We start from the raw sequence: 72,089 nt of genomic DNA on the forward strand, positions 1-72,089 counted from the left end.
ACTTCGGTATAATAATTGGTACCTAAAGGAATTAGAAGATAAAACTCTCTATTTCATTCACATCCCGTGCTTTGCTTTCTATATAATAAGTGCTGAACCGCACAATGTGGCTGAAGGATGGGGTGAATGAATGAGTAATGCTTTAGAACAACTGATAGTAAAAACATTTCCACAAAAGGCAAAGAGAGCAAATAAGGTGGACAGCCAGGAAAGCAATAATAGATGGCCTGATTTTCTCACGTGCAATTATTTGTCCTTGGGAACCTTCATCTGCAATCCTATGTGTTTGTCATAGAACTGTGGTGCTGCTTGCTGAGCTCACTGGGCTTTGGCTCCCAGTGCCCACAGTGCAGATCTTGGGAAGAAAGGGGATCAGGATGGAGTAAAACACAACTCCTCAGTCTGTAAGTTGGCCTTTGAGGAATGTGTTAGGGTTATAATTGCTCTAGGAAACCTTTGTGGTCTCACTCTGAGATCAGCTATGCAGAAAAGTTTAAGAATTTTGAGAACAATGTTTTGTAAGGCAGATATTTCTTCGTGATCAATCTGGGGGCTCTGAGCCCTGATTAGCACCTTCATATGATTCGTCCTGAAGACAGAGCAGGGCTCAGAAAAGATAATCAAGGTAAATCTCATTGTACTCATGGGATAGAAGGTCACAGGCCAATCCCACAATTCCTAAAATGAGGATAGATTCATCCAAAAACCAACTGTAGGAATTGTAGGTTGACTGAGTCTGGGAAGTCAGAAAATAAGTTTTGGTCAGAGAAAATCTATTGTAGTACTCTATTAATGTCACTAGTTGGTGTTTCGACAAAGGTATTCAATTTTAAGAACTACTTTTTTAAAAGATCTTTGAAAAGGTTGCAGTCTTTGAGCCACAGCGCCACTTCCGGGTTTTTCCTTTTTGCTTATGTGGTGCTGAGGAATTGAACCCAGGGCCTCGAGCATGCAAGGCAAGCACTCTACCACTGAGCCACTTTCCCAGCCCCGTCTTGTCTTGATATAATTATCAATAATACCTATGGTCAGTCTCCAAAAATGTCCTGGCTTGGCTTTTACAATCTTGCCATTACAAGATTTAAAATGTGAGGTAAAGGAGGAATACTATAAGAACAAGCAAGAAAATCATAAGCTTTGGACAGTTATGGTAACGAAGAACATCAAATAGCGCTCACTTCTCCTGTTCTTTTGGAAATAGCACCCTTGCCTTCCATGGAAAAGTGTCTTCTCTCCCTTTGCTAGCTATCCGTATGACCTAGTAAACTGATAGCCATCTGCTTTCTCCAAGTCAAGGGGCAGCCATGTGGCCAGCAAATCAAAGGTATGTTCTCCTCAGGGACTTATCCGCTTGAACAGAATGATGAGTAAACAGAAGACAGAAAAGCTTGAGATCATTAAACCTAGTAGTGATGATTGACAGTGCCATCATGGAGCCTGCAATGGAGATCCCATAACACCATGTCCCTCGTCCTCTCTAAGTCAATTTCTCCAGCCTTCCATGAATTCTCTTGAGTTTTCCTACAGGATTCCAATGAGGACCCTTTAAGTTTAACACTAGCCAGAGTCCAGGTTCTGTTTTTCACAACCCATGAACCCACACCAATTCTTCCATCAATATTCTGTGTTTCTGTGTGGAGGAGAATTAAGGGAATGTGAGCAACCAGCATTCGGCACCTTAAACCATTACTTTAGTAAGCAAACTTCAAGCTAACCTTCCTCTCCCACTTTACAAGAGAGTTCTTGAGATGCTGTCTCTACTGCATTGCTTATTTTCCAGTCATCATGAACACATCATCGCCCAGAATTGGAGTTGCTTTGTGAAGGATAACTGTTTATATGAAATTCACAGGTCCCACTTCTGTTGCTGACATTCACCTAGCCCAGAATTTCAGTTTCCTTACATCTTTTGATAGATGGGTCTAGTCCTGGAACCAGGTGTTACAAGGGCTGCAGGGAAGCAGAAAGCTAACATTTAATTTTAAACAAACCAAACTAAATCTATCTATCAATTACAGATAGACCTTTTCTTGGGGGTTGTATGTCAGTGGAATAGGTCAATCTTAATTTGGGCATTGCTGTCCTTTAAACTATTCAAGGGTTAGGGCCAAGCTTCTGCAGTTAGAACAGGGCGGGAGGGTGAGGCATTCATCTCTTACTTCAGGTAGGGGAAGGAAGGAAGACTAGGGAAAGGCAAGGTTTCACCCTGCGATTGGTTGGATTTTGATGCAGCTTGCACTCGTATGTCCTGAAATATGGTATGCAGAAGTCTCTACAGTCATTCCTTGCTGCAGTTCTTGAAAGGCAAGAACAAATTTAAACTGGGTTTTGTGAAAACAAATGACATCATTCCTGAGTACTCTAAAAAGCTGCAGCCCCAATGGAACATCCTCCTCTCCCCTTCTTCCCCCCCCCCCCCATTTCCTCCTTTGCTCTTTATGTTTCTAACTGCAGGGCTTTAGGTTTTTATGCTGCACGTTTTACTGGCTAAATCTTACAGGGAATAACCTTTCATCACTTGCCTGTAAAAATAATAAAATGTAAGAAGAAAATGGAGACGCATGTAAAAGTTCGTTTAAAAATCACATCTCATCTCCACGTGATTGTTATCTGAAGATATATATGATAGCACATGGGAGCAATTCCCACAATTGGAAGGCAGCAATAACAAAATGTGTTCTGGGAGATTGTCATTATGGAAATTGTGGCATGACTTATTTTGGGTGGACTTTATTGAGTGGCATTCAGAGCTAGTGATTAAGAAGTCTAGGTTCTCCATTTCTGGGTTTACATGGTTAACTGTGAAAGTAATCAGGGATTGGGTAAAATAACTCAGTCTACTGTGGAATATGAAACATATATATATGTATGTATATATATGTGTATATATACATACATATACATACATATATGTATAAATATATATACATATATATATATAGCCAATACTGGGGCTTGAACTTTGGGCCTAGGCACTGTCACTGAGCAATTCTTACTCAAGGCTAGTGCCCTACCACTTGTACCACAGCTTCATTTCTGGCTTTTTGTGGTTAATTCTAGATAAGAGTCTCACAGACTTTTCCTGCCTGGGCTGGCTTCAAATTGTAATCTTCAACTCTTAACCTTCTGAGTTGATAGGATTGCAGGTACCCCACTATACTGAAAGATTGTTCTCAATATGATGTTCTCATTATAGAATGCTACAAAAGTTAGATTAAAACTTAGGTGAACTGGAAAGGATTGGGGAGGGGGTTGTTTGTTTTTAAACACAGCAAAACTAGCTTACCTGAAAAACAGGACTTAAGACAATAGTCTCTTTAGGGCTAGGTATGATGGTACATGCTTTTAATCCCAGCGACGCAGTGAGTAGAGATCATCAGAATAGCTGCACAAAGCTTACTTCAGCAAACAGTTAGTGAGATCCACAAGGTAGGCCAGGGTGGTACATCCCAGCCATCATGTGCAAAGGGTAGATAGGAAGACTGAGCTGTGAAACTGCCCCCATACAACAATGAAAGATCATATCCAATAAATGAGTACAAGTAAAAATATAACTGAGAGTGTGGCTCAAGTGATAGAGTGCCAGTACAAGTCCAAGACCATAAGGTCAAATCCCAGTACATCCAAAACAATTGAAGACAGAAATGGAACAGTGAACCCTGACAGAAATTTTCTAAGCCACTGTTTGCTTGATCACTTTCCTAAGCCAAAGGACATCCCAGCAGCTCCCCATCTCTAGTTTCCCAGCACCAGTTCCCCAATGAAGTCAGAGGTCACCAAAGCTCAAGGCTTACCTGGTTTTTTTCAGCCCTATCCCTGGAACCCAATTCTAAATGCTGGTTTACCTGCAAACCTGTTGCCAGAGCTGATTCTGAAAGCAAAGTTGCTTTAGTAGGCACATTTATCGAGTCCCTTTCAATTCAGTTTATTGACATTAATATCAGATGCAAAACATGAAATGAATCTCAAAGTGCCAAGTTGAATTTTATATAACGTCTAGACTAACGGACATGACACTCAACTTGCAGTGATTTATTTAGAAAGCAGAAGCCAGGGGACGTTGGCTTTTCTCTGTGAAATGAAACCATTCAAGGAGGAGGTGGGTTTTGTTTGTTATTATTATCATCATTATTATCATTGTTACTGTTGCTGTTGTCTGCTTGTGGAACTGGGAATTGTACTCAGGTCCTTGAACTTGTTAAGCAAGCACTTACTCGGCCACTTGACCCACTTCCCCTAGCCACTTCATTTTATATTTTTGTTTTTGAAATAGAATCTTGCTGCTACCTTTCTGAAGACTGGCCTCAAACTCATAGTCCTGTCTGTACCTTCCAAGAAGTTGAGATTGTAGGTGTAAACCACTACAGGGGCACATTCCAAGGAGAGTCTTACTGCAATTTTACATCTTTATTCTTTAGCCCCCTCCCCACCTTGGTACACTGGGGTTCAACACAGAACCTCATGTTTGTTAGGATTGTGCTCTACTACTTGATCCAGGCCTCCAGTCCTGCTTTTTCCTGGTTATTTTAGAGATGGAGTTTAGCAAATTTCTGCCTGGCTGGCCTCAAAGCACAATCCTTCGGACCCTAGTCACCTGCACAGCTATCACTGAGCCACAACACCCAGCCTTTGTTCTTGATTCTTAATTCAATATGGTCTCTTTGACCTTCAAGCCTTAGGGGTCATATCTCCACTTCAGTTCATGACATTATGATAGCTGTTAGATGATAGCTGGTATGTACACTCAGAAAAGTTATATGCCACCAGTGATCCCTAAAGTAAAGAGATAGATTCACTAGTCAGAAAAGGCAATGGACTATTTGACTAAATTACTATAACTTTATTGTCAAGGATAATAAAATTATTTCCACTGCCCTCTTCTTCAAAATTTTCCTTTCATTCTATTTTTTTTATTTTCCATTCAACTACCTGAAATTAATTCTATTTCAAAAGGATATTTAGCGAGCTCTTCTTACAGAGCTAAAGGTAATTTTCTTTTTCCTTAAGTTTTTTTTTCCCCCATCAAGAATGCTTTTTGTACGTAAGGTGTCAGCTTTTATACTTTCCAGGCTTTACAAAGGAGAAGTGAGAGCTGTGTGTTTCCCTGCTTCTTTCTGAACTTTTGGTAGCCTGTCTACTTCCTTTGTCTTTCTTCTACCTCTACTGAACCATTTGTACTAAAGAAACTGAGCTAGAGACTTGGGTGCAATAGCTGCTGAGGCTTTCCTTCAGTCTAAAAGCACTTGAACCTCAAAAAACAAACAAAAACCCAGGAGTAGAAATAGAAACACTACTTGCCAATCTCTTAATACTATTCTATCTTCTTTAAATTCAATCCTTGCATACCTTTGCTGAAAGTTTCATATCAAAAGCTATCTATAACATTTCCTTTCCAATATGGCTTACCATTATTAAAGATAGGATGGTTTGGGGGGGAGGGAGATAAGATGGTTTATTAAAAGGATAAGTAATATAGAAACTTAAGTTCATTTGTCTTGGGTGATAATTGCTGTACAAAGACAAATTGATATGATTTAGAGAATACCATAGAAATTCTACAATTAATAAAGTTTGTCCAAAGTCTGGGCGAGAAAAAAGAACCACCCAATAGTTAACACATTTGGACATACCCATTGCAGTTCACAAAGAAAAAGATTTGGGAAAGGATTGTGTGAGGTGAACAGACAGAAAATTGCCTGCACAGTCTAGGACAGCTCGCATTGTTCTTCTGGTCAGCTTCCTATCTCTCTCAGAGAAAACCCAGTTTCCTTGCACAGGTCTAGATTTCTACCTGTCATCTGTTCTGACACTCTCAAAGGTCTCCTCTCCTCTCCTTATCATTCACTTAATTCCAGCCACACTGAACTCCCTGCTGCTTATCAAATATGCCCAGCAGGCATCGGCCTCAGGACCCTTGTATGAAGCAGTCTCTATGCCAAAAATGGAGTTCTTTCATATGGCCACATTGGAGCCCTCAGGTTGCTTTCAGACCTCCACTCGTATGCTCCCTTTTCAATGTGGCCTTCTCCATGTTCTATAAAACGACAGCCTCCACTATAGAATACTTGCTGCTTCCAGTATACTTGATCTCCAGGAACCCTTTTTTCCCAAAGTCCATAAAATTATCTGTGATTCCATGTCTTTGTTGATTTGTTGATTGTGTCTCCTGGTTAGAAAGTAAGATCCATTAGGATGTGAGTTTGCTTTTATTCACTGTTCCATCCACAGTGTGTATGTCCAGGACCAAGAAAGGGCTCAGACGATATCTGTTATATCATGACAGGCAAGGTGATTTCATATTCCTAAGACATCATTTTTGTGTCTTCACAGAAAAATCATAATTAACTTTGTACATCAAATAAAGTTGTAATTAGACATATTTAACCCTGAAGTGTTCATCTAAAACGTTTTCAAAGTTAAAATTATCCTTTTTCCAAATATAGTCCTTTTGGTTATTATACCTTGTTATCTCACATACTGTATTATCTCCTATTGTCTTGCATAGAAACTAAAACAACATACACATACATCGTCCAGCAAACTCTGACAGTTTCCTAGATCAGCTTGAGTTTGTATTTCCTTTGACTTCTACTTTTAACTTTTTAATTGGCACATAATGTTTATACATATTTATGGATTATAGTGTGATGTTTTAATACATGTATACATTGGGTAATGATCCAATCAGAATATTTAATTTTCTTATCTCTCAAACAGCTTATCATTTCTGTGTGGTTGGAAATCCAGGTTTTTCTCTTCTAGTTATTTTGAAATATTCAATATAATATCATTAGTCATAGTTTTCTTACTCTTCAAGGAAATACCAGAAATTATTCTCCTATCTAACTGTACCTTTGTGCCAATTTCTCAGTATCTCCCATCTTGTCTTTCCTCCATGTTCCTCAGCCTCTGATAATCATGGTTCTATAGCCTCTGCTTTTGTGAGATCAGTGTCTTTAGATTTGAACTATGAAGGAGGTCACACAATGATGTTACCTTACTGTGTACCTGGCCTATTTTATTCAGCATAACATTTCTTATCATATGTGGCACTGTTTCTTTTCCTGTTCATCCATTCAAGCTTCCATATCTTCCATATCTTGGCTACTGGGAACAAGGCCACAGTAAAAATAAACATGGGAGTCCAAATAACCATGTCAACATTCTGATTTCATGTATTTTGAAGATACACCCACTAACAGGATCCTAGGACCATGTGGAAGTTCTATTTTTAGGTGTTTTTTTTTTAATTGTGAAAATACTGTACAGAGGGGTTAGAATTACATGGGCAAGATAATGAGTAATTTCTTATCAAGCATTGTAGCCTCCTCCTTTGTTTCCCCTTCCATGCCTTTCCATCCCCCCTAGCCCTCCTACCCAATCCTTCCCTCCACCCCCGACCAAAGTTGTAAAGTTCATTTTTCGACATAACGACTTGTACATCTCATTGTTGCAATGGGTCCACCTGTATCACTATTTAAACGATTTTGCTGTTTTTTTTCCCTTCCCCTCCACAAATTATACCCACATCAAATACAGTGAAAGCAGGGGTTATACTGTTGGGGAGGGACACACAAAGCAACAAAGAAATAATCTTATAAATGTTGTTAGAAAGAATCGCATGAAAGAAAAAACATTTGACTACATATCTTAGGGTTCATTTCCCTAACATCAACTTATCTGACCTTTTCTGCTTGACTCAGACATATACTAGTTATTGCAAATAAGGGAAACCATGGGACCTATGTTTCTTTGGGCCTGGCTTACTTCACTTCATATAATTTTTTCCAAGTCTTTCCATTTCCTAACAAATGGGGCAATGCCATTCTTTCTGATGGAGGCATAGAATTCCATTGTGTATATATACCACATTTTCTTGATCCACTCATCCACTGAGGGGGCATCTGGGTTGGTTCCATATCTTAGCTATGGTTAATAATGCTGCAATAAATATACTATTTTTTAGGTTTTTGAGGAAATTCCACACTGTTTTCCACTATTGCTGAACCATATTTTTCCCCCATTTCAGAAGCCTTTGAGCCATGCACTGTTTAACCTGATTTCTCTAACTTCTGTCAGCTCTGATCCTACCTTTATCTACTACTCTGCTGGGAGATTTGCTCTTTTGGCTTGTTCCAACTCTAGTCTTTGAACAAACACAGGCTGCAAGGAATCGAATCCTTATGAGTTCATTTGAGCATAAAAGTGTCTATTTCATGTAGTCATATAAAGATATGCTACATAGCTGGGTGCCAGTGGCTCACACCTGTCATCCTAGCTACTTAGGAAGCTGAGATCTGAGGATCAGAGTTTGAAGCTAGCCTGAGCAAGAAAGTCCATGAGATTCTTATCTCTAATTCACCACGAAAAAGCCAGAAGTAGAGCTGTGACTCAAGTAATAGAGTAGTGACCATTAGCAAAAATGTTTAGAGACAGCCCTCAAGCCCTGAGTTCAAATTCAAGAATCAGTAAATAAAAATAAAAATTTTAAAAAGGATATGTTAACGGAGAAACTAGCCTACTTCCTTCCAAACAATAATAACTTGAGAATCAGAATATTTCTAATGCAGAACTAAAGCTAAAGTTTCACCTATTCCCCCTCCACTTTTGTACATTTTTATGATTTTTTAAAATTCTTTATAGAGTTACAACTGTTCAAAGAATTTAGGTATTATATTTCTCCAACCCCCATAGCTTCACAAACTACCACTTACTGATAAGAACCTTGCAAACTTTGTATCTCTTCATTTTCCCCTACTTGGAACAATCACATGCATATGAAATGTGAGTATAAGCACAGCTACTCAATCAAACTTTCCAGAGTGATGGATATATTCTGGACCGATGCAGCTCAATGCAGAAATCACTGGCCACCAATGGCTGGCAAGCATTTGAAGCATAACTATTACAGCCGAAGAACTCCTATGTTGATTTTCACAAAAGCATCTTTAATTAAGAAAAAAATGTCCTACCAAACATGGAAAAAGTGGGTGATACTTGTACCATTTAATGTTCTATGTCTACATGCACATTCAAATCCATTTCTTTTCTGCCGCTGTCTTTTGGGCAAATTTCTTAGAAAAGCATTTGGATACTGCAAAACTACCTTGACAGCTCCCATTCAGGACTCTACGGAGAAGAAGGACACATTCACCAATCATATGACAAAATGAGACTTCTGCTAACTTTGAGTTTGTCCTTCTTCACTGACTGTGCTACTACAATAATAGAACACAGTTCATTTCATTCCTTTTAATCTCCTGCAGTGCACTTACTTCCAAACTCTCCAAGCTGGTAAGAGGCAGAAGAGGAAGAGTCAGCATCACCAAAGCCTTGATCACCTGACTTCTAAACCATCACAAATGTCTGATTTTATAAAATTTATACTCTCTCATTTTCATCAGTGTTTATTACCTGTCATTCCTTGAGACTACGTAAAAATGAACGACGTTCTTAGCAATACTGTAGAGAACATATAAAATGCCAAGTTATCAAAACAAATTCACTCAACCTAAAATGTGTTTAAGGTGCTTTATATATTATTATTATTATTCACTTTTTATCTTTACAGTGGCCGAAATTCCTCTATGTCATGAGTCATACTGAAGGTTTTTATTTCCTCTCTGTCTTTTTAGGTGGGATTCTTTGTATAGTATTGTAGATAACCAGTCTGCACTGGCTGCTAACACTTGTGAGCAGAATGTTAAGGAGCTATACAAAAAAAAAAAAGTGTAGAAAACCTAGGGGCCAAAGTACAGTTACCCACAGCTTTACAGTGCCTGCAGAGACACTTCAGGTTTGCATTTCCTGTCCTATAAATTGTGAGTTGTAAAACACTCCCTTAACAAAATAGATAGAAAACACAACTATACATCCCAGGGGAGACATAATACAGTGACATATTAATGGATTCACGATGTCCAACAGCATATCAGTTGGCTTCTTAAACTCAATGTTTATCTGTGTATTTGACCTTTAAACATTTGATTTTCTCATCTAACACATCTTCATAGCCCATGGAATTAGTGCTCCAGGAAATACACGCGGAGAAATCCTGTCTGGACCTTAAACTATTTCCACAAAGACATTTCCTATTTCCAAATAGTCTGGCATATTCCAGATATCAGTGTGTTCAAAAGATACAGAAATCTTGAAGATTGACTACGATGCCAGGTGTGAATTCCTATGAATGAATGAGTGAGTAAATGAATGATTTTCACCATGCCTTCCTACAGTCTCCTCCAGAAAACTTTTCTAAAAGTTTACACTTGGTTTAGCAACATTTCAAAGCTACGAAATAACCATTAAGTACATATGCAATTAGCTGTATTACTATTCTCTTATAAACAAACGTCTCCTACTGGAAATACCTAGGCAGTCTTTTACAAATAGCAGGTCCCAGAATGGGATAACACACAGCAGTGTGCGTTATTTGCCTTGGTTTTAGCTTGATTTCTTTGAGACTAGGGAAATGAGCTCTCCTACATGATTTAGTCAAGAGAATTATCTGAGGCAAGATCTCCTATGAAACTATGATGTAGTGAAAATGAAAAGTAACTTTAAAAGTCAAAAGGGTCCTTTAGAATATTTTTTTCTTCAGGAGTAAGATTGTTTGTGGCTTCTTCAAAATAAATAATATGTGGAAAGGGAAAAATTGACAAGGCATCAAGCTTTTAGGATTTTACATTGCTGAATTATGCTTTATCTACCTAATAACTACTATCTCCAAACCTCTCAAATATGTGACTTTTGCAGAGATCTGATTTATCTGCCTCATAAATTCTACTCTCATAAAGATCTCTATATTTTCTATTGATGCTTACAAAGAAATTGAAACTCAGCTGTTGCATAAGATAATACCATATAAAAGATAAATGCTGGAATCAGAAAGAAATAGTTCCAATCCTTGCTGAAACAATTACAAATTTGCAATTATGTAAATTTATTTATTTATTTAGCAACATAGAGGTAAGGTGAGCTTGAACTCAGGGCCTTGTGCTTTCTAGCCAAGTGCTCTACCACTTGAATCACACTCCAGGCTCCATTTACCTTTTCTAAATGCTCCTTTCACAATCTGTGAAATAGGTCCCATTGAACCTATAAATAAGGATAGTGGAAGGAATCAGACAGCAGTATATGTAAAGAATTTTTAATGAGTTCTGTAAAAGAATTCAAATAGGATTCGTATTCTAAAGTACTACGGATGCTCTATAGATCTAGGGTTGTTTTCAGAATTATTTTTCTCTGTACATAGTTTCTTGAATATAATATTTAAGCATCCATTTCTTTATGCTTTACTTTAAAAAGAGTTTGGGTCAATAAAGATCAAACCATAGGCGGGGCCTATGTCAATGAGAGATCACAGTCAAATAGGGGCCACAACTATGAGCATGTATCCTAGCAGCATATGGTAAGTATGTTCTTAAAGAGGCATGACTACAGTGGTTTCAGGAAGGCAAGATTTGAATGGCAAATCCTGACCTATAGGAAGACATGAGGCCTTAGGAAAAACTGCAAAGCAAGGAAATGTGCTGTGTGGAAACAAATGAGAAGAGCCTTTTAGCAGCCGAGTCAGTTGAGTAGCTACATGAAATGCTCACTGGGGAGCGGCCAGTGCCTGTGTGTAGCCTGTGGAAAGTGGATATAAAACAAGAAGCTAAAAAAAAAAAAAAAAAACAAGAAGATACTCAAGAGTGTCCATGTAAGATACTAGAAAAGTCAAACTTGGTCAGACTGCAAAGAAATGGGATGGGAGAGTAATTTAGTTATTCACTATCTCCTATGGCTGGCCCAGTATGGGGTGATTTTGTTACAGTGTTTCATTGACAAGATGATAAAAATAAGTAGCAGGAGCTCCACTTTGCAGATGTGTGTCCCGCAGAAGTTAAGCAATATGCCCAAGGTTCCATAGAAAGAAATTGAAGCCATTTGGATTCCAGCCCAAGCTTGTCAGGCCACCGAGCTGACACCAACCTCTATTTTAAGCCATGAGAACCAGCAGGGGGCTTTAATCAAGGAAATGATCTCATCAAAACAATTTTTGAAAGAAAAATAAGGTATCAGAATAGAAGATGATGAACTGACAGGAGGGAAGGCTAGGCCCTAGGTGATGAGGGAGAGGTTATTGTAGCTTTTCAGAGAAAGATTTCAGGGCCTCCGTGAGACAGCCCCTATGGGGGAGAGAGAGGAGAGACCATTTCTTAGATTCAGCAAAGCTTGGTTACCAGTTAAATGAGAGTACATCTCAGGATACAATTTCTGAATCTACATACAACGGCATACAAGAGGGAGACTTTTAAGGACCTCACACAAAATCTTTAATTTGCAAGAGCAGAACTAAATATCTAAATCCATGCTATCAGATGCTGGTTCACAGAGCATCTGGCTTCTTCTGAAAGTTGATTGGAAAATATTAACTTTGTCTCCCATGCACATACTCTAGATTTTTTTCAAAACTATCGATTTTTTCCCACTGTCCTCATGATCCTATATACAACTTAAAATGTAAAAAGCACTAACAAAAAAGATCCAAAATTGATTGTATAAAAAAAAATGGACAGAAAATAGCCAATCACCTTTGAAAAATAAAGTCTAAACCCCAAATTTCAACCATGAATCTATAAGCATTTTGGGTCACCATTATTGTATTTATTATTTTTACAATGTTACACAGTTTCTAGGCCTGGGGATATAGCTGCATGGGAAAGTCCTCGTTTATAATGTGCCAGGTTTAAATCCTCACACTGGAAGAAGATGGAAAAGGAGAAGTTGCTTCTAGAAGCACCAGCAGGCACAGGTGGTTAGAATGTAAAAGGTAGATGTGCCTTCAGATTCAGTCTTTCACAGCAGACTGCCAAATCCAAGGTATATTCAAATGAACAGGTAGCATCTGAACAGGTCATTTAGAATGTCAACAGGGATAATGCGTAAATATACTCTATGTCATCATATATAGCCCTTAAGTTTCTGAGAAAATAGAAATCAGAGTCTATTTATTATCACGGCTGAGAAAGAGATGGAGCAGAAAAACTACAAAATAGTCTTTGAAAACTTGGATTGGTTCACTGAATACACTTGGGCAGAGGATATATGCGCTGTTGAGAATATGTTGAATTTTTGAGGTTAGTAATACTTCTGGATTTCATATTGTGCTTTCTAACTATTACTGATTCCAAATCCCTAAATTGTACCTAGCAATCCATGAGAATCAGAGTTATCATATGTAGATTTCGCAGAGCTGGGAGGAAAGAAAAGACAGATCTCAAAAGGTTATATAAGTTAATAATCCTCACCTAGGACTGGCTCTGGAATTCCTTCATGCCGCTGACCCTGATGATTTTTCATATCTTTTGTGTAAAAACTAGTAGGAATAGCCAGACATAATAATATACACTTATAATCCAGCACTCAGGAAAACAGGAGGATTGCAAGCTTCAGACCACTCTGGGTACATAGTGAATGAAACCTTGTTGAATACTGGGACTCTGGATTCTCATTGCCTTGTAATTTGGTCTTCTATTTGTGATGGGAAAGTTGAAATCTTTCCCTTTGGCTACTAAGAAAAGCTATGTGCATCTTAAATATCAGAATGAGGCAAGGTGTTCAGATTCCTTCCTTAGTCATAATGCACAGTGACTAAGAGAACTTTTTCTATTGAGGTCCTCATCATCATCATCACCATTGTTGTGTGTGTGTGCCATTCCTGGAACTTAAACTCATGACCTGGGCACTATCTCTAGGCTAGTGCTCTACCATTTGAGTCACAGCTCCACGTCAGACTCTTTTTGGTGGTTAATTGGAGATAACACTTTCAGGAACTTTCCTGCCTGGGCTAGCTTTGAGCCACAGTCCTCAGAAGTCAGTCTCCTGAGTAGCTAGAATTACAGGCATAAGCAACCAGTGTCCAGCTTGGTTAATAATTTTTGAGATCTGGGCTGGGAAGGTAGCTCATTGGTAGAGTGCTTGCCTTGCATGCATGAGGCCCTGGGTTCGATTCCTCAGCACCACATAAGCAGAAAAGGCTGGAAATGGCTCTGTGGCTCAAGTGGTAGAGCGCTAGCCTTGAGCTGAAGAGCTTAGGGACAGCGCCCAGAACCAGAGTTCAGGCCCCATGACCAGCAAATAATAATAATAATTTTTGAGATCTTATTTGTCTGAGCACTTTTCTAAGCCCTGAGGCCCAGAAGTAAACAAAGCCACTGTTCACATGGACCTGCCATTCAAGTGAGCAAAAATAATAGTTAAATAAAAAAATATATAATTGTAATGTTCAACAATGAAAAGTGGCAATAATATATAATAGCATAATAATTTCATGCAATCATTTATTCAAGATAAAATAATTTTTAAAAATGTTGGCAGTACTGGGATTAAACTCAGCAAGCACTTCATGCTTGTGAGGCTGATGCTCTACTACTTAAGCCATGCCTCTAAGCCTGGTTTTCGATGGCTATTTTGGAGATACAATCTAGTGAACTCTCCTGCCCTAGCCTACCTCCAACTGTGATTTTCCAGATTTCAGCCCCCTGTGTAGCAGTAACCACTGGTACCTGGATAAAAGTAATACAATTTTAGCTAACCTCTCACCAGACTCTGCAGGAAAATAAGCCATGATGTACAGCTAGAAAACACATCAATTTCCAACCTAGTTGATGTTGGCTACTGATAGTGTGATGTGGATCTTCAAAATACTGATATTCTATTTCTTCCTAACTTATGTGTTCATTTGTTCCTCCTCCACTTTTCCAAATTTCTCATATATATATGAGATCTCACTAATGCGATATCTATATATCTATATGTATATATAGATATGTATATAGATATAGAGATAGATGGATGGATGGATGGATAGATAGATAGATAGATAGATAGATAGATAGATAGATAGATAGATAGATAGATAGATAGATAGATATCTTGTCAGTGAGGTCTGTTCCATACATATATACCCTTTCTCATCTTTCTCCTAAGAATTCTTTTCCATTTCTCTCAGTTTATTAAAATCAGACTATTTCTCTAATGTCCTGCCCTTGCTTGCTAAAGCATTTATTGTCTTCTCCTGGCTGTGCAGCTGGATTAACCTTCCTGATATCTGTTCTGCTTCAGCAACAGACTGTGGGCAGCTTGGCTTTGTTTTCTGTGTTTCTGAGGGTCTGACTGCTTGGAGAGTTCTGTCCAGGGCTCCCCTCACCACTACACATTCTGAGATTTTTGGAGCACCAACATTTCTTCTGACCTCCCAACCTTACTTAAATCTCTTACTGACCAAAATGCACCTTTTAATCCTTCAGCTAGTTGGATACTTCCTAACTTATGCAGACCTGATCTATCTGTAACCTTCACTGCAAGGTAGTGTGGTTTCCAAACTCATTTGCAGGAGTTTCCCTGGAAAAGCTTAGGAATCTGAATGACCAGAGATGTACATGTGGATGACACAAAAGCTAAATTGATTTAAAAATAAAAGATATTTAAGGGCAAAAACTAACAGGTAGATCTCCCTTTCTTCCAAGCTGTTTACCCTGCAACCTAGGAAATTTTAGATGTAATTCTTTTTAAGAAAGCTCGGCTCTATTGGACAAAAATTGTAGACAAGTATGTTTGTTTTCAAGCTAAGCAACATTAATATAAATATGCCCTTTCTACAAGCATCTTCATAAATTCAAGTGTTTGGGACTTTTCTTATGCTGCTTTCATCCTGCAAACAGCCTAGTACCAGAGACCATGTGAGTCAGGTGTAAAGGCTGTTACATTTGTTTTAGGACAATGTTTAAAATGTTCTGTATTCTCCAGTAGTTTGTTGAAGTATAGAAACTGGAAAAATTCTGGGCATGCAAAGAACCTGCAATGCCAAAAACTCCCCAGAAGTTCTCAAAAAATGACAGGAATCTTAACCAATCAGATGTGAGATTCAAAGAACACATTGTCACTACTCAGCAAATAATAAGAAGCAGGTATAAGTATGACATCACTGGAAAGCATCCTCATTGGCTGCTCTTCTGAGTGCAGTTCCCGTGCTATTTGTGGAAGCAGCAGCCTTATTCAAATTAACCTTTTCACGAGGAAGGGAGGAGGGAGGTGGGTGAGCAATACACTGCAGTCTTTTCCCTGAAGGTGATGTGCTCTCCAATTTGCTTTACATTGCCTTTGAGCAGGCAAAATAAAAATAAATTCAGCTGTGGCAGTGTTTCACGGGGACAATAGCTGCCAGAATTAGATCAGGTCAGTGGAAAGGAATGGGAAAGAATCTGTGGAGGAGTTAAATTTCTGAATTTTTCTCTTGCTTTAACTCTTTCCCCCCTCCCCCTATTATTGCTCCCTGCCTTATTACTGGACTGTAAGGCTGCAGAGCCTAAACTTGGTAGCCCTCCAATCCGCCATTGGAGGGAAGAATTTCTTTGCATACTAATATCTCTAGTCTGTGCCATCAAGGGGTGTAGCAAGCAGGTCAGATGAAAGGATGGCTTTCTGCTATTGTGGAAATACTCAGGAGTATGCGTCTGATGAGATAGTTTAATCACACTTACGGTAGGCTGTGAGGAACTGTCATTCTGTATCCTGTTACTGTTATGTAAGATAGGGCTTTTAGCTACATCAGTGACACTCAGGAGGAGCTGCTCTATGTGTAACTTAGTAGTTTGTTTAACTTATGAGAGAGAGAAGGAGAGAGAGAGAGAGAGAGAGAGAGAGTACTCCAAATGTAGTAGGGAGTCCTCCAACTCTACACCTATTTCTTCTTGGTTTCTTGAACTTGCTTCACACACCATTATAAGCCACTAAAATTTTACTCCACAAAACTCTCATTTTACACCATAATATACCCATTTAGAGTCTATTTGCTTTGATCATTTCTTGTTTTCAATATTTATTTATACTTCCTTCCCTTCCTTTTATTCACCTTTCTTTCCTACCTTAAAACTTTCTACGTGCCAGACTCAAATAAAACAAGCAAACAACCGAAGTTGCTATAAACTCTTTTTTTCTTATTGATGGTAAAGGTGATGAACAGGGAGATTACAGTTACATATGTTAAGGTGATGAGTACATTTCTTTTTGGACAGTTACCAGCTCCCTTATTTTCTCCTGCTTTCCCCTCCTCACTCCTTTTCCCCTCAAGTTGTAAAGTTCATATCTTCTTGAATATGGATTTGGGCTCTAATGGCTGTATTTCAGGTTGGACACAAGTTGCTACAAACCAAAAAACTAGATTTCATGGTTAAAACTCAAGATACCTCCTTAAGAAGATGTGGGCCTCTGGGAGCTCAATGTTGCCTGTACTACTAAGAGTATTCATAAGTATGCCACTCACAGGAATTACCAGGTTGCCAGAATGACATTGCATTCCCATTCACTTACAATGCACTGGGTCTCTCAGCACTGTTTTACACTAATTACCATTCATTCCTTTCAATGTATCTGCATGTGATTGTTGCTATTGAGTTCACAGTAGCTCATATGAGAAGGGTTATAGTAGGGAAGGTGGCTCAGTGGTAGAGTGCTTGTCTTGCATGCATGAGGCCCTGGGTTCGATTCCTCAGCACCACATAAGCACAAAAAATATCTCCAAAGTACTATGTTCTGGTCACTGCTGTTTCTGAAAAAGGAATCCAGAAACGGTTGAATGCAGAGAAGCACTGGGAAGCTGGATGGCCAGCAGGAAAAAGGTATTATTGAGAAGACTGGCAGACAGGCAGGAAGCAAGAGGTATAAGCTCCAAGTCACTAGGACCCTAGGGCTTATGATCTGCCACACACTTCCATTTTTCTGCCAAGAATCACCTCTAAGTGTCCAGCTCTTGCCTGGAGAAGATCTAGATGTCCAGAAGCCGTCTTTGCACAGCTCACTGTATAGCACTGAAACTCACTAGCTTTAAAGTTTTTTAGCTTCTATTTCTTCACTCTTTGTACTTTTCTCTGCCTAACCCCAACCCTTCTTTTGTAATCAGACTGTTTCCTAGTTCACCTTGCCAGCCACCCCAGCGGCAGCAGCTCAAAGGTTGCAATTTGACCTGGCACAGTGCACAGTTCCAGCCTCTTATGCCTGAATGCTTCATTGTTTCTGTGCTGAATGAAGTTTTTTTGGAAAATGACTTTCAGATGTGAAATTCTCCTTCTGGGGTTGTTTCACCCCTTGCCTGGTTTTCTCTGCTCTTCAGAATCCCATAAAACTCATCATCTCTGCTTGGCTCGGGATGAAAATGAAAACGGCTCATAAAATAACATCCTAGATGCCACAGACTGATATCAACTTGAAATGCTTCAGCCTAAGACCACTACCACATAATTTAATTATTGGCTTTCCACTGTACTTACCTTTTTAGTTTGTCTGTTTGCTTCTGCTGCGGTAACTCACAAATCCATTGAGTTATTTTAAGTCAATTCCCACAAATGACTGTGACCTTCTTTATCTGAACTCTGATCAGAAAGCCACCTAGTTCTGTGTGTGTGTGTGTGTGTGTGTGTGTGTGTGTGTGTGTGTGTGTGTGTGTGTGTGTGTTCGTTCCCCCAACCCCCTTCAAACCAGAAAAGTAGCTGCTGAAAGCAGAACAGTTGTCATGGCAACCTCTTGGCAGCTTCCTCAGCAAGTAGCAGTGTTGATTTCCTGGGCGGGCGGGAGGGGGAGGAGCTCCGAGGAGGTAAAGGAAGGTTACTGTGCACTTAGTTAATATGCAAAACCACTTACCCAGTGCTGGATGAGCAATGAATAAGTGCAAACAAAGCCATGCTTGATCAGCTAACATGGACTTCGCACACGAGTTGATCCAGCCAAGGATGCAGACATTGGCTCAGAAAGAAATTCTGCCATTGGCCATTAAGGGACAGAAGAGGTTATCCTTCAAGAGGTTAAGCATTATTTTCATAAGGGCTGATGAATATGGAAGGAATAAACTAAAGCAGGAGTGTAATTGCTTTGATCTGATTTGCTTTGTTCAAAGAAAAACATAGCAATGTAAATGATAGGGATGGTGTTTTCCTTGAAAATGTAGCATTCTGAAGTTCAAGTTTGCATCAATTAAACTCTATGTAAGATAAACCAATATGTTCAGATATAAGCAAGCATAGCATAATTTGGTTTATTCTTGAACAAAACATACGGCTCAAGTAGTATCTTTCACCTCAAGTTTTCAGACAAAGAAGCAGCTTAGTAACTAACTTGGAGCTGCGTTGGTGGGGGAGATAGTGTTAGAGAGTCTCCCCATCTCTTTTCTCTGCTTTTTCCTCTGTGTTCTCTTCCTGTTTTCTCTCTATTCTCTCTCTCTATTCTCTCTCTTTCTCTTTCCCTTTCCCTCCCTCCCTCTCTCTATCTCTCAGTCTCTCAATCTCTCTTGCTCTTTCTCCCCACCCCCACTATAGTGGATCCTAGTTTCGTTTCCTGGGGCCTGAGAGAGTACTTGGGGACTCCAGCACTCATTATACTGGCAGAGGTCACCTAAATGAGCAATGAGCAAACTGGCTGAGAGCAAAGAAGCTGCGGCCAGCCCCTCCTCTCCCCTCCCCTTCCAGCCAGAAGCTCTGAGTGTTAAAGAAGAGGCTGGCTGATGCAGTAGGAGCTGAAGTCCGCCCAGCAGGTGTCACTAGGGATTTAAAGCTTACCAAACCTTTGGGAGCAGGGCTAAGAAAGAGCCACATAATGAGAAATGAAGTTTCCTTTCGAATAGTTTTGAGATGCTATATATGAAATAATTTCAAGGAGCTCTACTTCCAAAGGAAGCTAAACTGTTAGCTACAGTTTGGTTTAAATAATTTCTAGACCGTTCTCTCCAAGGCTTTATCTCCATTTCTCCGAGTCCTCGTTCTGAAAACCAAACAGGAAGGCAAAACTCACAAGAGGCTCTCGGAATCCAAGAATAGGAAAACATACATGCAACATCAAAGCAAGTGCAGAAAAACTGTTAATATTCTGAAGTTCCTATTCACAAGATGGATCTGTATCTCCTGACACCATAGATGGCTTTGTAAGTCATCTCAGGATTAAGATCAGAGTCCACTTTAAAAATGCAAATATTAGAATTGAGGTCATCTTATATTTTATCAATGCTTAATATTTTTAACAAATCCACAGGACACCATGCCTCTCTTTAAAAATAAACTGAAAATATTATGAATCTTCTAATTTGTCACCTAAAAATATACACACAATATTCCCCCTCCCCCCAAGACTTAAGAAGTGAAATTCATCTCCATTAAATGTTCTCTCATTGTTTTGCCTTTATACCTTGTTTGGTCTGGAAGCTCAATGTTCAAATTTTTCATTATGAATTTCAGTAGCTTTCTTCACTTAGATTTTCTTTCTTTTTCATTTTGAATGTCATTAGCTTACATTAGTTACACAGAAAAGGATTTAATGGTTACACTTCCTCATAGGTTCACCATAGACTCCAATCACTCTCACCTCTAACAATCCACCTCTCTCCTCCATTTCCAAAGCAATTTCAACAGGTTTCATTGTTCAGTTTTCACGGTTGCAAACAAGTTTGCTGACCATATTCATTCTTTTTTATCCTTCTTGTTATCTAACCCTCTTCAGCTAGTACCTCCCCTTATAGAGTCTCTCTCTCTGATTCCTCATTACCTTATTGTGATATAAATCAGAGCTAATGGGGGGCGGGGTGGATTGGGTTGGGGGGGCGGGGGAGGATGGGAAGGGTGGGAAGGGGAAACAAAGGAGGAGGCTACAATGCTTGATAAGAAATGTACTCATTATCTTGCCCATGTAATTGTAACCCCTCTGTACAGTATTTTCACAATAAAAAAATAAATAAAAATAAAAAATATAATACATAAAAAAATCATAGCGAACATGACATATACATGGTGTACATTATATATCATATATAATATACCATGTATTACACATCACATGATACATCCTATATATAGTACATAAGATATAATGACACATATATTATATATCATATATATCACATGAATATTACCTAACCATAAATAAAAATAGGAGAAGAAATAAAACCACCATTAGGCCCCCTTTCTCATATGTGTTACTAATGATTCCTACATCCTGGAAAGATGAAACAAAACCAAGGAGCACAGAGGAACACCATGCAAAGAATTCTGTTTTCTCTTCTTTCTCCTGGGGATACCCAACAATATGAAAACTGGCCAGGATATTCCCACAAATAAAAAACCCCCACTCTGCAGTTATGCATTTGTGGCTGAATTTTATTAAGATCTTAATCAGCCATTATATTTATTTCTACTTTATGAGTAAAACAATAAATGCCTTTACCAATATTGATGTTACGGGCCCATTTTCTAACCACAACTCTAGCCATTTCTCTAATCACTTAGCTGATGTTGTTTTAATGAGAGCTGTTGTTAATATGCATTATTAATAAAAGACCACAATTACTATTAATATCACTTACAAAAGAGTCTGTAAAGAGCTTTGAGACTCTAGATGCGAATAACAAGAAACCAAATTATCTATGATGTGAAAAAAACAAGTCAGGAAGTTCTAGCTATAAAAATGTTATGAGGGGTTCAAAAGTGGATTTCACTGGCCACAAGACAAGCTATGAGCACATAGACTGATATGTGTGAGGCTACCCATCTTCTTCCACATGCAGAGAAACCTGATAAATTGAGGCAAACGCTTCAAAGCCTCTCTTTCATCATTATGGACAGTGAACCATATTAGCTTGCATTTCAGGAAACTCAGGCTTTAGCCAAAAGACCAACCCCCTAATGAGTAAAGACAAACCTGTTTCTGCTTTCAAACAGGATAGGGGACATTGGATAAGTAAAAAAAGTATTGCTAGAATTCAATGATATATTCTAAATATACCATGAAGGACGTCAGAGTTTGAGAGCTGATACGGGAGTACATGAATCTCTCCATGTTACTTGTTACATGTATCTCTCCACTGATATTCCCATTGAAGCACCTTTCTCATTGTCAGAGAGTTCTTAGCTTTGAAGCAACCCCCTGCCTCTTTCCTGCAAAAAGATAAATCAGAAGCCACTGAGGCACAGCTTGAAGGAGCTGAATCCTAGCTCTGACTCTCCCAGAACCTACACAGGAAAGGAAGACTGAAATGTATGCTTGTGGCCTTCAAGGTATGACAGTTCTGTGTCCTGCAAAGGAGTTGAGGTAGCAGAATGGGCTAATTTCCTTACTTCCTGTAGTCTCCAGACATCATCACACTATCTTCCATTTGATCTTTGAAAAAAGGAGCTTATTGCACAGGGCCTCAAAGTTGCTCTTTGAAATACATTCGTATCTTTATCCAAGACTTTCTGAAACCTACATTAAGGGATTGCCAGCCCTTGGTTATTCACCTGGCATTCAGCCTCATTGCAAGATTTCAGAACATGGCCCAGCTGGTTGAGCTGAGCCCATGAAGGGTAAATTCACCACCACAATGAGATCATTGGCCTACATGAAAATGTTCAGTGGTGCCAAGAAGGTGGCAACACATTTTATATACTTACAGATAGTACTTTTGCCAAAAGCCTCTGTCTCAATGAGACAGAAATAATCATTTCCATTTTCTAGAAATGTCTAATCTATAACTTCATGCCACATGAGTCAGAGGTGTACCATTATTTCTGTTTTTGTTGTTGTCATCTTGCTATGTTGGAAATCAAGCCCAAAGCCTCCAACACTCTACCTTGAAGCTCCATCCACCTTCTTGTTACCTGACTTGTACTGATGCAATAGAGCTGAGAGTGCTGAACACAGAGGAGAAAACTGGAGAATCCAAATCACAATGTCTTCTAGCATCAGGCTCAGTCTACGCATGAAGGTACACTCTCTTACAATTAGGGGAAAAAATCTCAAAATATCTTGAGAAGGAACAGCTGCATGGGAATGTGAATATGAATTCTTCATGTACACTTTATCAGATGAACTGGTTTTCTTGGTTTTTTTTTCTTTTTCAATTTTTATGTTGTTATTATAAAGATGAAGTACAAAGGGATTACAGTTACATACATCAGGTAAAGTACACATTCCTTTTTAGACAATGTCACTGTTTCCCTTGCTCTCTCCCAGTTTTTCCTCTCCCATCCCCACATACAAGCTGTATAGTTCATTTTCAAAATAGTGTCCAGTGGATACCACTGCCGCAGTTGTTCACACTTTGTCCCTCCATTTTGCGCCCCTCCCAAAGGCGGATAAACAAACAAACAAGACAAAAAGAATAGAAAGCAAAATAGCAACAAAGAAAAAAAGCTCTTATTTCCATTTCCTGGAGTTTATTTTGATAAATTTTATTTTATATGATCTGATGCACATAGGCATTGCATCTTTAAGATTACTTCTTTTTTTACTGTTATTGTAAAGGTGATGTACAGAGGGGTGACAGTTGCTTAAGAAATGGAAACAAGAGGTTGTTTGTTATGTTGGGTTTTTTTTTTCCTCCTTTGTCATTGGTGTTGATTTCTGTGCCTTTTGTCTTGTATCTGTTTGGGGGAGGATAAAAGGGGAGTCTAGAAATGGTGGAACAAAGGGTAAACAAATGCAGTAGTAATACTCACCTGACACTATGTTGAAAATGAACTATGCAAGTTGTGGTGGAGGGGATGGAGCCAGAGGCGAAAACTGGGAGAATAAAAGGGAAGAAATGACAATTGTTCCAAAAGAAATGTGCTAATTACCTGCCTTATGCCTTTTCCTTTATTAATGAAAAACCCATGGATTATTGCAGTGGTCTTATGCACATTTTTACCTGTTTTGGACTTTTCCAAATCATGGCTCAGCAGGGACCAACCGTGAGGTTTTTACAGTTCTGGATTATGGCAAAAATCTCTTCCTAGTACTATTAGTAATCAAAGGAAAGCATCATATTTGCATTAGCATATTCATAAAGTAGCCATTGAAAAGATAATGCTAAGTATTAGGACAATATAGTCTTGAGATTTTTGGAAGCTATTTCCAAATTAGAACAAATGAGTGTCAGAGAAAAGATTTTTCTGTGCCATTTCTACTTTTCCTTTAGTTTCTGTGACTGGACAGGGTGGGGAGAAATTTTTTTTTCTAAGGTTGAGGAATCTGTTGAATTTTAATCTTTAGCCACTTTTTAATATTCTTACTAAATCATTAAGTGTCATCAAAAATCAAGGCACATTTCTCTTTTGTTAAAGTAAAATCCATCAACCCTGAAAATCGAAATATGTGTGTAGAAAAACTAGAACAGTAGGATGCTAAAATTATGAAAAAATTCAGGAATCATAGAGTCAAAATACACAGAGGGAAACTGAGACCCAGGAAATGAAGGGCCTTGCTATAAGTCACATAGTCAGCAGCTATCAATAACAGAATTGAAATCACAATGGAGGTCCCCAACTTCTACAACTCATCCCTATTTCATTACTCTTCCTATTTATTTCTGATTACTTGGTTCATTTCTTTGGTTGGCTCTTTCTTCTCCTCTTAAAGTTATTATTCCCAATATTTCCTTTTCTGCATATACAATTGTGCAGTCACCTGTAGTCTAACATTTTATCATATTGTCTTTGCAGAGGGGCAAAGACATCACTCTGAGGTCAGTCTGATGTACAAAGATCTTAACATCATCACCCTGTAGCCTTAGGGAGCTTTAGATCATTACCAAATTCACCCCTCTGTTCCCACCCTGAAGAGTGGCTTCCTGGAAAATGCCAATGATATTGTGTGGTATTTGAACAGAGAGAATACACAGATGCAATTCCAAGATCCACAAACCATATATACATATACAGTGATGAAGAGCAATGGATTTCAAAGTCTTTCATCCACGGCGTCATCTTAATCACATTCTACCTGCTTAAATGTGCAGAATCTTCAGGCTGAATATTCTACTAAGCTATGAGCACTGAAGGCGAATATTAAAGCAGGATTTGAAAAGGCACGGGTGTTCCTTTATATACATATATATAAACATTTAATTATGAAGCTGTCCCACTGAGGAGCTTTAGATTGTTGCCCCTGGAAACAGTCATTCATGCTAGGGTTGTGGTCGCATTGCAGGTATAACCACCCCACCTTCCATCAGCCTTCTCCAGTAATTGACTGACCTTACTAAGGTTGACTGAGCTGAACTTTGAGATGGTTTCAGGTGTTCAGAACTGAGCTATACTTCCCAAGGTGCCTGCAAGGAAAGGGCATTATTTGTAAAAGCAAAAGGAAGACCTCTCTGACAAGAATTTCCCAGGAAATCTCTCAGCTGCAGAAGCTAGCAATGTTTAGCAGGAACGATTTTACCTCAACCTGAAGAAAATGTCAACAAAGTTTCCATTTATTTCAAACCGCTGGGAGAGATATTGAATTATTGTGCAGGAAAAATATATTCCTTACCCACCAAGAAGATTGCAACAATCTTCCAAAATGTAGAAAGTCTTGTAACCAAGCAGATAGATCAAAAATTGATTTATGTGAGCCACTGAATCTGTACATATTTCAGCACAATCTGTTTTATAGCCATATTCCATTACTTTGACACAAGAAAATACTTGTCTACTCCTAAATTTAGATTCTAGCTAATTTTAAAATGTATTTATAGTTCTATGTACTTATAATATATTCTATTACTTGTTTTTTATTTATTAGGACATGAATTGGTTTTCTCTGATTACTATGTATCATATCTAGCCTTTGTCTCTTGTCTCTTGTTTTGCCAAAGAACATTAACATTCAACAAGTCTTCATTCTTATCTTGTCAAGCTTTTGAAAATTATTTTGAGTCATTTTTATATCTACAGTGTTTGTATATAGCGTATCATGATCAGAGTCACCCATCCAATCATTCTTTGTCCCTCCTACCTACTTCCTCCATCAATCACGTCATTTCCTGCTTCCTTTTTCATATATGTACATTGAGTATTATGACTATATTTATCTACAATCCCTTTCCATTCACCGTTTGCTCCCCACTCCGTCCTTCCCCATTCATGTTTCGGATTCCTGACATTCATTATCTAATCATTGTTCCACATTGTTTCACTCCCCCATACACTATGCTTTAGTCAGGTTGGTTGTGTATGTGCCTCTATGTGTGTGTTGACACAGAAGCAGAGTAACTTGTCATCTTTTCTCCTGGTGGCAGTCACTGAAAAGCTACCTTATCTTCCCAGCATAGAGAGCAAATAGCCTTTCAAGCAAGAGAAATCTCTACCCAAACACCCCATGAAGTGTAGTGAGGAACAGTATGTGGGCTTCTTGAGATACTTCTTGAAAAAGTAAAGAGCTTTACAAGTGTCGCTCAAAGGAAAGTGGGCTTAAAAATGAAATACAACAAAGGATAGACACATAAAACCCACTGTCCGAGGTAGAAGTCTAGGAGAGGCACTGGATAACCAATTAATAGTTAAGTACAAATAGATTTTTTCCTGCATCAATTAGGCATATGAAAGAAGACTAGTTATATTAAAAATAGCGGTTCTTCCATTGTGGCTTAAGAAAAAGTTAACATGTCCTGGAATGTTTTCCCTTCCCCACTCCCCACCTCACTTTTTTCCATTAATTTTTATGGTTGTGATAGCCCAAAACTGTGAATGAGATTCCTACATATAGCTAAATTTGTTTTCAAAAGTCTGTTAGGAAAAAGCTTAGATAGGATTACTTACAAAATAGTGTTTTCTATAATACTCACAGAACAGCTGTCAGATCTGACACCAAATAGTAGGGCATTTTCTACTGACAACTTGCAGAAAACCTGCAAGTGTGACCAGGGATCATAATTTCATCCCTAGGAATTTCCCCACAATGTTTCATTCATTGGCCTCTTCTAGCAATCCCAAAGCTATACAGTTTCACTAGCATGGGATATAATGTACATTCAGACATCAATTTCCAGGGTGTGTTTTTATCCTACTTCAGAGTAAATCAGTAAATCACTCTCTCATACTTTTCTTTAATCAGCAACCTAAGGAAACGATATTAAGTTTAGTGTGTTTCCAGTGGTTCAGAGACCTTAGTATTGAGGCTAGCAGGGGGAAAAAAAAACCTATCAGACTTGGTCTAGAAAGAACACTGGATTATTACAAGTTGTAGTCAAGTTTTGGAAAGTTGGACAAATTCCTTAACTTCTCTGAGTTCCCATCATCTATAAAGGTAAAAGACTGACTTAGAGTGTTATTGTAAAGGACAGCTTAATTCTTTATATGTTACATAGCACAGATTTAACAAACAATGATAAATTATTAACATGCTTACCACCTGCACAGGATGAATTTAGGAAAGAGGATGTATATGCCTATTTCTGCCCTCAGGAAATCCCTCAATGACTGGAAGAGCAAAACACAGCTAAAATCCATTCCTTATTCCATTGCCCAGAGCAAGGGCATTCAACACTCCCTGAGTTTGTACTTAAGGTAGTGTCCTTGTACATCTCTGCTTTCAAACTTTCATCAGACCCCATATATTAACCAAGGAAGACTACATATATATATATATATATATATATATATATATATATATATATATATATATATATATATGTATATGTATGTTTATACCATATATATATTTTGTGTGTGTGTGTGTGTGTGTGTGTGTGTGTGTGTGTGTGTGTGTGTGTATACTTATGCTTGCAAATTCTCTTGCCTGTAAAAACAAGTCTAAACTTTTTAACACAGAATTTGAGGGTCCTTAAAAAAAGAAATCTCAAACCAAACTAGCATAACAACACTTGACTATTTCTATTATATACTCTGTGCTTGTTCTTTCTCTCTCTCTTGAGCCCATAATGGGACAGCTTCTGACCTATTGTCTATCCCAAGTGTTTTTATTTCTGCTAAACTCTGAGACCAGAAATATCTTCCACCTTTTTGTACATTGGTTAAGACCTAATGTTCCCATAACTGTGCTTAACGTGCTGGATTAAACTCTGTACTTTAATTATGTTCCTCCAAGAGCACTTATGACTAAAGAAAATGTCAACAAAATTTGTTTATTTCAAACCATTGTGAAAGATACTGAATTATTATGTAGAAAAGTATTATTTCTCTAACCCACTAAGAGTCGGAGCCGACTTTACCAATATGAAAGGTTTGTTTTTGAGGAGCCCATTAACATTTCTTCCATTCAGCTCAGATTCAAAGCACAAAGACATGAGCCAAATATAATGCCTTTAGAATGAGCTGTCTAGTATCAACGAAAGAGCACTGTGGGGCTTCCTGCCTTCCATTACGGTTTAATATCCCAGTGCTGTGATGAAACAGACTCTCCTCTAGCTTTAATCCTCCAGATTTAAACGATGGATTGATCCAAGAGCTGAAGACTGTGTCTAGAACTATGTTTAAGAAGAGTAACCTGTAGCCAGGTGCTGGTGGCTCACACCTATAAGCCTGGCTACTCAGGAGGCTGAGATGTAAGGAGCATGGTTCAAAGCAGCCTGGGCAGGAAAGTTCATGAGACTCTTATCTCCAATTAACCACCAGAAAACCAGAAGTGGTGCTTTGGCTCAAGTCATAGAACGCTAGCCTTAAGCTGAAGAGCTCAGGGACAGTGCCCAGACCCAAAGTTCAAGCTCCACAACCAACAGAAAGAAAAAAAGAAGAAGAAGAAGAAAAAGAAGAGTAACATAACCAGTTCATATATGGGATGTAGCCCAAAGGACATAGGCTGTATCCAACTCCCCAGAATTTATACAACTAGAGCTCCTTAAGTAACAAGGAGAAAAAGCAGTGTTTCCTCCTCCAATCAAAAGAAGCTGATGCCTATCTTTTCTCTAAAATGAACCAGAGAATGAGAATTTCTTCTTAATGGTAACACTCTAGTATGATTATGTAAGTACATGTTAAAATGAGATGCGCTCTCCATTTTAACTGAGACATAAAAATCATAGATTTTATATTGCGGAAGGAGCTTTTAAAAAATTAGCAGAAAGTTAATTTTGCAGCCCCTGATGCACAGCACATCTTTAAAGTTAGGAGGAAGCCAGACATGGTGGCTCACAACTCTCATCCCTGCACAGAAATTCTGAAGTAGGAAGATATAGAAGCTAAAGCAACCTAGACTACATAGTAGGACGCTGTCTCAAAGCACAAACCAACAAATGAAGCAAGGAATAGCTGAGAAAAATGAAGTGCAAATTGCGCAAAGCTATTGAAGTGAGCTACTATAAGAAACTATGGTGCTGACTCCTTTGTCTCTAGTCAAAAGAAATAGTTTTAAGAGCTGATGTGGTAGCTTGCATTTATAATCCCAGCTATAACACTGGAAAAAAATCAGGGATCTCTGTTCAAATCCCAGTGTTGTGGGGAAAAAAGATGGAGAAGATAAAAGGAGAAGTAAAAGGATATAATGTAGGTGTGTTTTTGGTGCCAGTAGACCAATGCTTTGATTACTACATGGCAAGAAACTCTAAGAGGCAGAATGTAGAATAATAAAAATGAACAGACCACTAACTTAGGTGAGGGTAGGAAGAAGGGATAGGTAGGTGACAAGCACATGAATATTTTCATTAGGCCAAGTAGTGCTAAATATAGGAAAGAGCAATTGTCTGGATCATCATACATGCTGACCAAGAAACTTATCCAAAGTAGGAAGAAATACCACCATCTATAAGCTGACAATACCACCAGACTCCTAGGATTAAGGGAGTAGAGAATAATTGAGCCAAATAGAAATAGAAAACTTGAGATGGCAACTGGGGTAATGGGAAGAATGCTGGGAAAAGAAAGAAGTTGGAAAGAAGGAAAGGGCCAGAAAACTGAGAACATCTGTGATAAGAAGTGCCAAAATGAAGCATCCACCAGGAACGACCTCATCTCTTCTCCCACGTTTCTCTCAGTAGCTCTGACCCCCAAAGGGGAGAAAAAAAATTTGCATTCATAAGAAATGGGAGAAGGAAGCAAGGCAGAAAGGCAAAGCCCATCCATCTACTCTCTATCACTCAGTCTCTGACTTTCTACTGAGAAGTGGGAATGTACGTAGAAAGTTAATACAAGTCTAACATCTGAATCCAAGACTTTCTTTCTATAGTAGACACCATAACTGGATAGCAAGAACTTTTTTTTTTTTGTCAGTCGTGGGCCCTGAACTCTGGGCCTGGGCACTGTTCCTCAGCTCTTCAGCTCAAGGCTAACGCTCTACCACTTGAATCATAGCACCACTTCCAGCTTTTTCTGCTTATGTGGTGCTGAGGAATTGAACTCAGGGCCTCATGCATGCAAGGCAAGCACACTACCACTGAGCCACCTTCCCAGCCCAGCAAGAACATTTTCTGCCACTTCATGTAGTCGAACATTGTAATTACCAAGATGAAAGAGAACTTATATGCTGTACAATTGAATTTTAGAAGTTAGTGTTTGATTAATCCTGGGAAGGGGTATAGCTCTATAAAGTTCATTTTAAGGGAGACTGGGAAATTCTCTCTGGTTGCTTTAAGATCATATCCCCTGGCCATGTTTGTTTCAATAGATGACTTACAGTTATTTTACATGTCTTTCTATATCCTCTCGTATTGATGGCAGCCTCTGACTTGTTCCATTTTTATGGTCTAAACACATATTCTAATAACTGGCACTAGGATTAAGTAATTCTTAGATTATACAAGGGAGCATACCCTGCTTACTGAGGAACAGCTATAAAGAATCGAATGATTGTGAGGAAGGAAGGATCCACAGCCTGTTGGGTACATCATGGAATTTCACAGACACAGTTATATATGCTGTGGCCATTTAAGACTACTGTCACTCCACCAGGTATGTATTTGAACCAACAGAATTGAACAAGGATATAATCATAGGAGGAAAAAACAAGAGCTAAAGACACATAGTTGCCTTCAGAAGTGAAAGCAATAACTGTGGTGAATGGCAATGTGAAGACACAAGTTACCAACCATACGGCCACTAAGAGGCCAAGGCCATCAGGATGCTGGGGGCACCCAAGACAGAAAGCAGATGACACACTTGTCCAAGGAGCACCAGTGGAGAAATGTTCCAGAGGTCCATCAATGGTCCAGGCATGGTCCTGAGGATGCTGCCTGTCAGAAGGTAACAGTGTCTGCCTAAGGGATAGCATGAAAGCTCCTGTTTCAAACCCAAAAGGACTTTGCTTCTTCAGTCATCAACTTTTGGAAGCAAAAGAGACTGGGCTCACCCAGATTGTAAAGCCATGAAAATAGAAGATTAGGGAGGCTGACATATAGAGAGAGGCCCAACTGGACAAGAATACAAATGGAATAACCGGACAAAGGGGATAATGAATTAGATGAATCAAACCAGCTGGGTTAAGTGAGATTCATCATTACCTATCCTATATACAGTTGTTACCCCCCCCCCAATTCCCTGACCTAGTTATAAAATCTTGTTTTGTTTATTCTAATATTTGTCTCTTGTTGCTTGTTGATATGGAAGCTATTTCAGAGAACAGAAAGGGCAGGCTGTCAATTCATAATGGTGAAATTTTTTGGAGGAAATGGTCTCCATTCTCCAAGCTAATGGTACCAGAAATCTATTTCAGTGAAATGGCATGATAGAGACCAACTGAAGGCCTATATTTAAAAGTTGTTTTATTGTCTACAATGATCACACTTCAGAATGGTGTAGAGAGAAGTCGTTTATATAAGACTGAGAAAATGAGAAGCAAAATAAAGTATGAAGGCTGTGAAGAGCCAAAAGATTTTAAGCACTTAGCAGAAACGTCATCTGCTTTCTGGGTTACAGTGAATCTTCTCTGAAAGGTTAAATATAGACCACAAGGCTAGGAGGAAAATAGAAATCACTGTAGTAGTCAGGAAATAAAAATTCACTGAATGTCTGTTTTGTACTCTATCCTACATAAGTTACCTCGTTTAATCTCCATAAAAGCCAGGCAAGAGATCATTATCATTATAGAATTGAGAAAACAGGATAAATAAATATACAAAGCAATATATAGTGCAGAACAAAGATTTAGATTCAGGTCTGTCCAAGATCAAAGATCTTGATTTTCCCTCTATACCAAGATACTTTTTTTCTACAGAGTACAAGCAAAATGAAAGGAAAATTAGGAAAGAATGAGTCACTCACATGATGGTTTACTAGGGGAAAGTTACTTTTTATAATATTGAAAACAGGTTGAGATAAATATTAAAGTATATTAAAATAAGTATAAAATGTAATGTGAAAGACTTAGTTGTGAAAAAAAATTACTTAGATGTGAAAAAGAACTTTAAAGTTAGGATTGATACTGAAAATAGGATTTTAATACTTATCAAGATAATTTGAGTAACTTATCCCAATATCAAAATCCAAAAGAGTTTTTTTTAAAAACTTGATCTTATTAAAGTTTATATACAGGAAATACATGCCCAAAAAGAGTTAAGGAATTTTTAAGGAAATAGAACCTGTTCATTTTAAATGTGTTCATACATTAAATAATGAAAACTATTGTTATTATCACAGAAATTTTTTTAAATGAGGCAGACAAAATTAAAATTCTAATTATATATTTGACTCCTAAACTTAGTTTTAGTAATTTAAGTAAGTTGTACTTTCTATGGTGAGCTCCTAGCTTTAGAAAAATAGGTTCTTGAGCAAATAATTTGAAGACAACTCATGACACTATACAAACTAAGAAATTAACCTATGAGGATGAAAGTTGGATCACATAACTTTTCTGCTTTAAATTATCTGATAGTTTCCTGTCTTTCTTCTACTGAAGAATTTAAACTACCTTGAAGCCCCAACTTCAACTTTATTTCATTCTCCTATCACCTTTGGTCACTGAGCCTCAAACACATTTGTCTCAAGGATAGTGCCCAAACAAGACAGAAAAGCTCCAGTCCCAAGGCTTTTTTGGTTCTCTTTAGCTGGAATATTTCTTTCCCAGATATACCTGTCACTCTGTATATTATTCCTTCAGACCTTTGTTCAAATATCATATCCTTCTCAACCCTTGTCTTCCTTCATGGTAATAATGAAATATATATATGTATATACTAATATCTGTACTTATATATACTAATGTATATATGTGACTGTGAGTATTTACACATTTAGAGTTCCTTAACCACTATCCAAAAATTACTGACAAATAAATGTAACTGCATACAAATTTAAAATATATGCTTATTTCATATATGACAGAATTAAAAACCAAGCAATAACTAAAAGCATATTGATAACATGTGCTAAGCAAAGGTTAATCCCTTCCTATGAAAAAATATTATATATAAAAGAAATACCAATGTAAAGAACTAGAAAGGAAAAATTCAATTCACAAAAAAATTCCCAATAGGTGAAAGCAAATTCAATCTTAGTCACTGATACGAAAAGATCTAAAAATTAAAATGGCAAGACCCCAACTTGGCATAAACAAAAACATATGATAATGTATGACACTGACAACAGTGAGAAGAAAGAAATTTCAGTTTTCCCACACAGTCAATGGATTCATAAATAAGAACAATCTTTGTCGAGTAAGTTGGCAATATAGATTTTTTTAAAAATATATATCTAAAATATGCTTACTTTTGACCCTGGAATTTCACTTCTGGAAGTTGATCATAAGGAAACAGTTAGGGACAGGTGGAAAGATTTAACTACAAAGATGTCATAAAATAGTTACAGGCAACCTTAGAGGGAATAAGGAATGTAAGATGAGGCACAGTACTTTTCTCCTTTTTGGTGAGAATAGAGAGAGAAGGGATATACTAGCTGATTATATGTAAATAACCTAGGTCTTGCTTCTTTTTTAAGGACCATCTGGAAGTGGCAGCTGCATTACATCATCACCAAAGCTAGAACAGGAAGTGGTGGCCTGAAAGCTTCTAACTAGGGATTTAGGTTAAATATAAGAAAGTATTTCCTTATGGTAAACATTGGAATTGGTCAAAGAGGGAGGAAGTATCATTGTATCCCTGAAGACCTTTACTGCAGAATAGATTTTTTTTTTCAAACTAAGATAACTTTTAGTGTTATGTCTACAAGAAGCAGAGTTTGGTCTCAAGTTTGTGTTCATGTTAACATTATTCTGTAATGTCTAATTGGTAGGCTTGTACACTGCATAACATGGGTTTATATTACAGTAATTTCCAGTATACCTCATCAAAATTACTCATAGTTACATTTTTAGTTCTTAATGCCAGTCCTGGGGCTTGAACTCAGGGCACAGGTACTATCACAGCTTCTTTTGCTCAAGGATAGTGCTCTACCACTTGAGCCACAGCTTCATGTCCAGCTTTCTCAGTAATTTAGTTTAGTTTAGACTTTCCTGCCAGGGCTTGCTTTGAACTCCGACCCTCAGATCTCAGTCTCCTAAGTAACAAAGATTACAAGCATGAGCCCCCAGCTCATCCTCATAGTTACTTTTTATTAGCCAAATGAAATAGGTTGCTTCGTAAGAATTTGGGAGAAGAAGCCTTCTTCAACTACCTATGGCCATGCATTACATAATCCAAATCATATTTAAAATTCTTTTGGAAATCCTAGCTTTTCTAGAGAACCAATTCATTAACCAATTCTTTAATCCTCTGCAAGATCTACGACATCTCAAGTCCAGTTTCAGTGGCAGTTAACTTTCTATGTATGTTTCTAACTCTTTCAGGTTTAATATGATTACTATTATTAGTATGGCATTCTTATTGAACAATAAAGAAAAAACGATAAAGACTGAAGTTATAAAAATTATTTTTCACAATGCTATCAGAGTCTACCAAAATGATTGAATGCAATCATCGTGAAGTTGGGAAGAAAAGGCAACCATAAATATGGGGGAAAGAGTTTTACATACTCAAGCTGGATATCAAACTGTTATAGAAACAGATTAACCTTAAGTCAATTCTAATGTTTTCAAGGCAGTATAGATATACTTACAAGAAAAAACAGACCCAAGGAGAAAGGCCATAAATCATTTATATGGAAAGAAGAAAGGATATTACTGTACTGTTTACAGCTTAAAATTCATACTTCCATATTTAATCATCTTAAAATATGTTATTTTTACAAACCCAAAAAAATTCTGGTACTGTTCTGTTATTCCTACCATAACTATAGGCCACAAAATAAAGAATTCTGTAATGACTGCCTAGTGATCATTTTTATCTTTAGATTTTTTTTCCAAGCAGAAGAGAGAAACCTAAAATGAGCACTATTTGAAAGAACGCCAGTAAAACACTCCTTCCAGGAGGAAAAGTGCCTCTGGGTTTGTGGTTTCCCAGGCTCATTTGACCCAGTTAGCTTAATTTATTTTAAAGCAATATACAGTTTCTCCTTAAGTCCTAACCTTTACATCAAGTCTATCCTTTCCAGAATTCCCATTTACTTTATATCTTGGCCATAGTCTGCTTTATCTCGTTCAAAAAATCCAGGAACCTGACATTTCAAGGTCTTTTCAGTCTATAAACCAGACTGCCTCCCTTGGCTTTAGGAAAAATTTCTTCCTCCGATTGCCTGAACTTAACCTGACACTATGGATTGAATTGCTCAGTCTGTCTTCTGGGTACATATCCTACTTCCAAATATTTCTAAGTACATTACTCAAAGTGCTCCTTTTCCTCCCTGATAGATGAAGAGTTCATTCTGGTTTCTGTTGACTCCTTATTCTCACATTCTCCAAGTGTTTCACGAATTTCTGTTTCTTCCTTTGTAACATCTGACTCTGACCCTCCTTTCTAGACCTTTATACCAAAGTCTGCAATTTTGTCTTCGGCTCTCGTATCTAAACAGTAGACTCTCCTCTACATAACTTAGAACATTTAAGTTTTGCTCAATAGCACTATAGGTTCTCAATCTATTTATAAAATTTGTTACACCATCCTCCCATATCTTTTTTTTTCCTTGTCTCAGGGCTTGAACTCATGGCCTATGCACTGTCCCTGAACCTTTTGCACTCAAGTCTAGTGTACTACCACTTGAGCTACTTTGTCACTTCCAGTTTTTCTGAGTTTATTGGCGATAAGAGTCTCACAGACTTTCTTGCCCAGGCTAGCTTCAAACTGTGATCATCAGATCTCAGTCTCCTGAATAGCTAAGATTATCAGTATGAACCATGGGCACCCAGCTTCTCCTAGATCTTTTAAATTTGCTCTTTACTGATGATTCAAGGAAGTAAATATGATCAAAATCTACACCAAAAGAACATTTTGAAAGTCCTAATTTCATCTTGAACAAGTACTTATTCCAAAAATATTCACTAAATTGTATGCCCATCTATTAAAACACCTGTTAAATTAATGAAAAAAATTAAAAAGTCAAAGATTAAACAGAAATTTACTTGACAAAAGTAATTAAAACTAGCACATTAGATGCTAAAGAAAACAATATACCAACTATCTTTACAAACCTGATTTTATTTGTGATTGTAATATATACAACAAAAAAAATAAACTATTTCCCAGACTCCCTTGCAGCTAGGACTAGTAAAAGAATGCAATTCTAGCCAATAAAATGGAAATGGAAATACTGGAGGAGCTTCCAGTAAAAGCCCATTTAAAAGAGCTTCTTCCATTAAAGCCATTCAGTCTTCCAAGCCAGGCTTGCTAATGAGGATAAGAACCACTTTGAAATCACAAATAAGACAGAACTCGTTTTGGGAGAAAGTGAAGAACCTAGGGCTCTAAAGATATTGTGCATATCATATGTAGCTTACATACCTCCCAACCTCTTTTATTAAGAAAGAACTAGTTCCGTTGTTATGGCAGTATTTTATAGGTTCTTGTGGCTAGCAGCCCAACATAGGTTTTAACTGATATTGTCAGTTTTAAAAAAAAAGAAGTTTAATGTGAAATTTTAAATAAAGATATTTTAGGAAGTACTGTTCACCCTTAAAGGTATGACTTTACTTTGTAATAAAATTACACTATGAAAGACACAACTCACTATATTTTTTTCAAGAGCTTCTCTGCTTTAACAATGGCTATTCTTTATGATAGGCTATCAAAATTACTATGAAATTTTTGATGTTGCATGCTACATAATGATTATATTGGTGGTAAAAAGAGAAGAAAATTTGATGATTAGGGATCTCAGATCAATGTCCAAAGTTTGCTTCTTTCTGCATTACCTTCACCTGTGAGATGCTTCCTGTGACTTGTAATCAACAGAGAGTTAGTGTAACTAGACCAAACAAATCAAGGCTAGCTTACAGGACTGACAAGGAAGTTAATGCAATGCATTTCTGACTCTTACTACCCAACACTAGGTAAAAACTCACTGGTAAAGAATACAGTCCTCCTCATGACAGTCATTTCAGACAGACAACAACCACAAACTCCAGGATTCCAAGGCCACTTGCATGTCTAACCAAAGAGCTACAAATATGGAGCTGATTATTATCCTCTCAGGATTAATAATATGCTAACACCCATAGAACTTAGGAAAGTATTAAATGTATGAAGTAGATGTCTGTTTAAAAAAGAAAGGATACAAATCAGGACCAGATAAATGAATAGATGTATATGGCAAGGTCCGGCAAGGTCCAAATGACAAAGTCTCCATGTCATCAATGTTGTCATGTTCCCAAGTGATACCATGTAACTCAAAACCTCAGTGCTCCAGTCACCCATTTAGTAGGCAGGCTGATTTTGAGTCATTAACTAGAAGTGTGCCATGAGCTACCATGTTACATAAATATCAGATAGGATCCAATGGGCCCACTATAAACAAAAAGACTCTTTTATCACACAAGACATCCCAAAGGTTCTTAGATTCCTTCCTAGGATCTAGGACAAGGGCCAACCAGATTTTATGCTTACATGACATTGAAAAACCAGACTCAGAGAATTAGCAAGAGCCAGGGTCACAATCAAGACCTTTCCACTGAAGAGTCATCTTAAGTCATGTCAATTATCCCTCTACATTCCCTTGAACTGTCCACTGATACAGAGCTTCAACCAATACCATCCACACACATTATGCACCAACAACACTAATACCACCCTCAAAGCAATAGCATGTGGTCCAGCTTCTTTTCATCACTTGTCCCAAATTCTAAAGTTCTGGACATTAAGCACTTCATCAAAATTTAGGTCATGGGAATATCCCTCAACCCATTCACTCAGGTTTCTGGTGTAGGAGATACTGCCTCAATTAATAGAATTCTGTAACTCAGGAAATTGAATCCCTGAACAGTAAAATTGTGAAATATCTCCCTATACTACAACTCTTTCACTAATTAAAATCCATACACAATATATCCTGCTCCCCCAAAAATGTGATTCTACAAGATACAATTATATCATCTCATATATAATTAAATTCAGCTTTTTAACTTCTACAATAAGGAGACAATCCAAGATGGCATTAAATAGAAATTCTACTTCATGTTTCAGATCTGTAAGTAGTATCTATTCCTTCTCTAATTTTCCTGCACTTCATAAATATTGTTTATCCTACAAACTCTACTCATCCTATATAAAGTAGTAGTATAAATAAGCAACTAATAAAAGACAAGTGAATTTACTATTTAAGTATTATGTGTATATAGACACAGAAATAGAGACTGAAGCAAGCAAAGAAGACAAGCTAGAGTCCTTATGTATGCAAAATCATAACAAATATGTCTCCTTGCTACTCAACCTATATGGTCACTCTTTTCCCTTAGGTAGTGCAAAATTGGTTGAGTAATTTTATAGCTGCGATAACTCAAACATTGGTTTTTAAGATTTCTGAGTCCTAGATTGTGCTGCTGTATAATACCAAATCCCTAATCTTGTCCAAGCTATTCTGTCTACACACATTTCTGCCTCCACTATGAACTGAAAACATCAAACGTTCTTCATTGTCAGGATTAATCATTCCAGACAGTACCATAATCTTTTTTTTCTTTTTTCTTTTTTGTCGGTCAAGGGCCTGAACTCTGGACCTGGGCACTGTCACTGAGCTCTTCAGCTCAAGGCTAGCACTCTACCACTTGAGCCACAGAGCCACTTTGGGTTTTCTGGTGGTTTATTGGAGATAAGAGTCTCACAGACTTTCTGTCCAGTCTGGCTTTGAACTACAATCTTCAGATCTCAGTCTCCTGAGTAGCTAGGATTACAGGTGTGAGCCATTGGTGCCCGGCCCTTAATTGTTTTTAAGCTGGGCACTGATGGCTCATATATATATATATATATATATATATATATATATATATATATATATATATATATATATATATATATGCATATGTGGTATGTGGGGGGGGGGGTGAAGAATCTAAAAGTCCAATTGCCCACCTCTGCTTCTAACTCAGAAAAAAAATTTTTTTTTTTTGTCCAGTCATGGGACCTGAACTCTGGGCCTGGGCACTGTCCCTCAGCTCTTCAGCTCGAGGCTAGCGCTCTACCACTTGAGTCACAACACCACTTCTGGCTTTTTTCTTTTTGCTTATGTGGTGCTGAGGAATCGAACCCAGGGCCTCAGGCATGCAAGGCAAGCGCTCTACCACTGAGCCACCTTCCCAGCCCAGAAAAACATTTTTTGTTATGATACCTAGTAGATATATTCATCCTTCACTCAGTCCTCAAACCTCAAAGTATTGTGATTAGCACAAGTTCAGTATGACATTATGAGATAGAACTTTTAGAAAACTCAAACTTTCTTCCCAAGACTCATATATTCTTGTATGAGAGAAATCATTCCATATAGCTCTCTTCTAAAATGGCAATGCCATCTCACAAGGGGTTTTCCTGAACTATAGATAGCCTTCAAGAGGCCATCCAATTATTCTATGAGGTGTATTGGGATGCCAGGCTATTCGACAAAAACAATAATCTCGTGTGCAGCAGTGCATTGCCTGATTTCCTTCATTATAACTACATAGCCAGAGAAATAATGAACTATACAATTTTATAAAGTAAGACACCTGTTAAGTCTATCCTCTACAGAACTTCTAAAATCATAGTAGGCAGAAAAAGCAAATCCAAATTCTGAATGTTTGTTGTTGTTGTTGTTTTTCAATGATGCAAATAGTTGATGAAAGTCATTCAAATCAAACTGCCAAGAATTCCACCCAGGCCCTATCTCTAAGTTCAGGGTAAATTAATTCTATTGAAAAATTAGCAATGGGGGCTGGGAAAGTGGCTCAGTGGTAGAGCGCTTGCCTTGCATGCCTGAGGCCCTGAGTTCGATTCCTCAGCACCAAATAAGCAAAAAGAAAAAAGCCGGAAGTGGCACTGTGGCTCAAGTGGTAGAGCGCAAGCCTTGAGCTGAAGAGCTGAGGGACAGCACCCAGGCCCAGAGTTCAAGTCCCACAGCCGGACTCAAAAAAAAAAAAAAAAAATTAGCAATGTCCATGCTCAAAGAAGCCTCATTATAGAAAAGTCTGAGTTCTTACACAGGACTGTCTGTGGCTGCCATGATATATTATTGAAAACTAGGTCAATGAAAGCAACATAAATGTGGTGGGGATTTTTTGTTTTGTTTTTCCAGTTCTTGTAGGAAGAATGCATGACCAAGGTGCTAGTAGGGAATCCTGATTTTTGTAAAGTCTCTAGGGGAGTTTCTTCATCCAGTTTCTGGTGATGTTAAGTGGTTTTTTTGTTTGTGAGTACATGAAGTTAAGCTCTTTGCCTAAATCTTCATGCTTTTCCTTTTTCTTTTTCCTTTTAGCATGGGAGGGGGAAAGTAGTAGGGACTGAACTCAATGCTTGACATGCATGCTTGTCAGGTGTTCTACTGCTTCAGCTATGCCCCCAACCCTTCTTTGCTTTGTGTATGTTTGCAATAGTGTGTCATTTCTTCACAAGCCTGGCTGGACCGTGATCCTCCTATTTATGCTTCCCATTCTAACCAGGATGAAATGCCACCAATGTTGATGTGGGGTCTGGTGAACTTTTTTTTTTGTTCAAGCCAGCCTCAAACTTCTATCCTCCTAATCTCAGTTTTAGTATACTTAACTTCCTCTCCTTTCTGAAGAGAATTTTTTTAATGAATTTAATGCTCACTCAGCTAATCCATCTAATCTCATCTCAAATTTTGTAACTTAGTTATAGCCCCCCAATCTCTTTACAGAGAACACCATATTCACAAGTTCTGGATATAAGAAAGTAGATAAGTGTTTTGGAGGGCCACCATGGAATGCACTAAACTAGGTATTCACACAGTCAGTACTGCTGCATCATCATTCACGGGCCCTTTATTCAAGAAAAATGGAAGAAGAAACTGAGTGACATCAAGAGAGTGGGCTATCTTCTTTCCTGAGTCTTTAGAAGACTTTTGATGTGCATTTAGATAGTACACTAGTGTTTTCCCATTCTGTATGCATTTCAATAGGCTCAAACGACCCTCAAACAAAATAGGCTTTGTCAGTACCAAATTTTTAGCCACCTGCTCAAACTATTAATTTTTACTCATGTTCCATATTATTATTTAACTTGATTCATAATGTCTTTCCAGAAAATTAGACATCAGAATGTGAAGCCTTTTAAGACACTCAGTTGGGTAGTATAATGAGAAAGTGAAGTTGCATGCCTCCACCAATGCTGGTCCCAGGAAATCAGCAAGAATCACTTGTGATGCAGGCTATTTATCTGTCTGTCTACCTCCCTCCCTCCCTACTTCTCTGGCTCTCTTCTTACCTATCCTTCTAGAGTGCTTCAAGCTACTAACTAATCATTCAAACACTTCCCTGTGTTTATTCCTCTGGTGTTGTGAGCAAGCACCAGTGTAGTGTGGAGATACACATGCAGAGAGAGTGTCAGTGCTTAGTGTGACTTGTCCATTCAAGATTGGCTTGAGCCCATTCCTCTATCTGCCATTTGACAAGCGTGGTACTCTGTGTGTGCCTCAAATTCATAATGGAAAACACGAGTCGTAAGACCAGGTATCTTGTCTCCACCAAGATGCAGTGACAACTCAAGAATATCTTTTCTCAAAAGAGGAACCATTATTGACAAAAAGGTCATATATGAGGAGTCTGGACTATGAGTCTGGACTATGCTAATGGGGGGGTTCCATAAAATATTCCAATCTGACACACAAGCATTTCAAGCTTCACTGGCTCTGCTGGGTCCTATGGGCTATCACATCGTGCTGATCGTTCTGCAGGCTGCACTGACTGCCAGGGGCTGTGTTGATTGGAGATAGTATGGAGGCAACATCTGGAACAGCAGCTGCACTTGGTTGCACCCCCTAATTAAGCTTATGATCATCCATTCTCATTCTCCAAGACCCATCTGTCTTCTGCTTCAGCCTAATTGGAGAGTTAAATGGAGCTATGATGAAAATGACCACTCCTCATCTTTTCAGTCATTTGTGGTAGCCCTAATCTGTGGGATTCTATAGAAATATTGAGTTGTTGGTGGTGTACTCTTTTAGTAAGGAAGATGAGACCCAGGACTGACACTCTGAGTCAAGAAACAAATATGAGTATTTGACCACTTTCTTAGGGTACACTGAGGAAATGGAGGGACAGACAGCATATATCTGTAGGTCCTATCATACCTACTATAAAATGGACTTTACTACCTAAAAATCCTAAGCTTGTGCTGTGAGCATCATGAACCACAGTGCCACTCTACCTCTACTTTGCCAGAGATATGTAGCTTGGAGCCATTATGCCCAAAACAAGTGGATAGTTTCTTCAGTATATATTTACACTGGAAAATGACCACAGATCTTACAATGACTGTATTTCCCTTTCAGCAAACTTTCCCCACACATGGAAAACTTATGCAAATTTATTTATAATTGTGTGAGTTGCCCATATGTTTCAGATCTATAAAGCCTGTGGTTGATAAATCAATACAAACTACCATGTACCTCTCTATTAGGAGGGCTAGGCTTTAGCACCTGCCCTCCTCTATTATAGGGTCTTGCTCATTTCCAGTGCAATCAGGCAGTCTATTTCCATATTGGAGTCTCTCAGTTACATCCACAACCCATAACAGTAACCACAATCACATTTGTTAGAGATTCTTGTGGTTCCCTCCCTGCAGCATTCCTCAAGATTTTAGTGAAGGAATGATAATATAGGTGTGTTTAGGGAACATGGTGAAGAAGATGCAATTCATATTATAAACACAGTTCTTTGATACCTTTCTGTATATGATGGCAAATAACTTATGACATCTTAACTTCCTTTATCCTGTTCATGTTTACAGTACAGTTTTCAGGCCAGGTAACCTAAGCATGAAAATGACCTTGCCTTCTGAACAAATGCAGATGAGTACACTGCACCTATGATTAAAAAGAAATCAAACTGTCCTAAATCTGTATTTCTCTACTCTTTAATTGAGCAATTTCAGAATTTAATCCCATTTATTTCATTATATAAATTTGTAGATAGATTAGTTTTTATTGCACAAATGTATTATAAACATATCATAATTAAGTGCGTCAAAATCCATCCCCAGCTATTAATTTGAGATGAAGATGAGAGAAAATGTGTTAGGACTGCAATAGAACTAATTCTAGCAAGAAAGGAACCACCTTCTAAGAAAGAGAAGTGTAAGTATGCACTATTGAATATATATTCAACTATATTAAATATATAAACTAACAAAGGAAACTTAAATATTTTAGCATTTGTAACTATTGCTAATCTTCTTCAATATTTGGGATCTCATTTTACCCCAATTAAAATTTTAACTTCCCCACAAGAAACTTGGAGGAAGATGTAGTAAAAGAGATGCTACCTTGGCATCTGCAGAAAAACAGGAAAAAAATTACTGAATTTTCAAATCGTATATTCCTGTTCATGTGTATTATGTTTCTTTGTTCTTTGTATATTTTTTAAAGATCAAGACTATCTATATAGTTTTTTGCTTGTTTTTTTTTGCTTGATTTTTTTGCTACTTTATCATTATCTATTTTTATCTTATTTTAGATAGTATTCAAGAAAAGCTTAGTAGCTCTTCACTGAATTTTATTTGAATACTATAGAGAAAAGGAAATATTGTTTTCTACCCTATTTAGTAACCAAAATACCTTTTACATTGAAACACATTTTATTTTTCATTTTTGTTCTTCTGTTTAGAAAAAAATCTGCATATGTATTATGGAAATTAAATCCATAAACGATATGTCAGTGTGAATACTTTCCTGTTTATTCTCTAATTTTGTGTTTTTATTGAGAAAACATAACCTATTTGAGAGGAGTTTTCTTTTTATGGAGATTATTGGTATTGTTCTGTTAAATGCTAAGCATTTTCAAAAATATTTCTTCCACTTTAATGTATAATCATCTTAACTGATACATTTTTTTGCCTTTTTAATATTCAGTTTGTCTTTTTAATCTTTCCCCCAAAATTAATGAAGATAAATCTGATGCTTATTCTGCTCTTTAAACAAATGTATTTTCTTTAGTGTCCATTTTATTCTAACCAAGTGGCATAAATATCTCAATATTCAAATTTTCTTAAAACATTCTCTTATACACTTACAATTTTTGTTCATTCATTACCTTTTTAATAGTAACACTTTTTCATGCATTTTTATTTGAAACCCAATTTCCCTTAACTAGTCCCTGTCTGACAATTAATATGCTGTACTTGAATTGGAACTGTAATTCATCTGAGAACCACATTCCCTGGGAAGTCCCAGTTATCTCTAACCAAACATGCAACCTAGGACTGGGGGTGTAGCTCAGTGATAGAAAGGTTATCTAGCATACACAAGGCCCTAGGTTCCATCCTGAGCACCGTAAACAAACAAACACAAAGCTTGTAGTAGGGGACCTTGTAGTTACTGAGTTGATTTAGCTTAGAACCATTTCTAAGCTCCTACTACAGAGTTTCATTGCATACAGCTCTCTAAATGGAAAACAAGAGAAAGTCTCTACCACTAGTGTATTTCAATCAGTTAAATATATGCATGTATACATACACACATATACTCACACATATTTAAAATGGCACTGTTTGTTAAGACAATGTATCAGCAACTTGTACTCAATTGCACAATAAGTCAATCACCAGGCCAGATTCTAAAAATGCTATAAAATTGTTGTACCAAGTCTTGTGACTTTAGTGGTTGTCCTAGAAAGCTGATAGTGCACAGAAATCACAAGTATTCTGAGCATAAGCAAAGACACGATTCATGCACTTTTGGAGCAGACAACATGTAAATCCAGCCTAATCATGAGGATCAGCAAAAGCTTCTGGGGTGAAGGATGTTTATACTCAGGAGAATAATAGAATTGAGCAGGCCAAAGAAAAGGAGAATACAAGGACTGAATGGCCATTGGCTAAAGAATTCAGATACTGGTGTGATGGCCTTGGGTAGAAAGAAACCTTAGGGTAGTACCTAATTCAATCTGGAAGAAAAATTTAATGTATTAACTATGTGCTGTTTGAAAATGGTGCAGTAGGAAGGCATACAGCAGTATAAATAACTGGGAAAAAAAAGCATATTAAAAGTGGAAAAGCATATTAAAAGTGGAAGAACAGCTCAGCAAGAATGGAAGGCCAAATTATAATGTACATTTTCTCTATTATAGAAGAGAGGCTGATAAGAACCTAAACAAGTGCACTTAGTTGAGGAAAGTCAATAGAAGCTTTACAATCTAAAGCACTATGTCCCAGAAGGGAGCTAATAAGAGAATGCAAGTAAAAGGAATTTAAAGGTAGAACCCTTGCACAAATGTTTATTGTCTGGAATATGGTAGCATGGCAGATGCTATTGATGTCCTGCCCAAATCCCCTTGGCAGACCCATGCCCATTTCCATGCATACCACCTGCTACCTACCACAAGCATCTGTGACTGTCTGCCCTTGGGGTTTTCTCTGGCCACAGAGGCACGCCTGGCCCATCCAGGGTATAGACCAGAAGTTTGGGGGAGTTAACTCCCTGACAAGTGAAAGATACAAGTTAGTGTGTTGGTGCTCCAGTTGTCTTGCCCCAGCAAAGTGGGATCTTTCTGGACCATTTTCTCCATAGAGAGGTCATCAGTTAGGAGAACTATCCAGCACGTCCACCCCCTTCTTCTTTCTTTTACTTTTCCACTCTATTGTCAGGTTTTCTTGGATCATCTCCAAATAAATTTCTTCTATGCAAATCTTATCTCTGAATCTACTTCTGGGAGACTTCAATCTGAGTACTTACTGAAGAAACTGAAGATGACTGAGCAATGTTTTGGAAAGGGTGATTGCTCAACCTATGAAATAGCTGCCCTTACCCAGACACAGCCAACTCAGTATTCCCCTGGTGTCAAAAGACAGTTTCTCAACTGCTTATCTATTTACTAGGCGAAGAACAGTGGACCACACCAATACTGACAATATTGGTCCTGAATTTCCAATCATTGCAGTTATAGTATAGTTAGTATTTTAATAATAGTACCCCAGGTAATGGTCTATGATAATTTTGCTTATCATCTTAAGGTGAATAAGCACCTAGGGAATTAGGAAGTCTATGCATAAAAGACCTAAAGACACAAAATGGGATCCATGACTTCACACGCAAGGAAACTCAACATGACTTTGGCAAAAGTACAGAGATGGTGAGTGGGGCTTGAGAATAAGGCCTGGATTCTCTGTGTAACAGTCTGGTGCTTCCTGCCCCCAGCTGTCTGATGGCAGGAATAACCACCTTCAAAAGCAACAGAGAACTGTCATTGTACTGTATACATACGCATACATAGATATGGGGTTAGACTAAGACAAACAACTTGCTGAAGAGTAGATTTTTAGATTAAGAAATTCCCATTTCTTGAGTTGTAATGAACAACACAGGCAGAACTGGGACTGGAATTCAGGTGGCTTTATTTAGGTTACATGGTTTGCTCTCTTTTGGTTGTGTTTTCTTTGGTGGGGGGAGGGATTGTCTTGCTTTTACTCACCAGGTCATCCTGACTCTAGTGTTAGCCATTATCAGAGATGTGTTTTCTTTTAACTTTGGAACTGTTCATTCTTGATTTCTCCAAGAGAACCAGATGCCGTCCATACATGATAGTATTAGGTTGGAACCAAAGAACATTTTATTTGAATTTTATGGTAATACATTTTTCTCCTCAGTAAGCAGCAGCAGTCAAGACAGAGTTAGTTTTCCTTGTATAACAATCTCATTTAGCAAGAGAGCATTTCTTAGAAAATAATTTCTAGGCTACAGACACAATTTTAATTAAGTAGAAACCATTCCATATAATAGAAGCTACAAATAACTATTTGGTGGATATCTTCCTCAGGTCAAAAATAATTTGGTAAAAGCAACTTCCAGAAATTATAACCATTTTAAGTCTCACTAGATCATGTAATTGAAAGCTAAATGAAATTCTGATTAGTAGCCTGCTGCTAAATGATACCACATAAAAGGCTAAATGTCATTTAATTGATAAGCAACTAAAAACTCAACTAGCTTTATACCTTAAGCAAATGAGTGTTCCTTGAAAACAATGACAAGGTATCTCATTTTTAGTAGCAAAATTACTCTGGCACTTTAAAAATGCTGGGTAAAGTTTGTCTTTGTGCCCAAATATATCACACTTAGTAACTCAGAGGCAAGTTCATTCTCATGACAAGCAGCAGGTGATGATATATACTGTGGGCAAGTTACCATGCTAAGCATTATGAGACCTTCATAAGAATTTGCTTCTGCCTTGTTACTAAACGTTTGTGGAAGATGTATTCTCTCTCTCTCTATGTCTCTCTCTCTCTGTCTCTCTCTCTCTCTCTGTATGTGTGTGTGTGTGTTTGTGTGTGTGTGTGTGTGTGTGTGTGTGTGTGTGTGTGTGTGTGAGTCCTGGGGCTGGAACTCAGGGCCTGGTCCTTATCCTTGAGCTGTTTTGCTCAAAGCTAGTTCTCTACCACTTGATCCATAACTACACTTTGGGGTTTTTGCTGGTTAATTGGAGATAAGAGTCTCACAAACTTTCCTGCCCAGGATGGCTTCGAACCTTGACCCTCCAATCTCAACCTCTTGAGTAGTTAGGATTATAGACGTGAGCCACTGGCACCCATTTAGGATGTGCTTCTTTAAAATGTTTCATTTTGAAAACTAAATTGTAGACACTAGAAAAAGCATCCTGCTAGGAGCTAAAGCAGGCAGTTCTTTGGGACCTAGTCTCGTCCCCTGACACCCTCTGCCCCCTTGAACACCTTTGAGCTGGGGGGCCAGAGGCTGCCCTCAGTGAACAAGTCATTAGTACCCATGGCATATTTGTGGTCACCTTATCTTTCCTTCACTTAGTCATGCCACAGGCCTATTTAAATGTAGTTTCTTAACAGCTATGGGATAACCAAAGAGAAAGAATTCTCACACACATGGTGGCACAGGTGGAAAGGTTCAGATACAGGTATTTAATGTCAGTTCAGAGAGTCAAGCTTCTCATTCTTCATAGAGATGGCCATCTATCAACCTGGCCACCTTGGGAGCACACTTCAGGGGTTCTAGATTCATCAGAACAGAATGGTTTCTATCGTGAGCTTTAAGGTCATATCGAGGTGAGCCCAACCCCCAGCTTTGCTACCTATCTACAGGGATTTCAACTTTCAAGAACCTGTAATCCTCAAAAAAAAATTGCATTTATATTTCCTCATTGGTTGGTTATTTTTTTTTTAAGTTTCAGAGTGAAAAGAAATAGTGCTTGACACAGACACACTGCAGACAGACCATAAGGGCACAATAAATGGCAATGATACAGTCATGTTAACTATTACAATGAAGAAACATTCACATTCTTAGATGATTTCATCATTGCATACACACGATAGACTATACGTACTCACTCAAACCTAGACTGTCAAGACTACTATACCCAGAGGCTATGTATTATAGTCTATTGATCTTATAATACGAACCCATAGAGCAAGTTTGTTACTACCCTGGATACTATCAGTAATTATAACATGATGGTATTTGTGGATTGTAATGTGTTTAAACAGAAATAGTACAAAAAAATAGACATTATTTTTCAACTTTATTACAATTTTGTGGAATCATTGTAATATATGCAGTCTGTTGCTGATCAGAATGTTGTTATGAGGTAGTACTTGGGAGACAGGGAGAAAGATCACCAGTGTGAGGCTAACCTGAGCTTCCCAGTGAGATCCTGTCTCAAAGACAAAAATAGTAAGAATAAAGTCATTATGAGCTGGGCACTGGTGGCTCACGCCTATAATCCTCTCAGGAGGCTGAGATCTAAGGATTGCGGTTCAAAGTCAGTTTGGGCTAGGAAAGTCTGTGTGACTATAATCTCCAATAAACCACCAGAAAACCAGAAGTGGTGCTGTAACTCAAGTGGTAGAGAGCTTGCCTTCAGCTGAAGAGCTGAGGGACAGTGCCCAGGTCCAGAGTTGAAGCCCCACAACTAACAAAAAAAAAATCATTATGTTGTGCATGCTTGATTTATCATCATTGTAACAATGATTATCTAAAAATTCATAAAAGAAAAGGCAACCTACAGTAAATAGAGTTTCCTCTCTGCCTATCTAGGGCATCCTATCTCAATTTGCTTGTTTGGAGACTTTTATTTATTGGCAGAAGAGCATTCACAGTTAGGAAAGGTTATGTTCACATCTAGCAAGACTCCCTCTAATAGGACTATTACCAGATTAATTGACTCAATAAAACACACTAAACAAATAATTCTGTATGGATATATGAATATATGTGATTTTGTTACAAGTGCATAAACACATGAACATGTTTAATGGTAATTAATAAATGGTTCAAGTCTGCATGTAATTAAGTAGCAAACACAAGTTATAAGTAACAGATATGAGGGAAATACAGGGGGAGGGTGATAGAGGGGACTGAAGAGAGAGAGAGATGTTAATAAATGTTACACTTTTACAACAAAGTTCCCTTGTCAAATAACTTTTAGAAGTCATGAAAAAATTAAGTTTCTTACAAGATTTTTCCTTTAATAATCTGCAGCAAACTAATGCACACTAAGGCGTTCTAATAGTGGTTACATCATTCTAGCAGTTCTCTGATTGATAGACCTTAATTTTGTGTGTGTGTGTGTGTGTGTGTGTGTGTGTGTGTGTGTGTGTGTACTGGTCCTGAGGCTTGAACTCAGAGCCTGAACTTTGTCCCTAGCTTCTTTTCTTGCTCAAGGCTAGCACTTTACCACTTAAGTCAAAGTTTTAAAACAAGCTTTTTTTGGAGGTTGTTTATTGGAGATAAGAGTTTTACAGACTTTCCTGCTCAAGCTGGCTTCAAACCATGATCCTCAGCTCTCAGCTCCCGAGTAGTTAGGATTCCATGCATGAGCCACAGCACCTGGCTTAGACATTTAATGTTTATAAACCTCTCTTTTGCTGATAAAGACAGTTCATGAATTTAAGTTCTATAGTATATATTTTCAGAAACATGGGTAAATGCAAAAAGGATTCTTTGCCTAGAAGACAGAATATTCTGTGGGAGTCTAACAGGTTGACAGATTTTAACAGAAAAAATATTTAATCTTGTTGAAGAATGGATAGGACTGAATATGCTAGGGCATTCAAGATAGAAATTGAAAGGAAAATTTATAGATATGTAGTTATTTGAATATATTGTTGCATATCCATGTGTTTCTCTCCTCCCATTCTTATTCACTAGTGTTATTTTTATTATATTTTTATTGTAAAGATACTGTAGAGAGGGCTTACAGTTACATGAATAAGGTAATGAGTACATTTTCTCTTGAGCATTGTTACCCCCTCCTTTGTTTTCCCAGCCAACCCTTCCCTCCCCACCCACCCCCCCAACAAAGTTGTAAAGATCATGTTTAACATAGTGTCTTATATGTCTATCTCATTGTTACAATGGGCCAGCCTGTATCCTTGTTTCAGCATTTTGTTATTTCCCTTCCTCTCCCTAAATTAGAAAAACGTATATACAAGATGCAGGACACCGACATCAAATAGAGTGAAAACAGAGGTTATGACATGGGTGAAGAACATACAAAAGAAATCACATAGTACATTATAAGTACTTTAAAAACAACAGCAACAAAGGTAAAACCATTTATGTCTCTATCTTGGGATTCATATTGCTTAGCATCATCCTATATGGTCATATGTGCATAGCTTTTGACCTTTTCTACTAGTCTAGTAAGATTATCCTAAACATATACTAGTTGTTGCAAATAAGGAGAACTGTGGCACCTATGTTTCTTTGGGTCTGGCTTATTTCACTTAGTATAATTTTTTCCAAGTCTTTGCATTTCCTAACAAATAGGGTGGTGTCATTCTTTCTGATGGAAGCATAGAATTACACTTTTCTAATTTGGGGAGGGGAAGGGAAATAACAAAATGCTGAAACAAGGATACAGGCTGACCCATTGTAACAATGAGATAGAATACCACATATTCTTGATCCATTCATCTACTGAGGGGCATCTGGATTGGTTCCATATCTTAGCTATGGTGAATAATGCTGCAATAAACATCGTTGTGCTGGTAGCTTTAGTATGGTCTTGTTTGTGATCCTTTGGGTAAGCACCCAGAAGGGGGATTGCTGGGTCGTAGGGAGCTCTATGTGGAGTCTTTTAAGGAAACTCCATACTACTTTCCAAAGTGGTTGAACAAGTTTACACTCCCACCAATAATTTAGTAGGGTTCCCTTCTGGCCACATCCCCTCCAACATCTGTTGTTATTAGATTTCTTGATTATAGCCATTCTTTGTTTTTTATTTTTACTTTTTTTGGGGGGGGAGGGTCTGGTTGTGGGGCCTGAACTCTGGGCCTGGGCTCTGTCCCTCAGCTCCTCAGCTCAAGGCTACCGCTCTACCACTTGAGCCACAGCGCCACTTCCAGCTTTTTTCTTTTTGCTTATGTGGTGCTGAGGAATCGAACCCAGGGCCTCAGGCATGCAAGGCAAGCACTCTACCACAGAGCCACCTTCCCAGCCCCTGATTATAGCCATTCTAACTGGGGTGAGGAGGTATCTCAATGTTGTTTTGATTTTCATTTCTTTTATGGCCAGAGAAGTTGAGCATTTCTCCATGTGTCTAGTGGCCATTCTTATTTCCTCTTCAGAGAAGTCTCACTTTAAGTCTTTAGCCCACTAATTGGACAGTTGTTTCGTTGAGGATTTGTTGTTGGGGGATTTAATTTTTTGAAGTATATTTTAGATATGAGACCCTTGTCCGTTGTATGGCTATTGAAGATCTTCTCCCATCTGTGGGCTTTCTATTGATCTTACTAGCTATGTTCTTTGCCATGCAGAAGCTCTGCAATTTCATGCAATCCCATTTGTCCAACCTTTCTTTGACTTGTTGTGTTTCTGGGTCTCTATTAAGAAAATTTCAGCCTGTGCCAGTGAGCCCTAGGGTTTCTCCTATTCCTTCATGTAATGTTTTCAGGGTGTCTGCTTTGACTTCGAGGTCTTTGATCCATCTGGAGTTGATTCTGGTGCAGGGTGATATATATGGATCTAGCTTTAGTTTTCTACAGGTGAATAACCAATTTTGACAGCCCCATTTATTGAAAAGGCTGTCTTTCTTCCATTCTATTTTTTAGCTCCCTTATCAAAGATTAGGTGGCTATAGGTATGTAGGTTCATTTCTGGGTTTTCGATTCTATTCCATTGGTTCTGAGGTCTGTTCTTGTGCCAGTACCAAGCTGTTTTGATTACCTTGGCTTTATAGTAGAGTTTGAAATTTGGTATTGATATTCCTCCAGCACTTACTCTTTCTGCTAAGGATTGTTTTTGATATTTCAGGTCTTTTATTGTTCCATATGAATTTTTGGATTGCTTCTTCTATTTCATTGAAGAATGAGGCTGGGATATTGATAGTTATCATATTGAATTTGTAGATAGCCTTTGGAAGTATTGCCATTTTCCCGATGTTAATCCCCCAATGCAGGAGCATGGGAGGTTTTTCCACTTCCTTAATAAACAAACTCAGAGATGAGAATGGAAACATCACCACAGAAACAACCAAGATTCAGAACATAATACGGGATACTTCTCAAACCTTTATGCTAATAAGTTTGAGAATCTGGAAGAAATGGGCAAATTTCTAGCAAATATTGACATGCCCAAACTAAACCAAGATGATTTAAATCAACTTAACAGACCCATATCAAGCATCAAAATAGAAGCATCAATAAGAGCCCTCCCACCCAAGAGAAGCCCAGGACCAGATGGATTTACAGCTGAATTCTACAAGGCCTTCAAAGCAGAACTCATGCCAATATTCCTCCAACTCTTCAATGAAATTGAAAGTGAACGTTCACTACCAAACTCTTTCTACGAAGCCATCATAACACTCATCCCAAAACCAGGCAGGGACTCATCAAAGAAAGAGAACTATAGATCCATTTCTTTGATGAACATTGATGCAAAATTTCTCAATAAAATTCTGGCCAATCAACTTCTACAACTCATTAAAAAAAAAATTCACTAGTGTTTTTAAAATCAAAAGGTATTTGAATTGGCTCCTAGGATGTGTATTTAGCCTCTTAACCATTTAGCTCCAATTTTTCTTACCACTCATTGTATGATGCTGTGGGGTACACAGATCACAACAGGCTTGCTTAAAAAATGGCCTTAATTTCTATTTTCCTACACATGAAGTATCGTTCTTCTTTATGATTTTAAAATACTCCACCATGTATATATCCGTGTTTTATTTATTTCATTCATCAGTTGATGGGCACCTAGGCTGAGTTAAATTTTTGTGAATTGTGCTACTATCAACATGGGTGTGTAGGTATCTAAACAATATGTTGACTTAAATTCCTTTGAATATATGTCCAGACCTGGTATAACAGGCTCATCAGGTAATTCTATCTTTAGTCTTTTAAGGAACTTCCATAGGATTTTCTTAGTGCTGTACTAATTTACATTTCCACTAACAGTGTGGAAGAAGCCCCTTTCTTTTCCAGCATTTATTTCTAGTCTTACATTAAGATCTTTGATTGATTTAGAATTCTTTTTTTTTGTTCAGGGTGAGTAATAGACCTCTAGTTCTAGTCTGTGCTTGTGGATAGCCAATTTTCCCAGCACCATTTGATGAAAAGATTATCTTTTTACCAATGAAGTTTTTTTATGCTGTGGATTCATTTCTGAAATTTGTATAGTATTCCATTAAATCAACATGTCAATTTTGGTGTCAGTACCAGACTGTTTTTGTTACTATGGCTCTGTAGTATAATTTGAAGTCAGGCATTGTGGTACCTCTAGCATTGCTCTTTTTCTGCTTAGAATTACTTTCAAAATTTGCTTTAAAAAAAGGTTACCATATTAATTTTTTGATCAATATTTCCATTCTTGTCTGGAATGACATTGGGATTTTGGTGGGTATTACAGCAAATCTGTAGATTACTTTCAGAAGTACTATCATTTTTGCAATATTAATTCTGCCAATCTGTGAAGATGGGAGCTTTTCCCAACCTTCTACTGTCTTCTTCAATTTCTTTCTTCAATGTTTTATACTTTTCATTGTAGACATCTCTTACCTCCTTAGGTTTGTTCCTAAATACTTGACTTTTGTGAGGCTACTATGAATGGTATTGTTTCCTTGATTCCTTTTTCAGTCTGTTCATTGTTGGTATATTAAAAAAAACTACTGATTTCTTTTTAGCTCTAACTTTATAGTGTATATATTTTTTTCTTTATTATAGCTTATACTATACTGACATATATTCCCTCTAGTCCTAGTTTATTCAAAGATTTTATTTTATGTATCTGAGATAATTATATAGGATTTTTGTCCTTTGATTCTGGTCATATGCTATACTACATTAGTTGTGTGTGTGTGTGTGTGTGTGTGTGTGTGTGTGTGTGTGTGTGTGTGTGTGTGTGTGTAAACATCCTTGCTTCTCTGAACTGAAATCAGCTTGATCATGGTATATGATGATTCTAATGTTATTGAATTTGGTTTTTTAGTATTCTGCTGACAATTGTGCCTATTTTATCAGGTAATTTTGTTTATAACTTTTTTTAATGAGTCCTTGGCTGGTTTGGGTATCAGAATAATAGGATTTCATAGAACAATGATTTTGATAAGGTTCCTTCTCTTTCTGTTTTATGGAAGAGTTTGAGAAGTGCTGTGTTCTTTAAAGGTTCAGTACAATTCAGCAGTGATTCTATCTGGTTCTGGATTATCTTATATCATAGGTGGTTTCTATCCATTTGGCTTCATTTGGTAGGTCACATGTACTTAGAAGTTTGTCCATTTCTTCAAGATTTTCAGTCTTTTAATGTAGACTTTAAGGGATGGTAGGGGGGAAACAAAGGAGGAGGCAACAATGCTTGTTCATGTGATTGTAACCCCTCTGTACAGTATTTTCACAATAAAAAACTTATTTTAAAAAAATGTAGACATTTCCCTAAAAATCTAGATTTCTTTGGTATTTGTCATGATGTCTTTCTCATAATTAATTCTACCAATTTGAGAGGTCCTTCCTCACTTTCTTTTGAGTACTTTGTCATAAGTTTGTCAATCTTGTTTATCTTCCCAAAGAACAATTACTTTGTTTCATTGATTTTTTTTTCTTAAATATTATTCTTTTTTTTTTGGTCTGTTGTGGGACTTGTACTCCAGGCCTGAGTGCTATCCCTCAGCTCTTCAGCTCAAGACTAGCCCTCTACCACTTGAGCCAGAGCACCACTTCTGGTTTTCTGGTGGTTTATTGGAGATTAGAGTCTCATGGACTTTCCTGTCATGGCTGGCTTTGAACCATGATCCTCAGATCTCAGTCTCCTGAGTAGCTGGTATGAGCCACCAGTGCCCGACTTTAAATATTATTCTTTTAGTCTCCATTTTGATAGTATATCTTCTGATCTTTACCGGTATCTTTCTATCTACCACTTTTAACTTTGTCTTATTTTCTAAGAATTTGAGATCCATTATTAGGTTATTTATTTGTAATTTCTCTGATTTTTTTTTTCAGCATAGGCACTTAGGATTCTAAAACTTGCCATTTTAGTACTGCTTTTACTGTGCCCAAAACATTCTGGTAAGTTTTGTTTTCATTCCATTTGTTTCTAGGGACTTTTTATTTACTCCTTTAATTTCTTTTCTTCCTTCCTTCCTTCTTTCCTTCCTTCCTTCCTTTCTTCCTCTCTTTCTTTCTTCTCTGCAGAGCTGAAGAGCAAAATCAGGGTAAATCCCAAACCCCAATCTTCTTTCTTCAATAATCATTTAAAAATGAAATTTCAGTCTCCATGTGTTAGAACATTTTCTGTGACTTCTCTTGTGTTTATCTCTAGTTTATATCATGTGTAGGACAGGGATTTCTAATTCTGCACTCGAATATTTTCTCATAGCAAGAAGGTGATTCAAACTTCCAAATTATTTTAAATCTGGACACAAGGGAAAGAGGAAGAAAAGAGGGATGGGGAAAGAAATGAAAAGGGGAAAAGAAGTTCCTGGTGATTTAAGAGGAACAATTTATTTTACACAGTCATGGTTACTAATAGTGTACATTCATGCCTAGTCTTATGGAAAGCAATGATATAATCTGAAAGATCCTCAGTTCTCTCCCTTCCTCGTTTTCCACACAGGATCTACATGGCAGAATCTATGCTAGCAAAGCGACATTCAGTTTTTCATTCAGTGATTGTTGTGCCATGGGGAAGCTGTGGTGACAAGGTTGAGTATATACACAATAGAGGAAGGGGTAGATCTGAAAGAGTCAGGGTCTCTTGTGGTTGGCCCTGCAGGAATGACCCTCGCCTACAACATGATGCCCAAGGAGCAGGAAAACAACTGGCTCACTGGCAGACACAGACCTTGTACAAGTCTTTGAGAAGGCAGAGCCCAGTCACAAGAACCAACTCATGACATGGAAAGCTTGAAAACTGTCATTGCTGACACATTTTTTTCCCCCAATATGGTTTGTTACTAGCTAAGGGACAAAGTAAAAGAAATGAACAAACAGTGGGGGGGGGGGGGGGGGGAAACAAGGCGATGTGGCTCACGGGGTCGCGCCTGGGTGAATCAGAGCCACAGCTGTTAATCGCATTCTAGCCCAGTCACATTGCAGCCTCCCCTAATGATAACCTGCCATCTGTGTCCTCAGCCACTCCCATCGGAGCACCAATGAGTGACCAGCAGAAGTAGGAGCTTTGGTCCCTGCTTACTTCAAGTGGCACCTGGAATCTGCCCAGTACTGTGTTAAGTCATTGTGCCTGGAGGTCAACAGAAGCCTCTGTGCCAGAAAGAATATTACATTTCAGATTCCCTTACTGCCCCTCATATCACAGCCAACTTATCCAACTGACCCTTCGGCTCAGGTCTGCAGTGGTTGATCCACTGACCAGCATCTTCACTTCTCTGGGGAGATCAGGAACCTACCTCTGAACACCAGCCAGCCAAGTGGTAGAGATGACCTTTTTCATCTGGCAGAGAAAGGAAGGAAGATCAGAGATGTGAGAAGGTTAATGCTGTAGTAGAACGAAGTGGTCAAGGGTACTCAATGCTTAGGAACCTGGCTAAGACAACTGTGGCAGAAACCAAGGACCCAGTCACAGCAATGATACTGAAAGGTAATACTCATTCTAGAAAATAAGTGAAAATTAGAGCTGGGAGCCAATGGTTCACACCTATAATCCTGGCTACTCAGGAGGCTGAGATCTGAGGATCACGGTTTGAAGCCAGCATAGGCAGAAAAGTCCATTAGACTCTTATCTCTAATAAACTACTTAGAAAAAAAAAAACAGAAATGGTGCTGTAGTTCTAGTGGTAAAGTGCTAGCCTTGAGCACAAAGAGGCTCAGGGACAGGGCTCAGGCCCAGGCCCGGGATAAACAAAAAAGAAAAAGAAAATTAGGAAAATCACAAGTCAAGGTTGTCAAAAGCCCTAGTTCTGTGATAGATGAGTGGTTCATCCAGCTATGATGAACATCAGGCTCAGCCCTATGGTCATGAAGCTTTCACTAGCTTTGTAGCCAATGCCAGGATGCAATTAGGGAGCCAACATGACTCTATCTGGAGAATGAATATCTTGAGTACCCTGAAAAATAACTGAAGAGGGACTGGGAAGGTGGCTCAGTGGTAGAGCGCTTGCCTTGCATGCCTGAGGCCCTGGGTTCGTTTCCTTAGCTCCACATAAGCAGAAAAAAAGCTGGAAGTGGTGCTATGGCTCAAGTGGTAGGGCACTAGCCTTGAGCTTAAGAGCTGAGGGACAGCGCCCAGGCTCAGAATTCAGGCCCCAAACTGACAAAAAACAACAACTAAGGAATGCTGGGAGCCAGTGGCTCATGCCTGTAAGCCTAGCCCCTCAGGAGGCTGAGATCTGAGGTTTGCTGGGCAGGGAAGTCTGCAAGACTCTTTTTTTTTGGGGGGGGGGGGTCCAGTCGGGGGGTCTGAACTCTGGGCCTGGGCGCTGTCCCTCAGCTCTTCAGCTCAAGGCTAGCACTCTACCACTTGAGCCATGGCACCACTTCCGGCTTTTTTTTTCTGTTTATGTGGTGCTGAGGAATCGAACCCAGGGGCTCAGGCATGCAAGGCAAGCGCTCTACCACTGAGCCACCTTCCCAGCCTGCAAGACTCTTATCTCCAATAAATTACCAAAAAGCCACAAGTGGCTGTGGCTCAAGTGACAGAGCACTAGCCTTGAGCAAAAGAAGCTCAGGGACAGTACCTCAGCCCTGAATTCAAGGACTGGTGCTCACGCGCACTCACGCGTACACACACACACACACACACACACACACACACACTAACTGAAGGAGACTGACTTTTCTTTGTACTACTAAAAGAATATTTTTGAAATTATTTATTCTTTGAATGCTGACATGCTTTGTTTGCTGTTTTGTTATTGTTGTTGTTGTTGTTGTTGTTGTTGTTGTTGGCACAGCTATCTTTTCCATGCTTTTCCACTGCAGTGACTAATGTATATAATGGTTGGGAAAAAAATTAAAAACTATTCAGTGCTGGGTTGATTTTTATCAGGGGCTTGATGTTTTTTAAAGTTGGATGTAATCAGACCATCCATCACCAGCCAGTGAGTTAAACAGGAGTTCATGACAAATGTAGCACAGAATTGCCAAATTCTTGTTTCCAGGCAAAAGACTTAAAGGCCTCTCCTAAAGTCAAACTTATACCAGCTTTGCCTTCCCCCTTCCCCAGTACTTCCTCCAGCATTAGCTTTAAAAGTTTCTCCTTGTCTTCACTCTTCCTGAATTCTGCCATGTTGCTTCTCAGCACACTGTTTTCCTTTCAGTTGGGCTGATTCTTGTCCCCATCTTATTTGCTAATGATCTTGCAGACAGTCTGTGTTCAAGGAAAATCTCTTTGTCATAACCTGGCAGTTCAGTCTTGCACATTCCTCACTTCCTGGAACACAAAGCGAACAACAGATCAGCTCCCTTTCCAAAAGCACAGTTTTGTTTGCAGAACTCCTGGCCCCAGTCTTTTTCCATCCCCTTCAGGGCCAATCCCACCCTGAAGTCTTCAACATTTCCCTCTCAAAGCCAGACTCGTTCTGTGTTTCTATCCAGACTCGTTCTGTGTGTCTATCCACTTCTTCATTGGTTCTTTGTTCACCTGGGCTTGATTCGCTTTGGATTCAACTTGTTATCCAGATCTCTCACTCTTCTCCCCAAAGGGATCTGTCCAGATATGTCATAAATATGCCTCAAACATTTCATTCCTGGGCTAAAAGTTGAAAGAGAGTTTCCAGCAAAGCCAATTCTGTTCTCTCCTTCAGCAAACGTTTATTAAATCTGTGTGTGAGTGAGAGAGAGAGAGAGAGAGTGTGTGTGTGTGTGTGTGTGTGTGTGTGTGTGTGTGACTCCTGCTTTCAAAATATTTACTATGTAGTAGAATGCAAGGGGTAACATTTACTGAAGTATGAGATATTTGCTATTCATTGTGGTAGCTTCTGTGATTCTTTTGACACTTGATATTTGTAGCTTTTACATAAAGAGCAGACATTACTACTCACCCTTTAGAATTTTTTTTAATGTGTGTATTTTCACTGAGATGAAAAGAAACTAAGTCCCTGGCTAATCCCAACACAAGCGTCAAAAGCTAGTTGAAGCCATCTTTGGCCACTCTAGTGCTTAAGAATGTTCTGTCTAAAAACACGTACTTTATTTTTTGAACACTAATCTTGGTTTTTGATTATTTTATTAGCTTAGATCAGTTGAACAAAATGAGGGATTCTATTGTCATGTATGTGTGCATGTGGGTAATGACTGGTATAGTATCAACTCTTCTAGTACTCTTTCTTATCACCCCTCTCTCAGATCCCTGTTGTTTTCTTTTTTAAAGTTTCTTACAAAAAATTTAAATGGAGCTGGGCACTGGTGGCTCATGCCTATAATCCTAGCTACTCAGGAGGCTGAGATCTGAGGGTTATGGTCAAAGCCAGCCCTAACAGGAAAGTCCGTGAGACTCATCAGAAAACCAGAAGTGGCCCTGTGGCTCAAATGGTAGAGCACTTGCCTTGAGCTGAAAAGCTGAGGGACAGTGCCCAGGCTGAATTCAAGCCCCACAATTGACAAAAAAAAAAAAAAAATTAAATGGACCTTTTATGAAAAGGATCTTTTAAAAAGGTTCATTAGGACCTTTTCATAGATGCATGAAGTTTACTTCAATTATATTTTGTTTTCCTTCTCCCATCACTAATCAGTCCCTCCCAAAGCAGTCATTTTTTATAGTCATGAACCCCTTTTACACTATATTCTCACTATGAGACAGACAGAATGTGTGGCATTTGTCTGTCTGACTTATTTTACTTAACATGATAATGTCTAGTTTCATCCATTTTACTATAAATGACATAAAATGTATTCATCATTATGGTCAAACAGTATCTTATGGGGTGTGTGTGTGTGTGTGTGTGTGTGTGTGTGTGTGTGTGTGTGTGTGTGTGTGTGTGTGTGTTTGAATGCATTTTCTTCATCTATTATACTATTGATGGGTACCTAGGGTGGTTCTATAATTTGACTATTTTCTTTTTCTTTTTTTGCTAGTCCTGAGGCTTGAACTCAGGGCCTGGGAGCTGTCCCTGAGCTTTTGTGCTCAAGACTAACACTCTACCACTTGACCCATAGCTCCACTTCTAGCTTTTTGGTGGTAGGAATCTCATGGACTTTTCTGCCCAGGCTAGCTTTGAACTGCAATCCTCAGATCTCACCCTCCTGAGTTACTAAGATTATAGGCACCTGACAACTCAGCTATTCTTAATATGCTTCAGTCAACATGGTTTGGGTATTTCCATAGAATATTGACTTGCATTCTTTTAGACATATCTGAAGGAGTAATAGAGCAAGAAGGGGATAGCATAATCATACGTTAACTCTTTTTTGAGAAACCTTCATATTGATTTCTGTAGTAGTTGCACTAATTTACAGTCTCACTAACAGTATGTTAATGAGTTCCTTCCCACACCCATCCCACATCTCAACAGCATTGCTTCCCTTCTTTCTAATTCACTCCTCCGATATCATCATCCTATATGCCCTTTCAGCCTCCTAGACTCCAACTCTCTTGTACTCTTCTTTCCCTCCTGACCCAGTTTGAAATCCATAATCAGTCTTTATAAACATCTTTCAACACCATGTTGATGCCATGATGGCCTTCTTCCTTGGCATGCTCTTTGGGAAAAGCCTAACTGTGGCTAAACCCCATGATCCATCTCTCTTCTGTTCCCTTCTAGCCCAGCTGCCCATAGTTGGAAACAAATACAATCCAAGGATTGTTCTCTTATGCGCACAAACTTCAGGTCAGTTCTTCATGAAACATACTGTAATGAAGAGGGCACATAACACTGAGTGACCTAAGTTCTAAAAATTCTCAAGTACTTCCAAAGATGAAGCCGAGTTTCTACACTGATTATTAAGCATTGATTGGAGTTGTATTAATTGGTGAAGGCCATTTCTCCTCTACTCCTTAAGTGCTCCTTCTCCTTCATGATGGCATGAAAACTTGACTGGTAGAACCAATGACTCCTACTTTCACTCAGTTAAAGTAAAGGAGAACTTCAATGGACATTCCACAAGTGTGAATGGTCTTTATGTCAGCCAACAAGAATACACAGCAAGATCGGCAGATGACAAACCAGCTACCTCTCCGTGTTCCCATGGCAATATTTCACCCTCAGCATCTAGAGTAAAAAAAATCTGAAAGTTCTCTGAAGCGAATGTAAGTTCTCAGTGTAAACTTAACAATAAACAAACTGGAAAGTGTATCCAACCAGAATCCAACTACAAGTGACCCATTACAAAGTTTGTAATGACTATGATTGGCATAATGATTTCTCTTCCTCTACATGGGAAGCCAAGTTATAAGTAGAGTGTCACTGGGGAGCTGTAATCACAGGGAGATGTTTGCTTCCTTCAGCTCATAAAGCATTAGTCCAAGGTTGCCGAAAGCATTCAAAGCCACACAACACTGGCAATCTCACCATAGGACTGGAATTCCAATCTTCTGTTGGCCACTGTGCCCTCCTTCTGCATAAAGTTTGAGTGAGTACTTGTCACTGTTTGCCTCTGTCATCCTTCCCACCCCTTCCCTGAATACTAAAAACATGTTTCATTAACATTAATGAGTTCAATATGGTTACTGTTAGATCTCGGTGACCTGAAGACCATTCTGGCTGTTTCATGTAACTTGACTAGCACCAGTGTCTGGTGTATTGATTTTATAGGTAAATTGTCAGGGTTCAGTGGTACCCCAATTATTTATAAATCCTCAGGAACTCCCTTTTATCCAGTGTCCATAAAAGGACATCAGTAGAGGATTCTAGAATAGATGGAGCTTGAGGTCTCTTTGAGAAGATGAGAGACACCAAATAGGAAACTTATAGCACATTACCTTCCTCTACCTGTGCACAGGGCAGGTACATTTTCATAAGCACCAAGAAGCTGATCACAGAGAAAATTTCAATTAATAATGCCAAGAGCTTCCCTTTCCCTACATTACCTATGTGTCTCTGATATTTTTCCAAAGTGTTATCATTACAATAAAATACCACTATTTATGTCATCTTTGTGTACCATAAAACCTGTAACAACAAGGAAATTATAGTGCATTATTTTATATTTTTGATTCAAAGCAATCTAAATCCATTTACATCATCTAGATGATTTACAATGTTCATTTGACTGCGGTGAAAGTAAAAAAAAAAAAGAGCAAGATATCAAAAATATTGTTATCTCTGCTTTGGCTCTTTCTGCATCCTCAATTTACTTTCTTTGAAATCTGGACCCACTCACCCCCCACCCCAAATATAGACTACATTACATACAGCCTCCAAACTTATTATTAGCACAATAGGATAGTTTCCACAGAATACAATAACTCTGTATAGACTTCAAACTGCTGATGTCTACATTAAGATCCTACTTTCCAATTCAAAGAGTCTCTGCCGTAAACTAATTACAGAAACCAGTTAACTTCTCTGACCCTCCCTCATCTCTTTTGTTAACACTGAGAACAACAGTCGTTAGCATTTCCACAGATGGGCATTCTCCTACTTGTCATGGTCCCAGCTGACCTGCCAGTGTGACACTGGCTTCTAGGTGTCCACGTGCATCCTGGGAGGTGCTGAGATGCACCCCCTTTAGAGACTCCCTGCACACAGACACATGGGTCTCTGATGGAAACTCCACCGAGGTGACCTTCGCCATCTGTCCAGCCTTTCTGGGCAGACACCACAGGTGCGAGTTGGAGGGAAGGGAGTTGATGCATCCCTTGGGCTCATCTATGCAATTTTTTTCCACTCACCAAAGCCAGTAGTCTCTGGCAGGCAGCCACTTCCAGTTTCCTCAGCTACAGTGAGAATGGTTCCCTTGTATTTAAAAAAAAAAAAAGTCAAATGCAGTTTTATTCAACCTAATCATTTTACTTAGAGAATGACAGCACAGAACTGTGATGTTGCCTTTTGGTCTGAGGAGTAAAGCTGGGTGGGGCAGTATCCCACATGCTTCAGCTTTTCTCATGCAAAGGACAGTGCAGAAAACCGTTGTCTGTGTAGGGAGCACTCACCTTCTCACTCAGTGCCACGAAGTGCTATCTCTGCTTCATCCTACATCTCTCAAGCTAAATTTGATGGAGTCCTACTGGCAATGTGTGGCCCTCCCTTGATAACATGCAAAGAGACAGTGGTATCATCATTTAAAGTAGCATGGATCCACTTGAGTTCATGGATCTGTCCTTGAGGTCTTCTTATGTCTGTGGCTAGAAGATAGGGTATTTGGAGAAGACAGGCTAGATGTTGCATAGAAGCAGAAAGATTAGGACACCAGCATCAAAGAGGACTGGGAAAGTGACCCCTAGGAACAAGAAAGAAGTGCCAAGGGAAGATAAATGAATGCCTTAAATAACCTTTCTACCTGAAAAAAAAAAGTCACTTTGTCATGTGATCAACTGATGTTTTCACTAATGATTTAATATGCAGTTGATAGGTTTTTTTAAACCTCAGTATTAGTCTTCTATTTTAAATGGCCTGTTCAAAATTAAGGGTTTCTTTTTTCATCTAAGAGATGAGTAATTATTTCTTTCCTTAAAAACTGAATTAGGTGACAACCTTGTTATGTGTATTTATGGACACAAGATGGATAAAACATGATAATTTTATTGATAACATTGATAAAAACAAAAAACATGAAAACAACCCTCCACCAGGAGTGAGAAATGAAACAAGGGTTTTAGAGCAACTATTTGTTATTTTCAAGCCAGGACATTTTAATCTAACAGATGAAAAAAACATATTCCTGGCTCTCTAAATTTGATAAGAATATTCATATTTCTTCCCTGATCTTTATTGTACCTTACTAGTTCGTTTTCATTTCTTTTATTTATTTGTTATGTTTCTGTATATCTTTTTTTCCCTCTATGAACCTATGTATTTTCCCTCAGAAATTTCATTTCCTTCTATGGCTTTAATTTCCAATTTTGATGCCCAAATGTAGACAGACAAATGTAGCAGACAAATATATAAATACATAGATAGACACATCTGTAGATATATACAGTAACTTCTGATCTCCATAACTTATGTCCAGCTCCCTATGTTCCCACAAAAACTCCAAAATTCATTGCTAATGTTGGTCTTCAAAATTGAGAATGTCCTTCTATTCTTGTATCTTTCTAAACAAACAATCCAAATATCTACTGAAATGCTAAAACCAAGAACTGGGAATTTCTTCTAATCATCCAATTGGTATCCTGACTGGCTCATTCTTCCTCCATCCTCAAATCTGCAACCCAGCTTCCAGGCTGCCGCCAGAGTGAATCCCAGCTATCTCAGTCCACTCCCTTTCATGATTTCAGTGTGGTGCTACCACCACCTCCTTAACGTCTACCAGTCCACTCACCAAGATATTCTCCCTCTGGAACACACAGCTCCCAGCATGTTTGGCAAAATGAGAATGCAATTAAATAGGCAGGACCACACTTTCCTAATTCCAATTCTGCTTGATGAAAAAATATATTTAGGATAATTGGTAGGAAATGTTATGGATCTTAAAATGGAGTGAGACTTCAAGTAAATTTTCATTTGCAGTGACATACTAGGCTTCAGGCACTGAGCCACCAGTACCTGGCTTCTATGCCCTTTTCGACTTGGAAAGATTGCTGTAACTTTTACCTAGTTTTGGGGGGGGGGGTCACCATTTACTTAAAGATGTAGTTACCCCCTTCTACAGATACCAGTGTGCTGCTTTTGAATAACATAACTATCTACCCATGTTTCCAAGGTTAAGTGCCCAGATTAGGACTTGAATCTATCCTGCTGTCCATTGTATTTTGAAGGGCCATGGAAACGTGCCATTTTAGAAGATGGGCAGTTGGGATTAAGTTAAAAATGTAACTTGGGAAACTCTAAGGAGACAAGAATGAAATAGTACACAAGAAACAGAACCCAACTGACTTCACTGGATCCTTCCAAACCAATCCCTAAAGTTTACTCAGGTTCAGTTATGGGTTGTAAGGGGCTCCTGAGTCACCCTTAGCGGTCTAAGAAAAAGTTTCAAAGTAACAAAACCTTTCTGAGTTTTGAAAACTGTAAGAAATAGTTATTATTTCCATACCCTTTCAGGTGTTAGTGAGTAATTTTCTATAAGACTATCATAATAAATTTTTGCCTATTCTAAATGCTGATCCTTTCAAATCTGACAGAAATGCCTTGTTTTGTTTTTTTTTTGGGGGGGGGGTTGTTGTTTGTTTGTTTTTACAGTTTGCACACTCTGGGACTGAAGAAGTCATAAGAATTCTAAGAATTCCTGTTCATTACAAGTAGAACTTGTGAACTCTAAATATTCAAAACCAAAAATAAGGAATCCAAGAGTCAGAGGGTTTTGGGGGGAAGTGGTTGGGAGAGAAGTTTACTCTTCAAGAATATGTTCTTCAAATATTTAGGGACATATTTCATAGTCTATGATGTTGCCTTGGTCAGAGTTTTTCTCCCTAATGACTATTCTTCCTTATAAACCCTCTTAAGGGTGATAGAACTTTGGTGATGAGCTCCTAGAATTCAGGAGGCCAAGGAGATGGCTAAGTAATTAACTTTGCATGATATATAGTACCATGCCCACTGGCAACTATAAAGGGGATTCTTATTTTCCTTGTTTGTTTCATTAAGATTGTCTGCACTGGGCTGAGAATGTGGTTTAGTGGTAGAGTGCTTGCCTAGCATGCATGAAGCCCTGGGTTGGATTCCTTAGTACCATATAAACAGAAAAGGCCAGAAATAGCGCTGTGGCTCAAGTGGTAGTGTGTTAACCTTGAGCAAAAGAATCTCAGGGACGGTCCCCAGGCCCTGAGTTAAAAAAAAAAAAAAAAAAAAAGGACAGTCTGAATTGTTGCATGTTTTAGAATGCCAATTCCTAGAATATAGATTCACCCTTATTAACATTGGCTTCATGTATGAGGATGCTTAATAGTTAATTATGGATAGTCAAATGATTTTTTAAATTATTCACCAAGTATGGAGCCTTTTTGATTTTTCTTCTTATTGAATTTGAAGAAAATCATGGAGGTTGATAAAATACTTGAATTTAATCTTCACACTGAATAAAAAAACCAAAGGAGCACAAATCATGCAAATAAACGTTTGTCTTAGTTAATAAATGTCTTGATTTTGGAAAACAGTTTTAAATACTCTTTTCCATTGTTTCCACTTGAAATAAATCATACTGTCATAATATAGATCTATGTTTTATAGTCAGACAATATGGACATGCTAATATGGATTTTTTTTTTAAAAGCCACAGGTTAGCAACTAGATAACTTAATTTCCCTTATAAACTCTGCTACTTATTTCTATGGGCTTTAATATTTCTTTATCCATGAAGAATTGATTCAATTGATCTAGGTGACCCCGAGATCATATTCTATTCTGAAATTTGATTTTAGGGCAAACATAATACATTAATAGTATTTCAAAGTAAAAGAATGTAATACATTACTTTCAAACATAGTATGTCCAGCATATACTAGTTTGCCTTAACAGAATTTATTATTTTGATTCTAGTCTAATTTGTGGCTCTTTTCCAAGTCATAAATTTTTCTACTGTATAATATGATTTCAGAATTTTCAACATCCAGTACATAGTGCATGACATAATGTTCTACAGCAAATGTGACAAATGCAGAAAATGTTCCCTGGACATGAATTGTTCTGAATCTCATCCAAGTAGACAGGTAAAATAAACTGAAGGAGAAGAAAACTGACATTTAAAATTGGTAGAGATACAAGTATTTTTGCAGAAATAACATCTTATACTTCCACAGCAATCTGTCTCTTTTTTCTTCCTTCCAAACACATGAAAAAGGCATTTCAAGTTACTAATTAACTTCAACATACTAATCTTTGGTTCTGTCTAAGGTCCATGAAAATTGACCAGATAAGCCTTTTATCAAATGAAAAACTAAATAATTGAACACATTATTTTAAAAGATCAGATCATCTATTATCCTGATGTATATCATCTCATCTCATTGATTGGATAATATTTCTATTCGTTCCATTACCCAAAGAAAATGGAAACAAAATTTAAAGTTATTCTTCTAAGTACATGACTATATGTTCATTATCAGAGTAAGCTATAAATTTCCATGAGCTACCTATCTTTCTCCTAATGTTTTCCACTCTTGAATGAGGTCAGGGTTGTGGAGAGTTGGTTCCATAAGCACCAGTGTTATTTTTATTTCCTACTATTAGTCTATGGATGGAGGGAAAAGGGAATATAGCTTTAAAGGGAGCGTTATTTTTTTTTACTAAAAATTAAGCAAACTTTAGTCAAGAGGCCAAAAGCAAATATGCCAAGTAGTGATATACAGTGTTAAAGAGACAAAAATATGGAGATGTGTAGAAGATTTATCTGCCATTATTACACAACCATTTTGTAAGAAGTATAAGGGCTTGATTTAGGAAGAAACAAAGATGAATAAGTCAGCCCATTTCTCAGTAAGTTGATGTAATATTAACCACAAACACAGTAACTTAGGATAAAGTGTGGTCAGTGCTAGAATAAAGTACTGCATTCTCTAGGAATTCAGATTGCTAAGACATGAACAATCGAAGGTAGATTACTTTTTCACTGAAGGTCATAGCTTTAAGCATGACCTTTTGGCTAATGATTCCCCTGTTTAACAGACATTGTATTTTGTTCTGTCTAACTGGGTACGCCCACATATATGGCCCACACACGTACCAATTAGACACATCTCAGATCGTATTTACCTTTCACTTTTTGCAAACCTACTTGTCTTTCCTTCTAGCTTTCAAGATTCACCAGTTTCTTAAATCAAAATTTCCAAAGGTATCTATTTCTTTTTCACTTAGCAACTCTCTATGCAAGTCACGAGCGGAACCTGCCCATTCTTGCCCAGAAATTCCTCCTGCATCTGTCCTTTCCAAGCCACTGCCTTTCTTTATCAGGTCTCCAGCTACTGCCATATGCATTGGTACATTAGTCTCCTCCATGACCTTAATTGCATTCTCCTCCATGTCATCCTCCATACAGCTCTCAAAGCTATCTTTCTCTGTAAAAGAAATCTCCTAATATTCATCTGCCTAAAATTCCAGATATCTACAAAGTACCTAAATATCAAAACCCAAACTCCTGAATATAACATAAAATGACAGACTTTTGGCTGTACTTAGGTTATTAACTTGCTAGGCAAGCACTCTAACACTTAATCCAAGCCCCGGCTCTTTCTGCTTTTGTTTGCTAGAAACTCATGCTTTTGACCAAGCTAGCCTTGGGATTCTAATCCTCCTATCTCAGTCTTCTGAGTAGCTGAGATTACAAGCACTAGTCTTTATGCCTAAGTGTTTGTGAGACAGGGTCTTGCTAACTTTTTGTTCAAGGCCAGCCCAAACCAGAAGTCCTATCTCTGCCTCCTAAGTAGCTGAGAATACAGTCATATACTACAATACCTCGCCTCATGAATAAAATATCAAATGTGAACATATCACAACTAGCCAACATTTATTCTATATCTTCCTAGTTCCGGTAACATTGGACTTATCACCACATTCTATAGCTCTTTCTATGGTCATTGCAAAAGCTCTTTATTCTGCCTTGAATAAGCCTGAACATTTCTTTATTCTTCAAGATGCTTATGAAAAATCAATCTTTCCCTAACTCTCACTGACAAAGTAAGTTTTTCCCTGTATCTGTAGGGGACACTGTTCTGCCTTTATTTTTGCAGTTATTCACATTATATTACAATTTTACCTGTCTATACAACAGAGCTCTTTCAACAGTCAACAAAATTCTCAAGGGTAGGGACTGGATTTCACTGACCTTTCTCTTCCCCATGTCTCTAATTAGCCTGGTAAATGACATGTGTTCAATACATGAATGACTGATTATCACTTTTGGATGCTGTACAAATATGCAATTACCCTTTAGGAATGATCACAATATAGATCAGAACTACACACAGTATTTCATGGGGAAGAGGTTGGAAACAAATCTCATAGAGTCTTTAGAGATTGATCTGAGGGCCTGGGCACTCTCCCTGAGCTTTTTCTGCTTTAGGTTAGTGCTCTACCACTTTGAGGTAAGGTGCCACTTCCTGTTTTCTAGAGGTAAATTAGAGATAAGAGTCTTACAGGCTTTTTTGCCCAGGTTGGCTTTGAACAGCGGTCCTCAGATCTCAGCCTCCTGAGTGGCTAGGATTACAGGTGTGAGCCACCTGCGCCCAGCACAAAATAGCTTTCATAACAACAACAAAAATCAATAGAATTTTTACAGTAGTATAAGATTGAAACTCTGATTATGGAGGAGAAATTAGGGACATTCATTCATTCTAGTCTTGGTTATCTACTTTATAGAAGTAACTGAAACTTTGGAATGTGACCAGGATATTCCAAAGTAGAAAGACAAGACTCATACATAATCCATGTTGACTCTCAAAGGATGTCACCGTTACAACATTTCTCTTCTGAGTATGGTTACAGAGTGACATTTTAGCCTCCACTTAATTCAGATGCCTTGTGTCACTTTAGAGTAACAGTGCTTTCAACTGGTTGAAAGTCCCAGTTTTTCTGAGTATTCTGATGAAATATAAGGCAAAGTTGGAGACCTCAAAATGCTTTCCTTGCCTGATTTATGTGCATTTTCCTTTTTATTCATTTAAACAACTAATACAAATTCCAATTGCTGGACAATTCTTGAAATTATTTTTCTGATGAAGTTAAACTAACATGTCGGCATGTTTGGTAAAATTACGGAATATTCCCCTTAAATTCAACTTGTTCCTTATTGTAATGTAAATTAAATATGCCAGGTTTAATTAGGTAGCTGATAAAGAGAACACCACACACTATGCAGGCAGGAAAAGAAGTTTATTTGCTGAACTGCTGCCCACGCTATGCATGGTGGAGAGGCATGGGTGAAAGGGGTCTGACTTGGGTTTAAGTAGGGGAAGGGAGGGGAGAAGGTATGTCCAGGTGAGGGAAGGTATGGCCATCCTAGGTGGAATGTGACCTCAGGACCTGGGACCCTCCCCTGATCTGATGGGAGGCATGACTGGGGATAGCCCAGGATGTGACCTTCAGGTGTGCCAATTACCTGGGTGGCAGGTAATTGCTCTTTCCTCCAAGAGGAGGAGCCTGCCAGGTTCACTTTCCCAGGGCGAACCTTATACTTACAATTTTTTTTTTCATTATACTAGAAAATAAGATCTAGTTATAAGATAATTTGAGGGGGGAAAATGCAATTCAAAATGAGAAAGCACTTCTACTCTACTAGGACTTGTTCATACATTGTATACCCAGTTACTTAATGGAGATTTAAACAGTCAATTGCAAGCACTAATGTCCCACAAAGAGCTGTGGATCTTATGTATAATAAAACTGAGGAAGAATTAAAGTGCTAGGGAAATGAAAGAACAAATGTTTGCTCTTTTGTAAAAAAAAAAAATAATAATAATCTTAGCTGGGAATATAGCTTAGTGGTAGAGTGCTTTGCCTAGTATGCATGAAGCCCTGGGTTCGATTCCTCAGTACCACATAAATAGAAAAGGCCAGAAGTGGTGCTGTAGCTCAAGTGGTAAAGTGCTAGCCTTGAGCAAAAGGAGCACAGAAACAGTGCCTAGCTCCTGAGTTCAAACCTCAGGACTGGTTAAAAAAAAAAAATCTCCATTTTTTTTAGCATCAATTAATCACATTGTGTGTTAGAATAAGCTAGTTGGTTGTTTGACTGAGTGCCTTGGGCTCTTCCATATAGAAAACTAAAAGTAGATGGTGGACTTTATAAATCTCACTAACATTGGTATAAGAAAACCTGTAATTACATATCTGAGTTCCTAAGAAATATGTTTGTGTTATTCTTTCCTGCAATCCTAGTAAGTAGCCCAGAACCTAAAATCAATTCTTGTTTGAGTGAATGCATGGGAGAGAAATTGGTCAACACTCTTGATCTATATTTATAGATGAACTATAGAGATGTTGATTACATTGACTACCAAGCCATGAGTTTATAAATGTCCTAAACTTATCAGAAATCACATGAGGCAACATGAGATGATTTGGGGAAATGTGACACCAAATTTAGGAAGGATTTCTAACCTTAATTGAAAGGGCTACATTTCCCTAGAAGATTTTGCTTACAACCAAAATGCAAACTAAGAGGAGCAGACAAGGAAAGGAAACCAGAATTTCAGTTCTTTGATACAGGATATTGTCTTCTAGCAAGTAAATGAGATGGACTAAGAAACAAGACATTGGAAGGTTCCCTTGCCCTCCACAAATGGTAAAATATGGGAAAACCAAAGTAAGCAAAATGTGAGCATGTAGACTATCAATACTGGACACCTCTAAACAGTCACACACAGCACAAAACTCCATAGTAGAACCATCCACATAGAGAAAATTCCAAATCTTCCAAGAAAATCAGAGCAACTTGGATGACATTAGTCTATATTGAAATACACCAGTGCAGCTTGCCTTCCTCAACA

The sequence above is a fragment of the Dipodomys spectabilis genome, unplaced genomic scaffold, assembly GCF_019054845.1.
Source record: "Dipodomys spectabilis isolate Male_0828 unplaced genomic scaffold, ASM1905484v1 ptg000095l, whole genome shotgun sequence".
NCBI classification, from domain to species: Eukaryota; Metazoa; Chordata; class Mammalia; order Rodentia; family Heteromyidae; genus Dipodomys; species Dipodomys spectabilis.